Raw genomic sequence first — 72089 nt, 5'->3', positions numbered from 1 at the left:
GACACAATCTGGTTTACGTGGCTAAATGGTCCTGATGTTTACAGTGTGCAAATTGGAATGGAAGGCTGGGCAAGGTGCAAGCTAGAGGCAGAGGTGATATCTGTTGGCTTGCCCTAGAATCCTGGCAACAGAGAAGGAGAGAGGTGGACAGATATGTCAGTGGTAGAATCAATAGGGCTTAGTGAGTAATTAATCAGAAGAGAGAGTGTAATGTTGGAGATGACTCTTGATTTTCTGACTTGATTAACTGGGTGTATAGCAGTGCTTTTCACTGAAATGCAAAGCACTAAAGGGGAAACAGGAATTTGGGGGAAGTAATGTAAATCTTGGATACACTGTTTGCCCTGTTGAATTTTTGGTGCCTATGAAATACCTATGGTAGGCAGGTTTTGGGCTCAGTATAAAAATCTAGGATGGTTTCACTGGCGCATAGCTGAAACCTTGGAAATGAATGAAATCATCTAGGGAGAAAAAAACCATATCCTGAGGAACTCCAGCATTTAAAGTTTGATCAATGATGGAGGAAGCAACAACGGAGCCAGAAAACTGCAAATGGTTATATCAAAGAAATCAAGGGAGCATTGTTTCAAGGAGGTGGATGTAATCTTGTAAGGTGAAGACTGAAAGACAGTCACATACATAAGATTCTCTTCAGTCATGTTCCTGTCATGGCATCTCCTTCTACCTGAATTAAATGGTATAATTCACTGGCAAGGTGACTCTTCTACATAGGCAAGATTGGAGTATATGGAGAAAAATGATTCTCCTCTTGAATCTAATAAAGTTTATGGAATAATGCCCTGGGTATTTTTCCACAGTCATTTGACAAACTATTTTCTTTTCTTAGGAGAACCAGGCTTCCTATTTATGATTTATTAGCACCAACAATTGCCAAACTCACTGGAACTCAACAAAAAGAATTCGATTTTTTCTAAGAGAGAAAGAAATACAATTTCAGGGGAAAATGTCCACAGGGACTTAAGATATTATGTCTATGTTTGTCGAGCAGGCATAGAAGAAAGATCAAAGGGTAAAACACACTGAAAAATGGTTCTTGAGCTAAAACTCCCAAAAGTTTGTGGATTTCTGGGAATCTGAAGCCTTTTGAATGAAGAGTATAATCTGTACACAAAGTTTGAGTTCAATTAGGATCAGATATCAAAGATGATCTTGCTTACTTCAAATGATTTAACTGGATACTGGCTGAAAAGAGCTTAAGCTAGAAAGGAACTAGAAATGTTGTGACTAATATTCAGACAGATGAAAATAACAGGAAGAAGAACTCTGTGGCAATCCAGATGGAAAAAAAATGAAAAAGAGGTCAAATGGATGCAAATGGCTGATTTCTTTCACTGAGTTTCATCCTAGTGATGAGTTCAAATAGTAAAGATCTCATTTCAGACAAACAAATATTCATTAATGAAGAAATATTACACACTGTGGAATTTCTAAGCCCATGCTATTAATAAGACCTTTTTAAGAGAGGGAGGGAAAGGAGAGAGGGAGAGACGGGGGAAGGGAGGGAAAGGAGAGAGAGAGAGAGAGAGAGAGATAGATAGCTATAGAGCAAGAGATTGTGATAGAGAAAAATCGATTCTGAGAAATTGACTTTGTGTCTGCCTGATAGTCATTGGACGAAATCACAAAGAAAGCACTGGCAAGAGATCAGACCTCCCGGAATCCATTAAATACAAAAAAAGGAGAAAAATAACTAAATGTTGGTTGCAGACCAGCATGCTATATCCAAAGATTTGAGTAGAACTGTTTAAGGGTGAGCAGATCCAATAATAAAATTTCATAATCGGCCCTCATAAAAATAACATGAACAGAAGTTTGCTGGGTTAGAGAGCAACTGCTGCTACTACATATATTGCATTCCATAAGTCAGTCTTAACCAGAAACAAAGATGTTGGGCATTTAGCTCTCATCTTTGTTCTTGCCTCTTGGCATATGCAAGTTTCCACAATGCCTCCATTAGTTACTAGTCACAATTACACAGTTTTTTGAAAGTGTGCTTACAAAAAAAGACTAATCTTCTGATCAACTTAACTGCAGAGTTAGAATAGAAATTAGGGCTCGTCTAGGCTTGGGAGTTGTCACTGCATCAGTCATGTCCCTGCTCCTATACCTCCTTTGGTGGATCAATTCAATGAACAAGAGCTATGTGGTAGAATGACTTGACATAAAAGTGTAGCCTGCTATACTGAGAAGTATTAAGGAGAAATTAGAGAGTAGATAGGCAAGATGCCAAGCACAGGGCAGTCAGCTAACACAGGATAGAACAGGTTGGAATGAGGCTTAAACAGACTAGAACAATGGTTTCTGATCCCTAAAAAAATGAAGATCACACATTACTAGTAAGACAGTAACTTTTTGAAAAATTACAAAAACAGTGTTCATTTTATAAAATTTTTTTAAAACACATATAAACAAAAAGAAGACAATAAAAAGCACACACACCACCACCACCATATATAGCCAAAATTAATAACTCCTTGCTGTACATCCCACAAGATTTTCTCTATGCCTATACAGTTATATATATGCACATACTATATTTTAATCAATTTAAGCTTATATCTTTTCATGTACTTGTTGGCCATTTGTATATTTTATTTGGAGAAATGTCCATTCGGGGACTCTGGGGACTCAGGGGGAAGGGTTGGAGTGGGGAGAAGGGATACAAGACTACACATTGGATGCAGTGTACACTGCTCAGGTGATGGGTGCACCAAAATCTCAGAAACCACCACTAAAGAACTAATCCATGTAACCAAACATACCTGTTCTCCAAAAACTATTGAAATAATTTTTTTAAAAAGGAATTACACTGAAAAAAAAAAAAAGAAGAAAAAAGTCCATTCAAGTTTTTTGCCTATTTTTAATTGGGTTGTTTTTCTTTTTGTTGTTGAATTGTAGGAGGTCTTTATGTATTCTAGATACAAGATCTTAATCAGATATACCATTTCCAAATATTTCCCCCCATTCTATGGATTGTCTTTTTACTCTCTTGATAGTGTCCTTTGATGTATAAAAGTTTTTAATTTTATGAAATCAAGTTTGTTTATTTTTTTTTTGCTTGAACTCCTAGTGTCATATCTAAGAAACCATTGCCAAATCCAAAGTTATCTAGTTTTACCTCTGTTTTCTTTTAAAAGCTATATGTTCTAGTTCTTTTTTTAAAATCCACTTAGAGCTAATTATTGTATCTGGTGTGAGTTGAAGATCCAACATCAGTCTTTTGTGTGTGTATTCCCAGTCGTCTCACTTTTTACATATTTGATATTATAAAGAGATCCTTTAAAAATAATGTGTTCAGTTATATTCACTACAGTATTTTTCATAGTAGCAAAAAAACCGGAAACACCATACATGTTCAACAATAGAAGATTCGTAAAATAAATTGTGATATACCTTTATAATGTAATATTATATAGAAATAAAACTAGTATTATTCATAAAAATATCATTAAGCAAACATTTACAAAACCATCAGATCTCATGAGAACTCATTCACTATCCTGAGAACAGCAAGAGGGAAATCTGCCTTCATTATCCAATCACCTCCCACCATGCCCCTCCCCTGACACATGAGGATTACAATTCAACATGAGATTTGGATGGGGACACAGAGCTAAACCATATCGATGGATAAACAAAATGTGATATATTTATAAAATGAAATTTTATTCAGCCATGAAAAGGAATGAAGTACTGATACATGCTGTAGCATGGATGAACCCTGAAAACATTATGCTAAATGAAAGAAGCCAGATACCAAGAACACATGTTGAATAATCAAATTTATATGAAATTTCCAGAATAGGCAAATCCAGAGAGAGAAAAAGCGGATGTGTAATTACTAGTGACTGGAGGAGGGGTTATTGGGGAGTGACTGATTAATAGGTATGGAGTTTCCTTTGGGAGTGATGAAAACATTCTGGACCTACATAGTATTGATGGTTGCACTACACTGTGAATTTACTTGATGCCATTGAATTGTACTTTAAAAATAGTTTAAATAGTAAATGTTATGTTTATCACAATAAAAATTATAAAAATATAAAATTGTGCTTATAAGCTTACATAATAATACTACTCTCAATATCTATTATTGGAGAAGTTGGTTAATGACAAAAAGCTAGTATGAGTTTACTAATACTTTATGAATTAATATCCTATTAAACATAATATATAGACATGCTTGAAAAAATACAATAGTGGATCTATATGCAAGATAAATGTATATGATCTAACATCAGGCTTGTTTCATATAAGGATCCAAAGACTCTTTGCAATAATTCTACTAGTTATTGGAGATTTAGGATCCATAGGCTATGACTCATTGAGCAAGAGAATTAGTTCACAGAAATCAGAAAGGCAGTTCCCTCTGGCTGCTATAACAAATTGTAACAAACTTGATGGTTTAAAACAACAGGAACTTGTTTTCTTACAGTTCCAGATGCCAGAGGTCCAAAATCAAGGTGTTGACAGGGGTTCTCTCTCCAAAGGTACTAGGGGAAGATCCTTTCTCTGTCTCTTCCAGCTTATGGTGGCTCCAGAAGTTCTTTGGCTTGTGACCACATCACTCCAATCTGTTTCCTCCTTTTCTGTCTCAAAATTCTTTTCACTTCTATATTATAAATGTACGTGTGATTGCATTTAGGGTCCACCAGATAATTCAGGATAAGATCTTCCTCTTAAGACATTTAATTTAGTTACTTTTTTTGATCATATAATTTTCACTTTTTTGCCATATGAGGTAATATTCACAAGTTCTGAGGATTAGGACGAGGACATGTTTTTTGGGGGGACCATCATTCAGCCCAGTACAGTCTTCCCTCTGGCCTTCCCAAATCCACGTTCATCCCAGAGTGTAACAACAGAACTCTGGGGGGAGTATCTACAGTCAGGAGTGAGAGGAGAAAGAAAGAGCCATAGAAGAGGGGAGAAGAGGAGCAGTCAGAGAGTGAGAAGGTGTTTCAAGGCAGAATGGTGCTATTTAACTGTCTGTCAAAATGATCAAACTTTGGATGACTTATTGTTGCTTTATGTGAACACAGCTAAAGTCAGACAGTTTGAGAGTGCTTTCAGCTTTCGATCAAGTAAAATGCCATTTAGTGCATTGTTATTATATCAGTCATTTAATAAATAATCCTGTGATCACTTAAAATTGCTACCATATGTCCCAAAGTTTCCAATTAAGATTTAGGATATATATAACTTATCAAAATTGCATACTGTTTGATATTTAGTTATTAATATATGCTTTTTACTTATTTTTCATAAAAATATATATATACAGGACCTCAAGAAGGGGAAACTTGAGGAAATGGAATAATCACATTGCAGATTTCAACAGAGCATGAAGCTACACAGACCTTTCATATGGTTTCATTGTTAAAATTGCAAGACAGAGTGATTATCACCAGCATATTATCGAATTATTGCATAATGAAGTACTGAGAAACAGCTTGAACTTATAACAAAGGCAGCTAGCACTGCATATTTTATATAATCTTTGAAATATAATTTACATACAATAAAATTTACCCTTTTGAAGTGTATAAATCAATGGTTTTTACTATATTTATAGAGTTGTGCAACCATCTCCATTATCTAATTGATACAGTTTTGCTGTGCCCCCACCCAAAAATCTCATATGGAATTTTAATCCCCATAATCCTCATAATCCTCACGTGTCAAGGGAGAGACCAGGTGGAGGTAACTGAATCATGGGGGCAGTTTCTCCCATGCTGTTCTCATGATAGTGAGTTCTCATGAGATCTGATGGTTTTATGTGTTTGGTAGTTCCTCCTGCGTTCATTCTCCTTCCGGCTGTCTTGTGAAGGTGTCTTGCTTCCTCTTTACCTTCCGCCATGATTGCAAGGTTCCTGAGGCCTCTCCAGCCATGTTGAACTGTGAGTAAATTAAAACTGTTTCCTTTATAAATTACCCAGTCTTGGGTGTTTCCTTTAGCAATGTGAGAACAGACTCATGCACTAATTTTAGAACATTTTCAACACCCTGAAAACAAACCCATTTTCTATCTATTAGCAGTCACTCCTCATTCTCCCCATTCCCTCAGCCCTTTGCAACCGCTAACATACAATATGTGTTTTTTCTTTTTCTTTTCTTTTTTTTTTTTTTTGGCAGGGGGCGCGGTCGGGGGGTGATGGAGTCTCGCTCTGTTGCCCAGGCTGGAGTGCAATGGTGTGATCTTGGCTCACTGCAACCTTTGCCTCCCAGGTTCAAGCCATTCTCCTGCCTCAGCCTCCCAAGTAGCTGGGACTACAGGCATGCACCACCATGCCTGGCTAATTTTTGTATTTTTAGTAGAGACGGGGTTTCACCATGTTGGCCAGGCTGGACTTGAACTCCTGACCTCAAGTGATCCACCTGCCTCGGCCTCCCAAAGTGTTGGGATTATAGGCATAAGCCACCACGCCCAGCCAATATGTGGTTTTTTTTTTTTTCTGACTGGCTTCTTTCACTTAGCATATTTTCATGGTCAATCCATGTTGTGGCATGGATCAGTACCACATTCCTCTTCATGGCTGAATAATATTCCATTGCATGGCCATACCACATTTTGTTTATCCACTCCTCAGTAATTAATGGACATTTGCATTGTCTTCGTCTTTTGGCTATTATGAAAAATGCTGCTTTGAGCATTTATGTACCAGTTTTTGAGGGGTTATACTTTCAGTTCTCCTGTATACATCCATAAGAGTTGAATTGCTGGGTCATATTGTATCTATGTATAACATTATGAGGAACTGTAAAACTATTTTTCAAAGCTGTGGCAACATTTTACATTTCTACCAGCAATATTTGAATGATCCAGTTTCTTCACATCCTCACCAACACCTGTTATTATCCTGTCTTTTTCATTACAGCCATCCTAGTAGGTGTTGAAACAGAAACATTGAACATAGTACAGAGTTCCCATATACATCCTCAAATACACAATACCCCATTATTAAAACTTGCATTAATGTGGTGTATTTGTTATAATTAATGAGCTAATATTAATACATTATTATTAATTCAAGTCCATAGTTTACATGAAGGTTCACTCTTGGTGGTGTACATTTTATAGGTTTGAACAAATGTATAATAACATGTATCCACCATAACAATAGTTTCACTGCCCTAAAAATCCTCTAATGATTCAACTCTTCATCTTTCACTTCCCCATAACCCCTAAAAAGCACTATCTTCATAGTTTTCCTTTTCCAGAATGTCAAATAATTGTAATCATAAAATATGCAGCCTTTTCAGACTGGTTTATTTCACTTAGTATTATTCATTTAATGTTTCTTTATTTTTTTTTAAATAAACTTTTATTTTAGGTTCAGAGGTTCATGTGAAGGTTTGTCACATAGGTAAACTCGTGTCACTGGGGTTTGTTGTACAGGTTATTTCATCACCCAGTTAATAAGCTCAGTAACCAATAGTTATCTTTTCTGCTCCTCTCCCTCCTCCCACCCTCCTCTCTCAAGTAGACCCCAGTGTCTGTTGTTTCCTTCTTTGTGTTTATGAGTTCTCATCATTTAGCTGCCACTTGTAAGTGAGAACATGCGGGATTCAGTTTTTTGTACTTATGTTAATTTGCTAATGATAATGGCCTCCAGCACCATCCATGTTCCCGCAAAAGACATGACCTCATTCTTTTATATGGCTGCATAGTATTCCATGGTGTATATGTATCACATTTTCTTTATCTAATCTGTCATTGATGGGCCTTCATGTCTTTTCATGGCTTGATAACTCATTTCTTTCCACAAATTCGTTTTTATATTTCCCTTCAACAAATATTTACTGAGCTATATTAGTGTCACTGTGGTTTTGATTTGTATTTCACTAATGATGTTGAGCATCTTGTAACATGCTTATTGGCCATTTACATATCTTCTTTAAAGAAACTTCAATCAGATTCTTTGTTCCTTTTTTATTGGGCCACTAATCTTTTTAACTGTTGAGTTGTAAGAGTCCTTTATATATGCAAATACACATTTCTTATCAGATATATGGTTTGCAAGTATTTTCTCCCACTCTATGGGTTGTCTTTGCACTTCCTTGATGGTGTTAACATTGCATTTTTGTGGTGCCTTTCCCTGGAGCACTGAACTACTTTGATATATAAGATTCAAGAATAAGGTTGAGATTGCTCTTCTTTTAAAATAAACATACCAGCATTTATAGATCTAAAATATGTTTTCTACACTCAATTCATTGTCTTAGTAGGCTACATATTTATTCCAAATATAGCTAAGCATGGTGGCTCGTGCCTGTAATCTCAGCACTTTGAGAGGCTAAGGTGGGAGGATCACTTGAGCCCAATACTTAGAGACTAGCCTGGGCAACATAGTGAGACCCCCTATCTCTACGAAAAAATAAAATAAAATAATTAGCCAGGTGTGGTGCCATGCACCTGTGGTCCCAGCTACTCAGGAGGCTTAGGTGAGAGGATCACTTGAGCCCGGGAGGTTATGGCTGTAGTGAGCTGTGATTGGGCCACTGCCCTCCAGCCCGGGTGACAGAGTGAGACTCTGTCTCAAAAAACAAAGAAGGAGGAGGAGAAGGAGGAGGAGGAGGTTGAGGAGGAGGAGGAGGTTGAGACTGCTTTTCTTTTAAAATAAATATGCCAGTCTTTACATTTCTAAAAAAGATGTTTTCCACACCCAATTTATTGTGTTGTTAGGCTACATATTTGTTCTAAATATATTACCATTGTTATATAGTCAGTTTACTAGAAACACAAGAGGTCAGACATATTGTTCTAAAATCGTGTTTCTCAAACTTTAGGGTGCTTCAGAATCACGTGGAGCACTTGTTGATATATAGACTTGTGGGTCCCACCCTGAATTTCTGATTTAGTAGGTTAAAAATGGAGCCTGATAATTTGCATTTCTAACACATCTCCAGGTAAGGACAATGCTGGTGGTGCTGGGTCATGTTTTGAGAATCACTGTCATAGAGCAGCATTTCCCAAAGTGTCTATTGGGTATATACTTTTAATTTTAATTAGTTTTCTTTCTCTAATCCCATGACAGATTTGTCTATGGGATGTTAATAGCTATTACATGGTGGAAGTATTTTATTGTCATATAACTGTGAAAATTTGGGTCAAGCAGATAGCAGATTTCTTTATTTCCCTTCCCCCTCTCCATTTTCTTTAAAGATGAGGTCTCACTCTGTCACCTAGGCTAGAGTGCTGTGGCTGGAGTGATCACAGCTTATCGAAGCCTCAAACTCTTGGGGCTCAAGAGATCCTCCCACCTCAGCCTCCTTCATAGCTCAGACTACAGGCACGTGTCACCACGTCCAACTAATAGATTTCTTTACTGTAAGTTTTCTCTGAGATTTTAATCTGTGCATGAGCATTTACAAGCTCCAAAGTTGAACACGGTATGTTTTTTCCACATTTTTTGACCACGGGCTGCTTTTTCAAAACCATTTTATTGAAATATAATTGGTATATGTATATATGTATTTTTTAACTTCAGATGTTTAAAGTGTGCTGTTTCATACATTTTGATATATATAGATATCCATGAGACCATGTCCACAACCAAGGTAATTATCATATCCATAATCCCCCCAAATTTACTCCTATCCCTTCTTAATCCTGCCCTCTGGTCATCACCATCTCCTGCTTTCATTACCAGGCAACCACCCATCTGATTTCTGCCACTAGTTTATAATTTCTAGTGTTTTACATAAATAAAATTATACAGTATGTCATCTTTTTTGGCCTGGCTTCTTTCACTTAGCATACTTATTTTTAGACTTTTTTCTATGTTGTTACATTTATCAGTAGTTCATCCCTTTTTATGGCTGAATATATAGAAGTCTATTGTATGAATATACCACAGTATGTTTATCCATTCTTTCATTGATGGACATTTCCATGTTTTGGCTATTGTAAATAAAACTGCTTTGTGCATTAATGTACAAGTCTTTACAGAGACATAGGCTTTCAGTTCTCTTGGATAAATAACTATTACTAGAATGGCTGAATCATATGGGAAGTGTATGTTTAGCCTTTTAGTGTGTTTAACTTTTTAGAAAACCGCCAAAGTGTTGTGCAAATCAGTTGTTCCATTTTCCATTCTCACCAGCAGTATAAGACAGTTCCAGTCCTTCAGATTCTCACCACACCGAGTATGGTCATTGTTTTCATTTTAGCCATTCTAATAGATGTGTATTGTCATGTGCTTCTGTAATGATTAATGATGTTGAATATATTTTCATGGGCTTATTTGCCATCTGTATATCTTCTCTGGTGTAATGACTGTTCAAATATTTTGCCCACATTTTATTGGGCTTTTCTTGTTTTATTGTTGCATTTTGAGAGATTTTTAAAAAATACATTTTAAAGTCCTCTATTAAATGTATGACACTTTTTCAAAGGGACATCTAATAGGACTAGTGTTGCTTAGTGTAACTTTAAATGCACACAATCATCTCTTTAAACTGTATTACTTTAAAAAGGTGGCTTCTAATTCAGTAGTTGTCTTAATCTGTTTGTGCTGTTATAACAAAATATCTGAGATTAGGTCATTTATAATAATAGATATTTGTTTCTCACAATTCTGGAAAGGCCAAGATCAAGTTGCCGGCAGGTTCAGTGTCTGGTGAAGCCTGTCTCTACTTACAAGATAGCATCTTGAGGCTGGGCTCAGTGGTTCATGCCTGTAATCACAGCACTGTGGGAGGCCAAGGCGGGAGGATCACTTGAGCTCAGGAGTTTTGAGACAAGCCTGGGCAACAAAGTAAGACCTTATCTCTACAAAATAAAAAATAAAAAAATAGCTGGGTGTGGTGGTGTGTTCCTGTAGTCCCAGCTACTCAGAAGGCTGAGGCAGAAAGATTGCTTGAACCCGGGAGGTCGATCCTGCAATGAGCCTTGATTGCACCACTGCACTCCATCCTGGGTCAGAGAGAGAGACTCTGTCTTAAAAAAAAGAAAAAAAAAGAAAAAAAAAAGAAAAGAAAAAAAATAAGGAAAGAAAAGAAAAGATGGCACCTTGAACACTGTATGCTCCAGAGGAGACAAATGCTGTGTCTTCACATGGCGGGAAGGACAGAAGGGCAAAAGGATCTAGTTAGTTCCCTCCAGCCCTTTTGTAAAGCATGAATCCCATTCATAGGGGTAGAGCTCTCATGGCCTAATCACCTCCTAAAGGCCCCATCCTTTTTTTTTTTTTCTGAAACAGGGTCTTGCTCTGTGGCACAGGCTGGAGTGTAGTGTAGTGGTGCAATCACAGCTCATTGCAGCCTCAAACTCCTGGACTCAAGCGATCCTCCTACCTCAACCTCCCAAGTAGCTGGGACTACAGACGCACACCACTATGCCCAGCTAATTTATTTTATTTTATTTTTTGTAGAGACGGGGTCTCACCATATTGCCCAGGTTGGTCTCAGACCCTGGGCTTAAGATATCCTCCCACCTTGGCCTCCCAAATTGCTGGGATGACGGGCATGAGCCGCTGTGCCTGGCAAGCCCAAGCTCTTAATAATTTTGCATTGGAGATTAAATTTCAACATAAATTTTGGAAGGGACGCAAACATTTAAGCCACAGTGGTAGTTTTGTGGTTGAGTCTCATAGTCTTCTTTCCTAGTAAGCCCTCCTAGTAGCCCAGGTTATGCTAATCCATGGACCACACTTTAAGTAGCAAGCCTTTAGCATACAGTGAAACTGATCTAGGAGAGAAAGGTTGTGCTTAGATTGATCATCCATCTTCCTTATTCATGAGTGTTGGCTTCAGAATTACTTGCCCATTAAAAAAATGAAATCTGCTGTCAAATAACAGTTTTTTTTTCTTTTTTCTGCTGAAGAGTGTGGTGGACACTATTGGATACCTATTCAGTACCTACCACCCCTTCTTCCTTGTCAACAGAATCCCAATTTTTCTCCATTATTTGTCCTTTAGTGAGAATGACCACATCACCTGCTGAGGTAGTAAATACTGATTAGTCTAAGCCAATGATACAAATCTCTTTCCCCTTGTTAGTGTTTGCACTATGGACATGTAACTCAATTTTCATTAATTATATGAGAGAGGATGTTTTGGTGGGGAGCTTTTTGAATCTTTAATAGATATTCACAGGATAATATGGTCTCTTCTTCCACTGGTGGTAGTTATGTTAGATGTTGTGGCTGGAACTGCAGCAATCATCTTCTGAACATAAGAAAGAAGAATAAGGCAGAGGACAAAATTGCCACTTTACGCAGAGGACAAAATTGCCACCATACGCATGGCAGAACAGAAAGATGGAATGAACCTTCTCCTATAATTCTTTGAGGCACAGAAAAAATGAAACAAAAGAAAACAAACAGTAAAGCCACCTAAACTTGAGTCTTCTTCTTATATGTGTTAAACATTTTCTTTATGGTTTATACCATGGGATTTTCTATTACATACAGCTGAAAGCATATTTATACACTATTCCAAAACACATATCTCTGCTCATTCAGTTACTGGTTCTTTAAGGTCAGCCAGCTTAGCTTGGTGCTATATGAGTTGCAGAGTATAATTTTATGTACCTCTCTTCATTTATGTGCCATCTACTGTGTTTACATCTCTGGTCTCTGATTCCTAGAAATCTACTCATCTTCGAATAGTTGGTTTTGGCCATTCCTTGCCTTTTGCAATTTAGCTTCACATTCAACTTTCAGCTTCCAGTGACTTCCTGAATTCAATAGCTACCACAATCATCTAATGGAAGTCCTTTCTGTTACTGATCTCAGTCCAGTAATACTAAGCACCTTCTCTGATAACAGGTACCTCTTTATTTTCTGTTTCAAAAAGTATGGTACCCCCTTCCACACAGATGCCCAAGCAAGAAAAATGGAAGTTATCCTAGCTTCTTCTATTCTTCTCATCCTAATATCCAGTAAGTCATTGTGTTAGTCCATTTTGTGTTGCTATAAAGAAATACCTGAGACTGGGTAATTTATAAGGAAAAGAGATTTATTTGGCTCACAGTTCTGCAGGCTGTATAGGAAGCATGGCATCAGCATCTGCTTCTGGTGAAGGCCTCGGGAAGCTTTCATTCATGGGAAAAGTGGAAGGAGAGCTGGCATGTCACATAGAAAGAGAGGGAGCAAGAGAGTGATGGGAGGTGTGTCAAGTTTTTAAACAACCAGCTTGTCCATGAACTAATAGAACAAGAACTCACTCGTTACTGCAGAAAGGGCACCAAGCCATTCATGTGGGATCTGCCCCAGTGAGCCAAACACCTCCCACTAGACCCCACCTCCAACACTGGGGGTCATATTTGGAGAATGCTAATATCAAACTATGTCAGTCATCAAAGACTTACTTATTTTAACCTTGAAATGTTTCTTAAATTCTCCTTCTCCCCTTCTTTACTGTCATTATCCTAGCTCAATCAACCATCATCTCTTCTAAGTTATAACAGTGATTTGCCCGCCTGTTTTTCCAGTCTCCAGTCTTATTATTTCAGTGGAGCCCACATTTTGCAGTGAGAGGAAATTTTCTGAAATGCTGACTCCCATGCTCAAAACCTTCCCACCACCCCCTTATCTACAGAAGAAGGTCTTTAAGTAAGAACACAGGGCCCCATAACTAGCTCCCACTTGCTTCTCCAGTGTTATGCCTGATCACCCCCCAATTCAAACTTCATTATCTAGCAATAATGAATGTGTTGTAGTTCTTTGGAACACCCATGCCATTATTTGCCTACATTTATTTGCTCATAGTCTTCTCTGCATAAAATGTCCCATCTCCTTCCATACTACTTTCCTACTTATTCTTCAGGCCTACATTTTGGCATCACTTCTTGAAAGATTTATTTGATCCCACTCGATCTAGAGTGTATTTGGTTCCCCTTCTTGACTTTTTTTTTAATGACAACCTGTATTTTATCATTGCCCTTTAAACATTATATTTTTATGGTCTATTTATTGGGCCATATTTCCTCATCCCAATCCCCACCGGAGTTTGAGCTCCTTGAGTGCGGGGGTGGCATCTTATTTTTTTGCTGTATCCCCAGCACTTAGCTTAAATGAGTCTCATCAGCTGAGAACAGGGCCTTTGGCCCCAGTCTCTCTACCCTCCATTGCAATGGATACTGAATCTTTTGCCTGGAATCCAAGATTCTTGAGGATTGCTGCCACTCACTCAGAGACAATAGATAAGATGTCAGTCACCCAGGCTCTCAGTTCATAGGTAAATCCAAGATGGGGTTTTTTTTCCCCCTCTACTCACTGTGAAATGGAATCTGAAGAGAACCTCTTTATCCACTGTAATTAATTTATTTTCTTTCTTCCTTCCTTCTTTCCTTCCTTCCTTCCTTCTTTCTTTCTTTCTTTCTTTCCATCTTCTTTTTCTTTTTTTTCTCTCTCTCTTTCTCTTTTCCTTCCTTCCTTCCTTCCTCTTTCTTTCTTTCCTTCTTTCTTCCTTCCTTTGACAGTTCCTCCCTCCATCACCCAGGCTGGAGTGCAGTGGCACAATCACAATTCACTGCAGCTTCAACTTCCCAGGCTCAAGCAATCTTCCCACCTCATCTTCTCAAGTAGCTAAGACTAGAGATGCTTGCTATCACGCCTGGCTATTTTTTTTATTTTTATTTTTTTTGACCGAGTCTCACTCTGTCACCCAGGCTGGAGTGCAGTGGTGTGACCTTGGTTCACTGCAACCTCTGCCTCCTGGGTTCAAACGATTCTCCTGCCTCAGCCTCTCGAGTAGCTGGGACTACAAGTGCCCGCCTGGCTAATTTTTTTTTTTTCCCGCGACGGAGTTTCGCTCTTCGCCCAGGCTGGAGTGCAGTGGCATGATCTCGGCTCACCGCAATCTCGCCTCCCAGGTTCAAGCAATTCTCCTGCTTCAGCCCACCAAGTAGCTGGGATTATAGGCATGCACCACTACACCCAGCTAATTTTGTATTTTTAGTAGAGACAGGGTTTCTCCATATTGGTCAGGCTGGTCTCGAACTCCCAACCTCAGGTGATCCACCCGCCTCGGCCCCCCAAAGTGCTGGGATTACAGGCATGAGCCACTGTGCCCAGCCTAATTTTTGTATTTTTAGTAGAGGCGGGGTTTCACCATGTTGGCCAGGCTGGTCTCAAACTCCTGGCCTCAAATGATCCGCCTGCCTTGTCCTCCCAAAGTGCTGGGATTACAGGTGTGAGCCACTGCTCCTGGCCCTGGCTGATTTTTTCTTTTTAGTAGAGAAGAGATCTCACTATGTTGCCCAAGCTGGTCTGGAACTGCTGGGCTCAAACGATCCTCCCACCTCGGGAGGTGTTGGGATTACAGGTATGAACCACCGTGCCTGGCTCACTGCAACTTTTTCAACAGCTCCACGAGCCAATAACTCATAACTGCTAAGTTGCATGGTAGGAGAATCCCCTTCTACATCCCTATGCATCTAAGTGTAGGAAATCCTTACAGCAGTGTGTGCAATGATATTATTCCAAACAGCTGCCAACTTAATCTGTGCATTCCTGGTCCCACCTATCTGTCTAACTGAACCACACTCACTTCAGTGCAGGTGGGCTACTAACAACATGTACCATGGATATAGGGGTCTGATGACTGAGAGCATCCCCATGACGGGGTTCATGCTGTTTACCTCTATGCCTATTATTTCCCTTGCTCTTTGATTTCTCATCTTTGCATTCTCATTCTCCTTGGAATCTCATCCTGTGTCCTACATCTTACTTCCAAGTTTTTGGTTTGTTTGATTGTTGTTTCAAAATCAGAATTCCTGTTTCATTCTAGGATTCTACTCAAATAATTATGCCACAATTCAGAACATGAAGGTTTGTCTGCTGGAAGTTTTTAAGCTAGAAATAATTTATCCAACAAAGGGTCTTGAGCGCCTACTTTATGTTTCTGGGCTCTGTTCTATATCCTACAGATACAATAATAAACAGATCAGGCAAAATCTCTGCCTTGTGAACTTATGTTCTAGTTGGGGGCAGGGACAGATATTAAACAACATTAACAAGTAAAATGTAAATGGTGATAAAGAAAAAGCGATTCAGAAAAGGTTTGATTAAATTAGTGGTGGTTGTGTGATTGTAGCTTAACTTTAGATAGGATAGTCAGAGAAAGTCTCGATGAAGGCTTGGAAGAAGTGAGAACTAACTATGTGGATGTCTGTGGGAAGAATGTTACAAGTAGAGAGAACAGCAAGTGGAGAGACTCAGGTAGAAAACTGACTATAGGGTGTCAGAAATAAGAGGCCAATGTGCTGGACTGAAGCAAGCAAGAGGGTGAGTAGCTGGAGATAAATTCAGAAAGGGAACAGAGAATCTGTTCTGGTAGGGTCTTATGGGTCACTGTAACAACTTTGGATTTGGAATAGGGTTTTTGAGTAAATGAGTTATGTGATTTGACTTATGTTTTAACAGGATCACTCTGGCTGCTGTGGTGAGAGCAGACTATATAGGTAGGTGAGTGTATTAGTCTGTTCTCGCACTGCTATAAATAAGTACTTGAGACTCGGTAATTTATAAAGAAAAGAGGTTTAATTGGCTCACAGTTCCACATGGCTGTAAGGGAAGCATAGCAGCTTCTGCTTCTGAGGATGTCTCAGGAAACTTACAATCATGGCGAGAGGCAAAGGGGAAGCAGGCACTTTTTATGTGGCTGGAGCAGGAGGAAGAGAGAAAGGTTGGGAGTGCTACACACTTTGAACAACCAGATCTCATTGAGAATTCACTCACTATACAGTACCAAGGGGGGTGGTGCTAAAACATTCATAACAAACTCCACCCCATGATCCAATTACCTCCCACCAGGCCCCACCTCCAGCATTGAAGATTACAATTCAGCATTTAATTTGGATAGGGACACACATCCAAACTATATTGGTGAGCAAAAATGGAAGCAGGGAGACCATCTAGGGGAGTATTGAAGTAATCCAGGCAAAAAGTGCTAGTAATTTCAATCATTAACTTGGCAGAGGAGGTGGTGAGAAGTGGTTGCATTCTGAATATGTTTTGAAAGTATTATTGACAGGACTTTTAGATGTGGCTAATGAGGAATAGAGAATAATAAGGACAACTCTCTGATTTTTAGGTTGGACAACTTGAAGGATGGAGTTGCTCTTTAGTGAGATAAAAAATGTGAGAAGAATAGGCTTGAGAGTTATCAGGAAATTGATTTTGGGTCTGTGAAGCCTATTAGACATCCAAATAGAGGTGTTGGATATATGATCCTGGAGTTCATGGGAGAAGGCTGATCATATATGTTTGGAAGTCATCAGCATACAGACAACATTTAAAGAATGGACGAGATTACCAAAGAGTACTGCAAGGTTCAATAGATAAAGAAGAGAAAAAGACCAAGGATTGAGCCCTGGGACACTCCAGAAATTGGGCTAAAAAGAGGATTCAGCCAAGGAGACTGATAATGAGAGGCCAGTGAGACAGAAGAAGGTGGGGCCCTGGAAGCCAAGCAGGAGTGAGTGGTAAATGATAATTCCTGCTAATAAGACAAATAAGGTTTGAACTGAGAATTGAACATTGGGTTTAGCAATGTGGAGGCCGCTGATGAGCTTGAAAAGAGTAGTTTGATTGGAATGATGGTGGTGAAAGCCTGATTGCAGTGGGCTCAACAGAAAATGGGTGTATGGGCAGGTTTTTCTGAGTTTTGCTATAAAGTAGAGACTAAAAATGTGTGTGTTGGGGCAGAAGTGGGATAAAGTACTTTTTCAGATGAGAGAAACAATAGTATTTTTTAAAATGCTGATGGCAATGATTTAGTAGAAAGCGGGAAATGGATGATGCAGGAGATTGAGGGATGAATTGCTGGGATGATGTTCTTGAGTAGGTGAGTAGGGATAGAATCTAGTGGATAAAGGGAAGGGTTGGCATAAGATAGGAGCATGGGCATATAGGCACAATTCCACACACAGGCACAGAAGCTGGTTGTTTGGTAGATGTGGTGGTGAAACGTTGTGAGAGTTCTTTTCCAGTTTCTGTTTGCTCTTAGGTGAGTGTGATAATGGGAGGAGAAGATGTTGGAAGTTTGAGGACAGGAGAAGTGTGAAATAGTAATTTATGAGATTGGGAGAGTGAATGGACTAGGAAAATGTAATATGATTCTTGAGCTGCATTAAGAATCTATTTGAAGTTGGTGGTTGTGTGGGATTTTTTTCTCCATCTATGTTCAGCAGCAAGAGTACAGGTATGGAATAGGCAGAAAGTTAGATATAACTACTGTTGGAGCTTTTTCAAGTGAGTAAGATGAAGCAAGGGGTAAGCTAGTTGAGGGGGTGATTACACTGTCTGACCACTGTAATGAATAATTTGGAAATCATGAAGTGGTTGAGGGAGAGTGAAGGTTGAAAGCTATGCTTGAATTGGGATACACACAAACTTCCTCAAGCATAATACACTTGCGTCCTGAGACCCATGTTAGTATCAATAATCACATAATTACAGACAAATGGATGAACTCCCACAGTGACTGCTTTGACTGTGACAACACTGATGTGAAAATATAAATTCTGCCATGTGTGTTAAAAAGAAATCCAGTCACATCACTAATGTGCGAGCCTCACTTCATTTGTAAATTACCTTTCCTATGAAAGGTAAAGCCGTGAAACAATCTATCAAATGCTACACATGCTTCAGAGGCTATAACTCAGAAAAATCAAGGTTTGAGTAAAAGCAGATGAAAGACTAGAGATACTAGAAAGGGGATGAAGAGAAAGTAGAGTAGAAAGGAAGCAGCAGCCCTTGAGAATAAAAATAACATTGGTAAATCAAACTAGTAAATAAATAATATCTTAAAAAGAACTGATAGGATAAACAAGAGTAATAAAAGGGTTGTACAAACAGAAGCATAAAAATGTATGGTAAAATAATACAATAATATTACTTATATAATAATTTATATAATAATATCTTTAGTGATGTTTCTGAAATAATAAAGTTGAATTTACTTATTATTGAGGCATTTGAAAAGAAATTTATATTTTTTCAGTGCTTAGTATGCACAGAGCATTTTCATTTGTGTATTTATATTGCACTCTCAACAGCTCTAAAAAGTAGATGCCATTATATGAATGGAGAAATGGAGGTTTAGAGAAGTTAAATCACTTATCTATGCCCTACAACTTTTCTCCCCGAGTCCAAAGCCAGTGCCCCTTCCATTACTCAAACCTTCTCACAGTTTAATGAGATACTGTATGTAAAAGTATCTTTTTTTTTTTTTTGAGACAGGGTCTCACTCTGTTGCCTAGGCTGAAGTGCAGTTGTGCGATCACAGCTCACTGCAGCTTCAACCTCCCAGGTTCAAGTGATCTTCCCACTTCAGCTTCTCAAGTAGCTGGGACTCTGGGTGTGTGCCACCATGCCTGACTAATTTTTGTATATTTTGTAGAGATGGGATCTCACTATGTTGCCCAGGCTGGTCTCTAACTCCTGGGCCCAAGCGATCCTCCTGCCTTGGCCTCCCAAAATGTTGGGATTACAGGCATGAAGCACACCCCTGGCCTAAAAGTATCATTTTAAAATGTTAGTTATTAAAATCCATGCTTAATTTATTATTTTTATAATAATTTATACTTAGAAAATGGAAAAGAATGTTCGCAATTGTCTATGAAGATAAGAATGCTAACTTAAAAGCCACACAACAATTTGACAGGTTGAAGGGTAATGCAAATGAAAGTTAAAATGTTCCTCTGAATTAATGCATTTAACGGAGGCTCATAACCCACATATTTTTTGGTTCTATTTTTGTACAATATACTGTATTCACATTCATTTCATTTGATTGGATCCTTCAATTTTATTTCGTTTTTCTTTGTGGCCTCCTCCACAGATAATAACGTATCATCGGCTGCTGCTTTGAGCTGGATTTCTACTTCGCAGCATGGAGAACCCCACTCTATTTTCCTAAATCCACACCCTGCTTGTTGCTGAGTTATTCCAACTTGATTTTTCCAGATTGTAAAAGTTTATAGAAATTGCCAAAAAACATACTAGCCAGGCATTTGACTGTATTTGTTACTACATTGTGCCATGTGAATAATATTTTAAAATGCAGAATGAATGACATCTAAAACATTACTAGAAAAGTAGTCATGTTAAGGCACGTTAGAAATCAGTCCATTTCACAGATTTTCAAAAACCTATACAAAAACAACATTGTTTTAAATATAGCAAGTCTACCTTCCATAGATTTTGGCTAAAATACTGCTTTCTTTCTTATATAAGGAGAATTGGATTTTAAAGATGTAAGAGACAAAACAAGTACAAAGTCTTTCATTCTTTTCTTTTTCATGGTAACTTATTTCGAGCTATGCAGATTAAGTGGAATTAGTATCTCCCTGGTCAGACTGCTACAAATCAGTTTATCTTGATACAAGTCTTAACCATAGGAGTCATATCATAAATGTATTTCTCTGAGACAAACAAGGACGGAAGAAAAGATGAAGAGAAGGAATCCAGATATATCACTTCAGCCCTATGTGGTACGTTCTTCTGTTCCAATCCCAGACAAAGGTCTGTGGACATCTCTGGTATTTGTTGACTGAATTTCACAACAGAATGTGGGGCATGACATACAGCCTAATGATTTTCCCTATCACAAACTACGCAGGAAAAATACTAGGCCATGTACACATTCAAGCAGAGCAGTGAACTATTCACTAATAAGTTAGAAAAGTTCAAACAAGCTTCTTCACATCAATTTACTGAATAAATTGAAACCTCAATGTTCCTAAACAACTTTACTAATAAAAAAACCCAACCCTTATATTATTTACAACTTTTCAGTAACAAATATGTACATATTCACTTAGAATTGCAAAAACATGGAACGAGATCACTTTATTTTATTCATCATTCTTTGGATGAATGGTAAACTATCTGTTGTCCTTTTACCGCATTAAGGTACTTTGTGTTCAAAATAACCAAGAAAGTAATGTAGAAAAAGGGGCCATACAGAGAATGCCTTCAGGATGGGGGTAGGATTCCTTCTTTGACCACTTCAAAGACGAGGAATATAAAGACCCATATAGGGGAGAAAAATTTTTAAATTGAAGTCTTTATGTCTTAATCTGCTCAGGCTGCCATAACAAAATACCACAGACTGGGTGGCTTAAACAACAGAAATTTATTTTTCACAGTTCTGGAGACTGGAAGTCCAGGATCAAGGTGCAGGGCAAGGTAGGTTTCATTCTGAGGCCTCTTTTCTTGGCTTGTAGGTGGCCCACCATATTGCTGTGTGCTCATGACCTCTTCTCTGTGTTCACATAGGGAGAATAAGTGAGCTCTCTGGTAAGAGCTTATAAGGGCACTAATCTCATCATGAGGACACCCTCCCCCGGACCCTATCTAACCCTAATTATTTCCTAAAGGCTCCATTTCCAAATACCATCACATTGGGAAAACTTCAACATAGAAACTTTTTGGGGATATAAATATTGAATCCAGATATATCACTTCAGCTGTATGTGGCATGTCCTTACGTTCCGATTCCAGACAAAGTTCTGCAGATGACATTCCCTGGCATTAGTTGACTGCCTTTCACAACAGAATGTAGAGCATGACATACAGCCTAATGATTTTCCCTGTTACAGACTATGCAGGGAAAAATACTAGGCCATGTAAACATTCAAGCCAAACAATGAACTATTCACTAATAACACATCACAAACATATGTGACATAGCTTTTAATACCAGTGTCTGTGTACCTATTTATTTCCTCCTGGATGCTAGGTTTATAGATCAGACTCATTGTCATAGGGAAGACTGTGGTGCCTTGGTTATGGCTTCATTGTTTGCTCAGCTAAACTTCCTATTAAATTGATTATCAGAGATAATGTAAGTAGAACATTTGCCCATCAGTTGTTGACATCTGGTAATGTATCTGATTTGTCAGTGTCCATGCTGCACAAGTCATTAAATATTTTGAATATCACCACTGGTTAGTTATATATATTCTCTATTATAGAAAATACATTATTCATCAAAACATATAATACATCAAGGCATATGGAAATAGAAATATCTCCATCTTGACCAACATTGTGAAACCCCGTCTCTACTAAAATACAACAAATTAGCCAGGTGTGGTGGTGCACACCTGTAATCCCAGGTACTTGGGAGGCTGAGGCAGGAGAATTGCTTGAACCTGGGAGGCAGAGGTTCCAGTGAGCCGAGATTGCACCATTGCACTCCAGCCTGGGAGACAGAGCGAGACTCCATCTAAATAAAAAAGGAAATAGAAATATTTAAAAATAATTAGCAACTATTCTCATTAATTTTTAAATATTATTTTCTGATTTTAATGTAACTCAAGCTTAAAAATAAGTGACCTTGAATATTAAAAGTTAGATTTAGAGCCTCCTGTGATTCGAGTAAGACTTTTTTCTTTCTTTTTTTTTTTTTTAGATGGAGTTTTGCTCTTGTTGCACAGGCTGGAGTGCAATGGCATGATCTCGGGTCACTGAAACCTCCACCTCACGGGATCAAGTGATTCTCCTGCCTCAGCCTCCCGAGTAGCTGGGATTACAGGCATGTGCCACCATGCCTGGCTAATTTTGTATTTTTAGTAGAGATGGGATTTCTCCATGTTGGTCAGGCTGGTCTCGAACTCCCGACCTCAGGTGATCCGCCTGCCTTGGCCTCCCAAAGTGCTGGGATTTACAGGTGTGAGCCACTGTGCCTGGCCAAATTTTTTTTCATTTAGTTGAAATTCACATAAAATTAACCATTTTAAAAGGAAAAATTCAGTGGTTTGCAATATTGTACACCCACTGCCACTAACTAGTTCCAAATGGTTTTCATCACCTGGAAAGGAAACCCCATACCTATTAAGTAGTTGCTTGCCAATTCCATTGCCCCAGCTCCTGGCAACCACTGATAGAGTTTTTGTACAAATTTGCCTATTCTGGACATTTCATATAAATAGAAGCATACAATATGTGGTCTTTTGCAACTAACTTTTTTCACATAGCATAATATTTTCCAGATTCATCCATGTTGTAGCATGTAGCAGTACTTCATTCTTTTTGTACGGTTGGATCATATTCAATTGCATGTATATACAATAGTTTGTTCATTCATTTGTCTGTTGATGGGTATTTGGGCTGTTTCTATTTTTTGGCTATTGAGTTAGACTTCTAACAATCCAATCAAGGCTCAAAACTCCTGAAACTCCTCCTCTGCCCCCAGTTTACATTGTGAACTTAACTGTCCTTGAAAAAGAATCTTACTGCTTCATGTATCTTGCGGCACTTGGCTGTGCTGTCCCTGAATTGCTCAGACTCTTCCTATTTGAAAGCTTATGGAAGAATCTGTCTCATGCATTCAGCTTCCACAACAGAAAAATTAATCAGGCCACACAGCTTGAACTGCTCCTTCGCTTCCTCCTCCACCCTGTTGACCAGTTCTTTCCTAAATAGAGTGCCTTTCAATCTTTGCTGCTGCTTCTCTGCTTTTATTCCACCTGGTATTTGCCAGCCATGCACCTGGTCCTCTGAGCGATTTGACACATGCAAGAGTATTTTTGTTCATTACCTAGACTATCCTCTAAAAATAGCTTGGTATTATAAAACTTTGCTACACCTAAACACAACTTTAAAAAACACATTTAAATAAAATTTGATATGAATCATATCCCAGCTTTCCCCTCCTCTCATTCCCATCCCTGCTCTAGTTGGCCATTCTTATGTCCAGCTTTTGGCTTGGTGTCAAAGGAATATCTTTTAGTTACATAAACCAATTCCTCATCCATACAGATGTTATCCCTCTGACAAAACAGAATGCCTCAACCCAGTTTAGCTCTTCATTTCTTCTGAACAAAAGCCATTAGGATTGACTACATGGTAAGAAATACAAGTCAGGAGGACCAAATTGCCCCCAGTGTGCTCCTGAAATCATACTATGCTAGCACCTGGCTTCTCTGGGTTTACAGAAGGCCTATACTGGTAGCCATTATAAGAGCTATATCCTTTGCATTTCTACTCAAGGAAACTTATTCTTGGATGTTATTCAGCTCTGAATTGCTCTAAAGATTCTAAAGCCAGCCAAGCATGGTGATGGGTCTGCAGTCCCAGCTATTCGGAGTCTGAGATGGGAGGATTGCTTGAGCCCAGAGTTTGAGGCCGCAGTGAGCTATGATCGTGCCATTGTACTCCAGCCAGGGCTGCAAGACCTCATCTCTTAAAAAAAAATTGTAAAGCTAAGAGAAGGCTGTGGGTAACTCTTCTCATACAGTGCTGGTTTTACCCAATAGACAGAGCACATGATCACAAACCTGGGGCATGAACTCTTTTGGGGGGCGGGAGAATTTGGAGTTTATTATTTTATGCAAAGCATTGAGACAGTCATTATGGGAAAAACCTAAATATAGCTTAGATTTCTATTTACTTAGTACATAGTATATCATTATTTTATTTTTAAAATTATCATACAGTAAAATGAACTTTTTCGTGCACTGTCCTATGAATTATAGCATATCTTTTAAATTCTAAATCACATATAAAGTGGAGGCACTGCAATCTTTTCATGGCTTAGTGCCTTTATAGGGCTTAATCCAGCCCTGTAACTCAGGCATTTACAGGTCAAAAATGAATATATAATTTTGAGGAGACTCATGATATAGCTCTATCATCCCTCATCTCACATTGAAAATTAAATAAAGAGTTACAAATAGAGCATTTCACTGCCAACATCCTTTTTCCTTCCTGTGTCACATGGTAACTTATGGCAATCAGCCCATTCTATGATCAACTGAAAAAGAAACAATTTCCATAATTTTCAAGGATAACTGGCTCTGAAATGTGAAATATTTCTTACTTGCCTTTAACCTTGGAAAACTTTTTAAAGGTTTTTGAAAATGTTGGAGTTAAAAAAGCATAGTTTTGGTGATATAATATCTTAACATAGGGTATATCAAAGCATAGTTTTGGTGATATAATATCTTAACATAGGGTATATCTTATTTGAAACTTTATATCTTAAGTACAAATTAATTAATTAACTGAATCAAGGTCGCACTCTGTTGCCCAGGCTGGAATGCAGTAGTACCGTCACAGCTCACTGCAGCCTCAACCTCCCAGTCTCAAGTGATCCTCCCACCTCAGCCTCCAGAGTAGCTAGGACTACAGGTGCATGCCACTGCACCCAGCTAATTTTATTTTTTGTAGAGACAAGGTCTTACTATGTTGCCCAGGCTTGTCTTGAACTCCTAGGCCCAAGTGATCTTCCCACCTCAGCCTCCCAGAGTGCTGGGATTATAGATGTGAGACACTGCACCCAGCCTACTCTATTTTTCAGTTTCTGTTTTGGTGCTGCAATTTGCATGTTGAACCATAGGGCAACTAATTTTACTTTTCAACATAATTTTAACCTGGCACTTGAAATTAATGTTTTCCACCTTCCCATGTTCCACATAGCTTATAGCAAGTCTGTATTGAACAAAGAATATACCAAGGTGGGATCTGAATCTGTGCCTTCTAGTTTGGAAAATTGAATTCCATTCAATTTTATAAATATATATTGATTACTGGCCAGGTGTTGTGGTTCATGCCTGTAATCCCAGAACTTTGGGAGGTCAAGGTGGGTGGATTGCTTAAACCCAGGAGTTCAAGACCAGCCTGGACAGTATAGGAAAACTCTGTCTCTACAAAAAAATTAAAAAATTAGCCAGGCATAGTGGTGTGTACCTGTAGTCTCAGGTACTTGAGAGGCTGAGGTGGGAAGATCACTTGAGCTTGGGAGGTTGAGGCTGCAAGAACTGTGATCGTGCCACTGCACTCCAGTCTGGGTGACAGAGTGAAACACTGTCTCATTTTTTAAAAATGCAAAATGGAAAAACTAGAAAAAATAAATTATTGTGTATAAGAAATTGTTAGGCAGTCAGGGGGAGGTAAAGAGGAATAAGATGATATGTTCCTAACCATGTGCATATTTTATCATGTATTCCAATTATTATATTTGTTGGTCCATGTTTTTTCACCCCTTCAGGCAGGGAACATGCCTTATTTGACTTCGTGTATAAGTTTTAAAACTATTAAAAAAAAACCTGTTTTTTTGTTTTTGTTTTTGTTTTGAGACAGGGTCTCACTCTGTTGCCCAGGCTGGAGTGCAGTGGTGCATCCACGGCTCACTGCAGCCTAGATCTCCAGGGCTCAAGCCATCCTCCCACCTCAGCCTCTTGAGTCGCTGGGACTACAGGTACATGCCCCCATGTCCAGCTAATTACAAATTTTCTTTTTTTTAATGACAGGGTCTTACCATCTTGCTTGGACTTGTCTCAAACTCCTGGCCTCAAGGGATCCTCCTGCCTTGGTCTCCCAAAGTTCGTTAGAGTCGTGAGCCACTGTGCCTGGCCAAAACTATTTGTTGAACTATGTTTTTGGCTAGCCCAGGTTGCAATAAAACTAAGTCACCTTGATTTCTAATACTCGAGATAGACCCTTGTGGACCATGAACATGAGTCCATGACTCTCAGCAGCTTCATCTGGCATCAAGCATCCCTAATACCATATTTCTGCTATATGTTTTAACAATGAGGTCTCCTGATTAGATATTTAGTTTAGCTTACTTATTTTTTTCTTTTCCCCTTTGTTATAAGATTATACTTAAACGAATGAATGAATAGGCTTGTAGTTAATTAAAAGAGATGTGTTAGATACACGGGAAAAAAAACTATAGCACAAATTAGGGAACAGCAGCAGCAAAAGTATTAAGGTAGAAAAATACAGGATATCATCAGTAAAAGGGCATAGCCCAGTTTGAGCAGAGTGGAATATGGGATGCCGGGGGATTAACGTAACATAATGCAGGAAATATTTGTTCACTTGGGTACACAGTGGAGCTTAATAATGGTGTCACTGTCAATACTTGGCTGAGCTGTTGAGTTTCATTGGTATAGATAAAATCTTTGCTCTGTGGCCCCAGATAGCTTCCAGAACCTGCTAACTTTCTCTACAAGGTGCTCCAGAGCAAGTGCAAAAATGAGTTCCGTCTGTCACACCTACTCTATAAGCAATATAAAGGTGTCTTAACTCACTGAGTGGCAAAAGCCTCTTCAGGTGCAAGGGTGTACAATTATATAGTATTATGTGAGGCTAAAATGCTGAAGCTCAAGTCTGTTTAAATAAACCAACAATCTCTGTGGGTCTAATTTTCCAAAGTGGTGATTAGGGTTTTTTTGTTTGTTTGTTTTTTTGACAGGGTCTCACTCTGTCACCCAAGTTGGAATGCAGCAGCATGATCACAGCTCATTGCAGCCTTGACTTCCCAGTCTCAAGCAATCCTCCCATCTCAGCCTCTTGAGTAGCTGGGACCACAGGCACACACCACCATTTAGCCAGGCGTGGTGGTGTGTGCCTGTGGTCCCAGCTACAGTGTCTCTCTATATTGTCCAGCCTTGTCTCGAACTCCTGGGCTCAAGTAATCTTCTGTCTCAACATCCCAAAGTAATTTCCCAAAAAAGTGAGTATGTCTTTATTTCTAAGGTTGTTCTGAACAAAAGATATTTCATCTCTCTCCGGCCTTGCCAAAATAAGAGGGTTTGGATATTCTTAGACCAACAATAGGCATTATACCAACCCTATGTCTTGCTACTAAAGAGGGACCATGTTTAAATGGCATCATGTAGGATGAAGTTGAAATGTGAGTTAAAATGTGGAATGGCCAAGGTCATTCAGGCAAGTAACTTTTCCAGAAATCATTTTAAAAATTGATTTTTATATGTTTAACTGTTTGAGATATTTTATGTCTAGTACAGTCTGGGAGCGAAATTTCTGCAAAAGCTGATTTCACTCCAGCATCTATTTCAAATCATTTATTTATTCAACAATTATTGGTTGAGTACTCACTACATGTCAGACCCTATTCTAAACCTCAGGGATAAGAAGTGAACAAAACCAAGTCCCTGCCCTCATGGAGCTTGCAATCTTGTGAGGGATACATAATAAATTTTTTGTTTGTTTGTTTTTGAGACAGAGTCTCGCTCTGTCGCCCAGGCTGGAGTGCAGTGGCGCGATCTCGGTTCACTGCAAGCTCCGCCTCCCGGGTTCACGCCATTCTCCTGCCTCAGCCTCCCGAGTAGCTGGGACTACCGGCGCCCGCCACCACGCCCGGCTAATTTTTTTATATTTTTAGTAGAGACGGGGTTTCACCATGTTAGCCAGGATGGTCTCGATCTCTTGACCTCGTGATCCGCCCACCTCGGCCTCCCAAAGTGCTGGGATTACAGGCGTGAGCCACCGTGCCCGGCCGGGTTACATAATAAATTAATCAATACATATATACTGTATCATCACATGCTGATCATTACTCATTGGAAAATTAAAGCAGGATAAAGAGATAGAGAGTGAATGGGAGGGGTTATTTTATACAAGGTAGTCAGGTACAGCCACTCTTAGGTGGTGATGTTTGAGTAGATACATTAATGTAGTGAGGGAATAAACCATATACAGTTTCCGGGGAAGATCTTTCCAGGACAAGGCGGCAGCGTATCTGAAGGTTCTGAGGTATGAATGAGTTTACCATATTCTAGAAACGGCAAGGAGAAGAGTAAGGCTAGAACAGGGTATACAAAGCAGTGGAACATGAGGTCAGAGAGGTGGAGGTGGATTGAATAAAAAACATGTAGGGCCATACTGGCTCACGATTAGGATTTTAGACTTAATTAGAAAAGTGATTAGACAAGAGAGTAATGTGGTCTGGTTTACAATTTAAAAGTCCTCTGCTTGCCCTTGCCACTGTGTATAGGTTAAAATTGGCCAATTCCTGATGACTATTTGACAGAGCCCCCTAAAAAGACCTCTTTCTTTTTACTTTGGGCAAAAAGAAATTTACCATAATTGCAGACCCTGGGGTAGCTCAGTAGTAATCCAGTTCTCTGCCTTTAGTGTTTCAGTTTTCATTTTCCCCTTTCCGGTGGACATGGTCCAAGGCCCCTCATCAGTGTCTGGCTGAAAGTAATCTACTCAGCTTTACAGACACATGCACATTCTGTAACTATTCAGCCATTTCTCCCTGTCCCTAAGCCTGTGGGTGGAATAGATATGTCACTACATTTCTGTTAACCTGGTAGTATTTCATTACTTGGGTTCTCTGAAATAATTATTGGCCCGATAGTGGGGCTCCTGTTGTCATGAGACTTGCTTTAGTGCCTTGCTCTGGCACTCCTGTTTCAAAGCATATTTGCAAATAGCTCCAGGAACTCCAGTAAAAGTCTCCTTTCCTTTTCCTCCAAAAGGATCAGTATATACCTGTAAACAACTTAGAACTTACAGTCCTCAAGTCACCACATTATTCTAGGAATAGCTTTCATTCTGTTTTTTTTTTTTTTTTTCTCTCCCAGGCAAAAACTGAGAAGTAAAGTTCTTTAGCAACCAAATGGCAGAACCAGATTTAGAATCCAGTAAAAACTATCTGTGAACTGTAGGAAACTATGTCATTATATGTTGTTTTGTTGCTAAAGATATACTAATTTGCCATTTAAAATTTCACCTTCTGCCAGGCGCGGTGGCTCACTCCTGTGATCCCAGCACTTTGGGAGGCTGAGGCAGGCGGATCATCTGAGGTCGGGAGTTCGAGACCAGCCTGACCAACATGGAGAAACCCCGTCTCTACTAAAAATACAAAAATTAGCCAGGCGTGGTGGTGCATTCCTGTAATACTAGCTACTTGGGAGGCTGAGGCAGGAGACTCACTTGAACCTGGGAGGTGGAGGTTGCAGTGAGCCGAGATTGCGCCATTGCTGGGCAACAAGAGCAAAACTCAGTCTCAAAAAAAAAAAAAATTACCTTCCTCAGTACCCAGACTATAAACTTTACTGGCCTTTATTTAGATTCAGTTTTCAAAAAGAAGCTCCCCCCACCCCCATCAGTTTTATTTTAAAATATATTTTAAAACCTGCAACTTATTGGGAAAAATATGGAGATTGCTTTATTTTTGTTGTATGCATAATAAAATGAAATAACCAAGACTAACATTAGTTTGAACTTTACCTTGGAACATGTCCACGAAGAACAAAGGAAGGCAGACTAATCTTCTTTTTGACTTTCTCCACTCCAGCTTCTTATATCAAAGACCCTTGGACACAAGTAAGTTATAGCTTTTGAATTACTTATGGTAGCTTGGATCCATCCTGAAGGCTTTGCATACTTAGAATGGAGATTTTGCCCTGATTCCAGTCTTCTGTCTGTTTTTCAAGTTATTTCAGCCATTATTTTACTTCATTCAGACTCCTTATCTTTCAAACCACATTATTTGGGAGGATGAGTTATGGGCTGAATCAGACTGATTGTCAATTTTGATTTGGGAGGAAGATTTCTGAAACGCAACAGTGCTGTGGCTCATTGCTCAGTATTCCAAGAGATATCATTGCTATGATTCTCAAAGTTTTCAAATCTTTAGAAAGAATGTTGGACAGTTAATATGTTTCAGGCATATTACTTCAGAGCAAATCTCCTAAGAGATTGGTAGACCTCCTCCAAAGCTGACTTTGGCTATACTTGGGTTTGTTTAACTAAGATAATGAAATAAAGGCAGTTAACTGCAGATTAGCTTCCACATGCTTTTTTTTTTTTTTAATGCAAAGTTTACAGTGACTCCAAATCAAAATTTGGCAAATTTTCTAATGCAGGGTGCCACACTGCTGACTTCTATTATTCTGGAAAAGGAATAAGCATGGGCAAGGTGCACAAAGAGGACTCTCACTCTGCTGAAGGAGGCAACCTACAGATAGTGTTAACATGGTTATGTTTTAAAATGAAAATATTTCATAGATAGGTTAAATATATTGTCTTTGATTTTAGGTAGCAAGTGGATTTTTAGGGGTTAGAGCAGGCGTTGGCATATTTTTTTTTTAAAGGTCCAAACATTAAATATTTTAGTCTTTGTGGATTACACAGTCTGTCACAGCTTCTCAACTCTGCTGTTGTGGTGCAAAAGCATGCATAACACTACATAGCTGAATGGGCATGACTGTATTCAAATAAAACTTTATTTACAAAAGCACAGCAGGCTGAGTTTGGCTCATGCACCATAGTTTACTGACTTCTTGATTATAATACTTAGAGTAGAGGTTTCTTAACTGAATAATTTCAACACAGCCAAAGGACATAATGATATTATTACTATTATTTTTGAGACAGGGTCTCACTCTGTCACCCAGGCTGGAGTGCAATGGTGCCATCTGGACTTACTGTAACCTTGAGCTCCTGGACTCAAGCTGGAACTACCAGCTACTCTGGAGGCTGAGGTGCCTCTGGAGTGTGAGGTATACCACCACACCCAGCTAATTTTTCTTTTGTAGAGATGGGGTCTCACTATGTTATCCAGGCTGGTCTGGAACTCCTGGCCTCAAGTGATCCTCCTGTCTCGGCCTCCCAAAGTGCTGGGCTTATAGGTGTGCCCAGCCCATCATGAAATTATTGGACAACTGAGAGAATGACTTGAGATGGAGTAGCTACTTTATAATCTTGCCATCAACCCTAGAGTCTTCACTTTACTGAAAGTCACCTCATCTGCTGCCTTTGGACTTGAGCTATTTTACTCCGGCTAAAAGAGGAGACACTGCTGATATTCATTTTTCATTGATCTTATTCTCATAATTCCCTTAGAAATAGCAAGATCTGGCATTAGAATTCTAGAACATTGGAATTTCTAGAAGTCTTGCTTATAGCAAATTTCATAAGGCAGCTAGTGACTTTAAAAAGGATCTTTATAGGAGCCATTTGAAGTACAATAAGTAGGAGTTATTTCAATGTATCTCACTCCAGTTTCTAATTTTGCATATGGCCAAGTAACACTTTACGTCATTTTGCTGCTTAATTCCTTTTAGAACTTGTCTAAATAGTTTTGGGCATTTACTAAGACATGCACTTGTTTTTTTACCATATATCAGAATAACCATGTATAACTATTATGCTTTTCCTTAAGGCTTACAGAGAGAATATCTTTCAATAAGCACTTTCACATATGTTTTCTCATTTAATATAATTTAATTATTTTTACAGATGAATCATAGAGAAGATAAAGTTACTTGCCCAAGGTCACCCAACTAGTTGAGTGCAGTCAGGCTTCAAAAACAGGTCTGTCTGACTGCAGAGACTTTGCTTTTTCCACTACATCACAATGCCTACAGGAAGCTACTTGCAGTTCTTGGCAAGCATTGTCCTTTTTTTTTTTTTCTTTTTACCTTAGTTGTTTTCAAGTAAATCGTAGAAGAAACTGAATAGCATAGTATTTGATTCTTTTCCTATATTTCGGAAAGATGTGTTTTCAAAAGGGGATATGGTGAATGCTTTTGTTTAAAAAAACCATAGTTCTATAACGAGAATATTTCCAAATAAGGGTGGCTTCCAAAAATGATTTGCTTTCTTGGCAGTCTCCACACATTCTTTGTGAATGCAACTACATTTCCCATCTTCCTTGTTCAGCAAAGAGTCAGATGCTAATAAAATTTTTTGAAAGGTGTGGCTTGGTAATATTCTTTTCAAATTTGAAATAATCAGACTTCCTGGCATCATAATTTTAAACTGTGGTAGAGCTGGCTGATAAGTTAAACATCTGGAAATTGACTTTTGTTGGGGTGTAGTTCTGTGTAACCCTAAACGTGGATATGAATTAGGGTAGAAGCTAATGCCAAAATCTTAAGATAAAGCTATTCAAGTGTGTGCTTTTTATAAGTGTGAGATAAATTTCCTTTTATCAGAATGGCTTTTTTTTTCTTGGCCAGAGCAGAAAACATCATAGTGAATCATTGCATGATAAAAACTGGGGTTAGAAGAGCTCATCGAGCTCATCCTTAACATTGTTGCAGCATGTATGATTCTGAGGCTTCAATCATTGTTATGCAAAAATATAACTATTTCTCTAACATCTATATTTCAGAGTTTGAGCCCCAATGGTGGGCTCCTTAACATAGCAATGTCATGCATTTGAGTTCTTGTGTGATACCAAGGTGCTGGGGGATATGGGGTGAATCACAGTAATGAAGAGACAGGCATATAGTTGTTAATCAGAGGTGTAAATAGATAACTGCTGAGATGTCCAGTCTCCTGGTCCTTGGGTCCCTTCAAGCCAGAGGTCCTTGGCTGCTTTCCTAGTGCTCTTGGGGCTGAGGAATCTTTGCCAACTCTTCATACAGACTTGCCTGTCAAGAAGCACCTAACAGCCGTTGCTTTCTAGGATCTTGATGCTTCCCTGCTAGAACAGCCGATAAATGAAAGTTACTTGATTCTCTGCACTCCTCTCGCCCAGCTTGGAATAATCCATTTCTAGTTTGAGGAAAAGCCTTCTCCCTTTCTATATTTTAAACGTCCTCAGTGCTTGTGGAATTTCTTCCTTTGTGGGATTAGACCTCTTGAATCCCTGAACTTGCAAGACACTTACGGTTTTTGCTGTGTCACCTTTTATCTCTTTTCCCCAAGACAGTGAGAACAGAGCCAGCTACCTACTCAGATGGAAGGAAAGAAAAGGGCAGAATATATGAAGAAAAAAATAGTTAAAACCTTAAAATATTAGCTTATCACCTTATTCATCAGAACCAGCTAATTGCTCATCTGTGGAGTTTTCTCAGTGCTTGATGAACTTTGATTTAGAGTACAGAAATCATAGTGCTATGGTGACTATCACAAAAATCAGTATAAGCCTATAAAACCCAGTCCTCAAAAACTCTAGAATGAGAAGTGGGGCCACGGTGCTGAAGAAAGGGCTGCTCTTGTGAAAGTTTCGACTTTTCTATCTTTTTAAAAGAATACTAATTTTGCCAGGCATGGTGGCTCATGCCTGTAATCCCAGCAATTTAGGATGCCGAGGCAGGTGGATCACCTGAGGTCAGGAGTTCGAGACCAGCCTGGCCAACATGGCAAAACCCTGTCTCTACCAAAAATACAAAAAATTAGCCGGGTGTGGTGGCAGGTACTTGAACCCGGGAGGCGGAGGTTGCAGCAAGTCGCAATTGCGCACTCCAGCCTGGGCAACAAGAGCAAAAAAACTCCATCTAAAAAAAAAAAAAAACTAATTTTATCATTATTTTGTAGAGACAAGGTCTTGCTGTGTTGCCCAGGCTGAACTTAACCTCCTATTTCCTTCCTTCCTTCCTTTTGCTTGCTTGCTTGCTTGCTTGATGGTCTTGCTCTGTTGCCCAGGCTTGAGTGCAGTGGCGTGATCTCGGCTCACTGCAACCTCCACCTCCTGGGTTCAAGTGATTCTCCTGCCTCAGCCTCCTGAGTAGCTGGGATTTCAGGCATCCGCCACCATACTGACTAATTTTTGTATTTTTCATAGAGATGGGGTTTTGCCATGTTGGTCAGGCTAGTCTCAAACTCCTGACCTCAGGGCATCTACCAGCCTTGGCCTCCCAAAGTGCTAGGATTATAGGCGTGAGCTACCGCACCTGGCCAACCTCCTATTTTCTAATTATCATTAATACTAACTACAGAGCAGTTGTTTGGATCACAACAGAATACATATTGTGCAGCAATTAAAAGTTATCCTTTTAAGAAATATTTAATGTCATCAGGAAGTGATCACAATGTAATGTCAAACGAACAAAGTAGGATTTTAAAAGTTTGCATCTAGAGAATATCAGAGATCATGTTTATTTTCATATACTAGAACTTTGACTATAATAGGTTTTTCAAATAGGATTTTATTTTCCTCATATTACCAAAAATATGAAGGTAGAACATCCTGAGCTTCTGCAATGTTTTCCCGTCATCATCCATGTCCCAGGCTCCTTCTATCTTTCCATTCTACCACTCTTAGCCCGTGATTTTGTCCTCATGCTTGTCATCTCATGGTTACAAGGTGGCTGTTCCACATCCAGCCTCACATGCATGCTCCCAGGAAATAATAAGGAAAGCAAGATGTTGCCTGAAATCTCCAATAAACTTTCCCTTCCATCTCATTCATCCAGAATCTTTAACTAACTGGAAACATTGGTTTTTGCTGGAACTATTGCTATACTGCAGAGAATTGAATTCCTTTAGTAAAGAAGAAGGGTAAAATGCACATTAGACTGGTGTATCTCAATGTAGTAACAAAAAGAAGCATAACACAAGCAGCCATACCTCTATTCTCTTGCCCAGATAAAAGACTAAGTGACTATATGCCAAAACATTACCAGTGTTTATATTTTAGTGGTATTGTTTTTAATCTTCTTATTTATAATTGTCTGTATTCCTCGAATTTTCTAGAGTGAATATATACTGTTTTTATAATCTGAGAAACAGCAATTTTAAACAAAAATGTACACACATAAGTTTAAAAATGAAATACTTCTTTATGTACTAATGTAGTAAGCATTCTACTTATATGATGCTAAAAAAAGCAAATTTCAAAAAACTCTGATCCCATTTAGTCTCTTAAAATGTAGAGAGATTTGGACAAGGCATAGATATCCTTATAAGAATTGAAAGGAATTTGTAAGACTACGCATCAATCTGTTAAGTTTTCTTGGAGGAGCAGTGTTGAGGGAAGCATACCTGATTTTTTTTTAATGATACGTTTGTTATTATTTAAATTCTTTTTATGACAAGAATATATTGCTATTTTTGTTTTCATTTTTGTTTTTTGTTTTGTTTTGTTTTTTTGAGACAAAGTCTTACTCTGTTGCCCAGGCTGAAGTGTAGTGGCGCAATCACGGCTCACTGCAGTCACAACCTCCTGGGCTCAAGCGGTCCTCCCACCTCAGGCTCCCAAGTAGCTGAGACTATGGGTGCGCGCCACCATGTCCAGCTAATTTTTCATTTTTTTTGTAGAGATGGGGGACTCTTTATGTTGCCCTGGCTGATCTCAAACTCCTGGGCTCAAGTGATCCTCCTGCCTCAGCCTCCCAAAGTGCTTGGATTACAGGTGTGAGCCACCGCTCTCAGCCTGTGGCTTTTAAAATTTTAAATCTAAATATACCAAAGTAAACAAAAATTCAAGTTAGTCCAATAAAGGGTCACGGTCTTTAAGGCTCCGGACTTCTGTTTTTGAGACAGTGATTTTTTGCTCATTTTGGGTAGAGTGGAACCTTTGCAAGATATAGTGAAGTATGAGATGTTGCCTTCCTCAACTTCAGAAATGTGCTGTTGAATAATTGCTTTCATATGGGACATAAATATCAGTGAGAAAAGGGATCACAGACCCTAGCAGAGTAGGAAAGGTCGGTAGCAGATCAAAAGATGGATTGCATTGAAAAAGACAACTCCAGCTTGAACACCAAAGACAAGTTTGTAGGAAGCAATAATCAGGTCCTTTTACTTGGTGGTCTTGGAGGTCACATGAGTATTTTTCTTGATTGCCAAAAAAGCTCCTATTGCAGTTCTGCAAGCTGTTTACAGCCTTTCACAGGCTTGCCTTCTTTCCTGAGAGGTATTAACAGTGATAGATGACATTTTGGAGCACAGTGCACATGTCCCTGTTCTCTTTCTGCAACCAGAAGGCCAATGATTACCCCCTTAGAAACAACAGCAGTCTGAACGTGCATGGCATGGACTAGACTTATCACCAGTGGGAACGGGACCATTGTCCCAAAATGAACGTTTTTCTACTCCTGTGATTTAAGTATGCCTGAACTGCCGAAGAATACAAGACAGCATTTTATGAATGAAAGCTACTGCTGGGATAGCTCTGGAAAAAAAACATATTTCCACTATAGACACTGAACTTTTAGAATCTCTGTTGGCTGGGCACGGTGGCTCACGCCTGTAATCCCAGCTCTTTGGGAGGCCGAGGCAGGTGGATCACGAGGTCAGGAGTTTGAGACGAGCCTGGCCAACATAGTGAAACCTTGTCTCTACTAAAAATACAAAAAATTAGCAGGGCATGGTGGTGCACGCCTGTAATCTCTGCTACTCGGGAGGCTGAGGCAGGAGAATCGCTTTAACCCGGGAGGCAGAGGTTGCAGTGAGCTGAGATCACACCATTGCACTCCAGCCCAGGCGACAGTGTGAGACACCATCTCAAAACAAAACAAAATAAAACAAAAAAAGAATTTCTGTCAAATCAGCTTTTTTTTTTTTTTTTTTTGCATTTTGGTAAGGCAACAACGTAAAAACGAGCAGCCTCTACTCCCAAGACTGCACATTCTCTTTTTGGCAGCTGCATTTGCTCTTCTGATTTTTATCGTTTGTTTAAAGTATGAAGATTTGTCCTTCTCAAATTCTTTCCCACATTCTACTTCCCAATGTCTATGCCTCAAGGATTTCTCCATCTGCTTCTAACCTCCCAGAGAAATCTAAAAGAGGCTCTCCACTTTCCCTCTTATGCTAGCCAACAATGTGTGAGTGGAAGTCTATTACCCATTTCAGTTTCTGTTTTCTTCTCTGGCCACCTCGGAATCAGGCATGAAAATTAAGAAATATATTTGCAAAGTGCTGGGGGAGTCATTAAAGATATGGGCAAGGAAGTACATATTACATATGTACCTATTCTCTTGGAAATCATCTGAGGGGCCTGGGGTTCTAGTTAACACTGAAATTGTTTGCCTTTAGATTCAATCACAGGAATGAAAAATGAACAACTTAGAGCAAAACCACCAGCAACAGTGGATGCTTCTCTTTCCCTCTTGCAGGGCTGCCAGAAGACCTGCTGTTTTTCTTTGACCACTTCGGAAAGGTCGGTGGGGTTGTCGACGTGGAGCAGAGCCTCCTCCTCTACTGCTACCACCAGCACACGACCACACACTCTGTCTTGGAGGCCACCATCTGGCCCTGCTGCTCCCACTTTCTCGTCCTCACGCACTGGGTGATCTTCACCATCGGGAACTGGGGGCAAGCAGGGGTGCAGCCTGGATTGCAGCGTAAGGTTGGTCTGTTCTGTGACATTGATGAGAACAAGCTCACGGGCCTCTACTGCTAGGGGACTCTCAGGAAAAGCCCAGGGTTCCAATCTACCCACTGCCCTTCATCATCTGTGTGAAGCTGGGCTTCACATATGCAGGGGGCCAGAAGGTCGACCAGAAGGGTGAGTTTGAGGATAACCCGAGGCCTCCTGAACCTGCAGGAGGACTGGGACTTCCTTCCCTTCCTCTGAGAAACCTGCAGCAGCCACTTTCAGGCAACAGTCCTGACAACTTGCAGCTGTTGTCTGCTGCTGCATCTCCGGGCTTTTGAGACCTTCCAGGCATGATTTGTCCCTTTACAACATTCACCTTTTGTGTTAAGTGCTCAGTTCAGCCCCTTGGACCTGGAGGATATGACAGTAGCTATCTTGTATGTGTAGTCCCGCAGGAGAGGAGCCTGTCCCACCAGCGTGGCAATAGCCATCAGTGTCTCACTGTGGACCAAAACTGTCCCTGGACACAGGCTGCCTGGTCCTTTTGGACCCCAGGCCTTGGCTATGGGCTCGGGACCTCCTTGTATGTGACTTTGGCCAGTCAAGGGGACTCTGTGCTAGTCTTTTTCATCTAAAATGGGAGGCAAGAAGGAGGGTTTTTGCTTGTTTGTTTGTTTTGTTGTTTTGAGATGGAATTTTGCTCTTGTTGCCCAGGCTGGAGTGCAATGGCACAATCTCGGCTCACCGCAACCTCCACCTCCTGGGTTCAAGCGATTCTCCTGCTTCAACCTCCCGAGTAGCTGAGATTACAGGCATGCGCCACCACGCCTGGCTAATTTTGTATTTTTAGTAGAGATGGGGTTTCACTATATTGGCCAGGCTGGTCTCGAACTCCTGACCTCATGATCCGCCAGCCTCGGCCTCCCAAAGTGCTGGGATTACAGGTGTGAGCCACCACACCTGGCTGAGGGAGGCATGTTTTAAGGCTTGAATGAAATAGAAGTTAATCTGCAAAGTTAAAAAACTAAAAATCCATAACGTATTTTGATAAAAATTTACTTCCTAGCTTTTTTTTTTTTTTCTTGAGACTAGGTCTCACCGTATCACCCAGGCTGGAGTGATGGGATCATGGCTCACTGCAGACCTCAAACTCCTGGGCTCAAGGAATCCTTCTACCTTAGCCTCCTGAGTAGCAGTGTCAACAGGCATGTACCACCACCTCCGGCTAAGTTGTTTTATTCTTTTTTAGATACAAACTCTCCCTTTGTTGCTCAGTCTGGTCTCGAACTCCTGGCTTCAAGCAATCCTTCTGCCTCAGTCTCCCCAATTGCTAGGATTACAGGCTTGAGCCATCTCACCGGCCCTAACCTTTTTAAAAAATGTGTTTTTGGGAAACTTTTCACCCATTGAAAATCAGCAATCTTCATTTTTTGTTTTCTGAAAGAACACCTTTATGAATATTTTTATGGGTTGTCAAACAAATATACTTAGTAGACTAATTTATGGCAGAATTCGAGAAACAGGGCGGCCCAAGCTATGAAATTGCACCCTGTGTTATTTGGGAGGCTTGTGTGCTTGAGTTGCCAAACTAAGCTGCACAACTGTTCTAAGCTCTTGACTGCATTGGCTTTTGCGTGACCATTTTCCTTCTTGCTCCACGTTGATTTTAGACATCTTTGAAAAATTATCATTTTCAGATGTTTGGACAAAGAGGAAAATTGTTGCCTTGGCTCCAATATCAATTCCTTTCATAACACTAAATATGCCATTGCTACTAGAGTTTTGGTTCTCCGTTTCTCCCTGAGGACATTGGTATTAAGAAGAGATTTGGCTCAAGCTACCTGATCATACCTATCTTGTATATAGTTGCTAATACAATATGGTTAGCAAGACTTGGGTATAATGTTACAGTGGTGTGGTAACAGAATTCTGATTTATTCTACAGGCCCTTTGGCCATTTTGTTATTTTCCCCATTCACGTCTATTTTTTGTGTTTCTAAGAAAAAGAATGTTACGGTTAGGTTATAACTATGTGGCACCACCACAATTATCATTTTCTATTCAATTTAAAATTTTGACTGTCATAAAATGCAAGCTTTACTGAATTAGAATCATTCTGAATTGTCTTGTTCCTTAGGACAACGTAATAGCCAGACCTACAAGTTCTGAGTCTGGTTATTAATGTAATTCAACCAGTCAGGCAGTGATCCTGTTCATTGTTCAGCCACTGAACCCCAACAAAAAGCTAATTTCATCAGTTGTATCAATCTTGTCTAAAGATTTATAACTTGAGTAGCATTATTTCAGCAGACTCATTTTCCATAGGGCATCTGGAAAATGAAGATACTATAGAAAACAAAAATAAAAGTAGGGAAAAGAAGGATGATCATTAGATGTGTTCACCATGTTTCCTTCCAGTTCTGTTTTTATCATATGACTACACAATTTGTTCAAGTCCAGATAAATTATTGCTTCCCACAGGTCATCATTCTTTCCACTCATGTCAAAACTATTCATCATCATCTCCAAAGTGTGTTTTGACTTATGCTGTGCTTTGTAAAGGATACACCCAAGGTTGGAGGTGAAATATGTGTCAGAGACTAGGAGTACAAAAATTAGATGTTTGGCTTTGTTCATGGATACTCCCCAAGTTTGATCATGTACTTTCATGCTTCTGACCATATGCAGTCTGTCCCTTTTGTATAAAACACCCAATGATTCCCTTGCACAGCTGGTTAATTTTTCAAAGTCCTTTGAGAAGCAAACCAGTGTCACTTCTTCCAGAATGTCTTTCTTGACTTTAACCCACTGGTAATAATTTATTCAATAACAACTCTCATTTTTTTAGTAATTTCCATGGGCCAGAAAATGTACTGTTTTGAAGTTATTATCCTTCCTGACTATCCCTAAATCAGTATTTAATTATCACAACTACATTAGGAAGCAGATACTACCCCAACTTCCCAAAGAGGAAACTGCTGTTTAAAGAGATTAAGTAACTTTCTTAAGGCCACACAGCCAGTACATGGTAGAGGCAAGATTTGAACCTGACTTCTGTAGTCTATGTTCTAAGCCACTAGAGCATATGGTTTGGCTCTGTATCCCCACCCAAATCTCATCTCAAATTGTAATCCCCACTTGTCAAGAAAGGGAGGTGATTGGATTGTGGGGGTGGTTTCTCGCATGTTGTTCTCATGATAGTGAGTGAATTCTCAAGAGATCTGGTTGTTTGATAAGTGTGAGGCTCTTCCTTCGTGCACTGGCTCTCTCTCTCTCTCTATCTCACCTGCCAACAAATAAAACATGCCTGCTTCCCCTTCCACCTTGATTGTAAGTTTCCTGAGGCCTCCCCAGCCATGCAGAACTGAGTCAATTAAACCTCTTTTCTTTATAAATTACCAGTCTCAGGGAAGTTCTTTATATCCGTGTGAAAACAGACTAATACAAGTATTGTTTCCCAAAGAGCAGCACGTGAACCACTGCAGCTATGAGATAATTTTCAATGGACATGTTTACATGAATAATTTTCTATTATTTCTTCTTTTTTTTTTTTGCAAAACATTCAGAAAATAAGAAAACAAATAAATTCTCAGCATTTTGCCGAATTTTCTTTGTATTTTTATTTTGAAGAAAATAAACATTACATATAGAGTTAGAGACCTCTTTGTGGCTCTCCGAGATCTCATTCCTTTCCAATCCTCCTCAGAGGTAATCATTATCCTAAATTTAGTGTTTATCATTCCACTTCAAGTTTTTAAATGACTGCTAAGTACGTATTTATCAATATACAATATGTAGTATTGTTTTACTTGTCTTCAAACTTTATGTAAATATCATACCACATGTGTTATTCTGCAGCTTGTTTCATTCACTCAACATTTAGTTATCGATATTTATTTATTTGATACACTTGGCCTCTGTTCATGCATTTCAAATGCTGAACATCATTTCATTGCATCAAAATGTCACTAGTTTATTTATACATTCTCCTTTTGACTGACATATATATTACTTCCAATGTTTGTTTGATATTATAAATAATGCTGCACTTAGCATTCTGTTGCATGTCTTCTTGTGCACATGTGCTAGATTTCTTCCAGGTACAAAGAAGCAGAATTGTAGATATAGATTATATGTATCTTCAACCTTACAAAATATTACCAAATTGCTCTCTGAATGTGTCAATTTCCATTCCCACCAGCAGTTTATCAGAATTCCCTTTTCTCAAAATCTTTAACCAACTTCTTAAGTTTTCCAGTCTTCTGAGTGGGAAATGTTATTTTGTAGTTTTAAATTTGCATTTCCTGATATTAGTGATGTTAAAGGGGTTTATTAGAATAACGCCATGAAAGGGGTTTATTGGCCATTTGGATTTCTTCTTTTGTGAATTGCTCATTATCCCTATTAAAATTATTTATTTTTAAAATTTATATAGAGTAAAATTCACTATTTTTGGTACGTGCTATGAGTATTTGACCAATGCATAGAGTTGTGTAATTATCACCACAGACAAGATATATGAAATAATATCCCTTTGTAGTCAACCCCTTTCTTTATGCACAATCCCTGGAAACTGCTGATTTCTTCTCCATCCCAATGGTTTTGTCTTATCCAAAATGTCATATAAATGGATTACACAGCATGTAGATTTTGGGTATCTGGTTTCTTTCACTTAGCATAATGTGTTTACGATTCCTCCATGTTGTTATGTATTTCAGTAGATTGTTCTTTGTTGCTGAGTGGAATTCCATTGTATGGATGTACTACCATGTATTTGTTAATTTACCAGTTGAAGGGGTATTTTAGATTATGAATAAAGTTGCTATGAAATTTTGCATATAAGTTTTTGTGAGGCATATGTTTTCATTTCTCATGGGATTGCTGGGTCTGAGACTAGGTAATTTATAAAGAAAAGAATTTTATTTAGCTTGTTGTTCTGCATGCCAGGAAATTCGAGGACACGGCCTTGGCTTCTGGCCAAGGCCACATGTTGCATCATAACATAGCAGAGAAGGTCAAGGGGAAGTGGACACATGCAAAGAGACAAAACCAACAGATATCCTGGCTTTATAACAACCCACTCTCCTTGGAATTAATCCATTCCTGGATAATTAATCTAGTCTTGTGAGAGCAATAACTCATCCATTACCTCTAGAAGGGCACCAAGCCATTCATAATGGCTCTGCCCCCACGAACCAAACGCCTCCCACTAAGCCCCATCTACCAACACTGCCACATTCGGGATAAAATTTCAGTATGAATTTTGGTGAGGACAAACAAACCATATCCGATCCATAGAAGCTTGTGTAAATAATGATACGTAGTTTTCCTTTAATCTGTTAATATCGTAATTTATATAATTAGATTTCCCAATTTTGACCCATTCTTTCATTCTTGTGGAAAATGCTACCATGTTGAATTATATCAGGTTTTTATACACTGTTCAACTTCATATTCTTGTATTCTTTTTTTTTTTTTTTTTTTTTTTGAGACAGAAACTCACTCTGTCTCCCAGGCTGGAGTGCAGTGGCTCAAACAAGGCTCACTGCAGCCTCGACTTCCAGGGCTCAGGTGATTCTCCCACCTCAGCCTACTGAGTAGCTCAGACTACAGGTGTGTGTCACCATGCCTGGCTAATTTTCATATTTTTTTGTGGGGATAGGGTTTCACTGTGTTGCTCAGGCTTGTCTTGAACTCCTAGGCTCAAGTGATCCGCCCACCTCAGTCTCCCACATTGCTAGGATTACAGGTGTGAGCCACCACACCTGGCTGATATTCTTGTGTTCTGTTTAGGATACTTTGCACTCATGTGCATATGAGAATTTGGTCTTATACTGTATATATTTCTTATACCAAAATCATCTGGATTCGGTATCCAAGTCGTATATAGGCCTCAGGGCATGAGCTGGGTACCCCCTCTCTTTCTAGTTTCTAAATTAGGTTCTATGAATAGTAACTATCTCTGCCTGATGGTTTTAGTAAAACTTGCATGTATATCTGCAAGGCCCTGGTATCTGTTTTGAGTATGGTAAGGGAGAAGACTTGTTCACATACTCAGTTTAATGATTACCAGTTTATTTAGGTTTTCTGTTTCTTCTTAATCAGCTTGGTTTAATAATTAATTAATTAATTTTAATCTTCACAACCTACTCCCATTTTTGTCTTCAACCTATAAATAATTATTTAAATGACATTTTATTTAACATTGAATATGTGTTTGATATGTATTTTTGTTTGTGTTACTGCCAAATATGTGGAGATTTTTATACACATGGGTTTTAATTTAGGAAAATGGTATTCTGTTACACATTGTATCTCATTCTGTGCCCTACTTTTCTACTCAGCAGTATGTTTTAAAGATCTATTTAAGGTGTGGTAAGTGATTCTAATGCATTGCTTCTAACTGCTGCATTAGAACTTCATGAAACATTTGTGTGTACCATATTTTACCTGTCCACTTTTCTAATGAGGAACTTTCTGGTTACCTTCATCTTCCTGATGCCATAAACAATTCTGACGTGAATGTTTTGTCTGTGTCTTCTTATTGGCCTTTGTGAGAATCTTTGGTTTCTATCCTTAGTGAAACTGTTGGCCATATTGGTAATTTGACTGTGTACAGATCAGTTGCTGTCTGTAATGGCTGCAACAGTCTACACTCCTGCCAACAGAACAGAACCTTTGTTCTATTACCACATGCCTACGTTTGTCGTTTTATAGCTTTTAGAATTTTGCCAGTCTAATAAGTGTAAAATGATATGCATGCTGTTTTAATTTTCATATATCTGATTTTCAGTGATTTTGAACACCTTATCATATTTCTGCTACCTTTTTGAGTTTATTCTCTAAATCGCTTGTTCATATTCTCTATCCATTTTTCTATTGGGTGTGCTAGTTTTATCTTTCTGATTTGCAAAATACCCTTGTATATTCCAGATATTAACTCCTTGTTTGTTTTTTGTTTTTTGAAATTTCAAAATTCTTATCAGCTTCCATAATTCTATCACGTAATAATTTTGTCAGAGATGTCCTTAGTTTAACAGAACTTTGATATTTTGAAGTTACCAACATAATCAATGTTTTCTTTTGCATTTGTGCAGTTAGTTAAGGTCCTAATTACATTTTTCTCCATACAGTGAGCTGGTTTATCAATCTTTTTCTTCCTTTGATTTGTTTTGCTATTATGTTCCATTTGTTCTATTTATTATTATTATTTAGAGACAAGGTCTCTCTATTTTGCCCAAACTGGATTTGAACTCCTGGGTCAAACAGTCCTCCCACCTCAGCCTCTCAAGTATCTGGGACTACAGACACATGCCACTATGCAGGGCTAGTCTATTATTCTTGAGGTAACTCCATCATTGCCTTTATAGGGTTAACTTAGCTATTCATAGACCTTTATTCATCGATATAAATTTTAGGCCGGCCACGGTGGCTCATACCTGTAACCCTAGCACTTTGGGAGGCTGAGACAGGTGGATCACCTGGGGTCAGGAATCCGAGACCAGCCTGACCAACATGGTGAAACCCCATCTCTGCTAAATACAAAAAGTTAGCCGGGCGTGGTGGCACATGCCTGTAATCCCAGCTACTTGGGAGGCTAAGGCAGGAGAATAGCTTGAACCTGGGAGGTGGAGGTTGCAGTGAGCCGAGGTCGTGCCACTGCACTCCAGCCTGGGCAACAAGATTGAAACTCCATCTCAAAAAATATATATATACTTATTATACATATATATAATATGTGTATATATATATTTTTTTAAATAAAATTTATCAAGTTCCTCAAACAATTCAACTGGAATTTAGATTGGTATTGCATTAAACAGGTTAAATTGGTGAGAATGTTTACAATAAGTTGTCCTATCCAAGAGTATGGACCATTTCTCCATTTATTTAAATAATATTTTATTCTTTTATTGGAATTTTTTCTCCATAAAGGCATTTGTTACTTTTGTCTTTATATTATTTGTAATTTCTTTTTGCTATTGTGACAGTTTCACATTTGCATGTCTCTTCTAGCACGTTATTACTGGTGTGAAGAAATGGAAGTTATTTTTGGAGATTGATATTTTATCTGGCAACCACTTTGAACTCTCATATTAATTATAATTCCGCAGTTTGTCTGCTGAATCTGTTGCTGATGGTTTTTAGGTAGATTATCATATTTTTATTGCAAGTAATTGCAGGGGTTTTTGTTTGTTTGTTTTTTGTTTTTGCTTGTTTTTTTTTTTTTTGAGATAGTTTCTCACTCTGTCGTCCAGGCTGGAGTGCAGTGGCGCAATCACAGCTCACTGTATTTTCAAACTCCTGGGCTCCAGGGATCCTTCCACCTCAGCCTTCTGAGTAGCTGGGACTATAGGCATGTGTCACCACACACAGCTAGTTAAAATTTTTTGTGTGTGTAGAGACAGGGTCTTGCTATGTTGCCCAGAGTTGCTAGTGTGGAACTCCTGGCCTCAACCAATCCTCCACCTCAGCCTCTCAAAGTGCTGGTTTTACAGGTGTAAGCCACTGCACCAGGCCCTTTCATTTTTTATTAATTATTTTTTTCTTTATATCATTGGCCATGGCTGACAGCAATAGGTTAAAAGTTAGCAGTGATAGATGGGAACTATGGTCTTGTTTCTGATCTCAAAGAGAATAAATCTAAAGTTTCTTCATTGTTATAATACTTATTATAGTTTTTTAAAAATGTAAACTTTAAGAAGTTAAAGAATTATCTTTGTTTCTCGTTTGCTAAAAAGTTTCCTCCTTCCTTCCTTCCTTTTTAGGGAATACAGAAAAATTAATATCTGTCCTTTATTGTCCACTTATGCTCCAGGAACTGTTGTACATTTTACAGCATTATTCCTTTTTATTCTCAGAGCCACCCCAAACAAGTGAATACTACTACTAATCCTATTTTACTCATGAGGGAACAGAGCCTCAAAGGGGTTAAATTTTAAACATTATCCAAAGAATGATGGGAAGCTGGTACTCAAACCTTGGTCAGGCTGACTTCAAAGGCAGAATCTTAATGAAATGCAAGCATCGAAGTGTTATTAAGTACCTTTTGTATAAAGCCTTAAATATTTGCAGTTACCTCTTTAGGTCTTCATTGGCTTCTTTCTACTGATGCTGAGTATCCTTAAATTTGCTGCAGCATCCTGTCAGGGGTCACCATGGACTTCTGGTTCATTTAACCAGCTTTGTTTCACCTGCACACTGAGCTCCCCTTTCAACCTCTGGTCTTCTCATCATTGAAAAAACTCTACCTACCTGCACATTGACTGGAGAGATGGCATTAAATCACATCCCCTTTTAAATTTTCTCACACTGGGCAGGATCAAATAATGTTTCATGGTTAAAACCAAAGGAAATTAAGAAGTCAGGATTTTTTATTTCTTTGCTTAATATCTCTTTATATTTTAATATATTTAAAACTTTTTATTTTGGAATAATTTTATATTGATAGAAAGTTGGAAAAAATGTACCGGGAGGTCCTGCATACTCTTCACCCAGTTTCCCTCATGGTAACATCCCGTATAATGATACTATCAAACTAGGAAACTGATTTTGGTATAATCTACAGAGATTATTTTAATTTAACCAGTTTTCTGTGTTCTCATGGACACACACACATATGCATGTGTGTGTAGGCCTATGCAGTTTTATCACATGTGTAGATTCAGACTACCAGTTTAGATACAAAACTGTTTCTAGGGTCCCCCTCATGGGACTCCTTCATAGTCACATCCACTCCTCTACTCCATCTCTAAACCCTAGCAACCACTAATCTGTTCTCCATTTCTAATTTTGTTGTCTCAGTGTTATTTAAATGGAATCATACTGTATGTGATCTTCTGGATTGACTTTTTTCATTTAGAATAATTCCCTGAAGATTCATCCAGGCTGCTCTACAAGTTAATTATTCATTCCTTTTTATTGTTGAGTGTCTCCCATGGTATGGATGTACCAGATTTTAATCATTCACCTGATAAAGGCCATCTGGATTGTTTCTAGTTTTGAGCTGTTATGAACAAAACTGCTATAAAAATTAGTGCACAAGTTTTTGTGTGAAGATAAGCTTTCATTTCTTTGGGAAATTAACTGAGGTGAATTGGGTTTCTTTCTTTCTCTTTCTCTTTCTTTTCTTTTCTTTTTCTTGTATTTGGGTCTTGCACTGTCACCCAGGCTGGAGTGCAGCGGTGCGACCACAGCTCATTGCAGCCTCCAACTCCTGGGCTCAAGCAGTCCTGCTGCCTTAGCCTCTTGAGTCATTGGGATTACAGGTGTGAGCCACCATGCTTGGCACTGGGTTTCTTTTTGATTATACATAATATTGAAAATCAGCAAATTTTTTGATAGTCTTGAAAGAAACATATAATTTCCTCCTTTATTAATGTGAATAAATTATATTGATACATTTTTTGTTTTTAAACTGGACTAGAAAGGTAGGTTGCATCCATACTGAGTCATTGAATAGGGAATTCGTGCTTACTTTACAATCAATGTGGAGAGATAAAAGATTTATGAGGAAAGTAATATTTTATATAGATGGATCTGGCCATAGGTTTTAGGATGAACTGAAGTAGGAAAAGAGAGGAGATAGATGATGGGGCCAGGTGAGCAAAGACACAATCACTTTATAGTGGAAGAATGAGGGTCAGGAGGACTAGGAGATTCTTATTCTGATCTCATTTCTATCACTAAACTTGTTATATATGCCACCTTCATCAGGTCATTTAACTTTTTTTGTTTGTTTGTTTTTGAGACAGAGTCTCACTTTATTGCCCAGGCTGGAGTGCAGTGGTGCCATCTCAGGGCACAGCAACCTCCGCCTCCCAGGTTCAAGCGATTCTCCTGTCTCAGCCTCCTGAGTAGCTGGGATTGCAGGCACCCACCACCATGCCCAGCTAATTTTTGTATTTTTAGTAGAGATGGGGTTTCACCATGTTGCCCAGGCTGGTCTCGAACTCCTAACCTCAAGTGATCTGCCCGCCTCAGCCTCCCAAAGTGCAGGGATTACCGGTCTCAGCCACTGCGCCTGGCCCATTTAACTTTTCTTGACTTCGGTTACCTCATTTGTAAAATGAGTGATTTGGCCTGAGTCCGTAAAATCCATGATTGCTTTCAAATCTACAATTCTATAACTCCAAACTAAGAGGGAACAGTCAGGAGTTTTTCCACTGGGAAAGGAAAACAGAAGATGGATCTGGTAAGCATCTTGAAGGTAAGAATCTGCTTGGCTCAGTCAGTGATTGAAGGTAGAGCCCAAGATGAACTTTCAAAAAGACTTCTAAACTTCAATGCTGGGTGACAGAGAAAGGGCAACACTATCAGTTCAACAAAAATGAACTCAGCAAGATAAGGTCATTTTGGTTGAAGGACTTTTTAAAGTTTAATTTTGGATGTGTTTTGTCCGCACACAAGGTAGTTGTGTTATACAACTCCTGGAGGCAGTATTTATATGGTGTTCTATGTAAATGGCTCCCCTTCCTCTGGGAGGTATATAGTACACTGCCTGCACAGCTGTAAACAACAGTCTTCACTGTGGACATCCAGGTGGAAATGTCCAAAAGATAGTTGGATATGAGTCTGGTATTTGGAAAGGAGTATACGTGGGAAATGTTGGCTTGGAGTTAGGGAGTTAGTGGTGGACAATATATGGAGACTGTACATTGAGGAAAAGTACATGCTGTGACTAGAACCAAGCCTTTAGCTGTAATCAAATGTATGATTTAGTTGGATTATTTCAATAAACCTATAAGTGTTGATTTTATAATAGTTTATTTTGTCTCATTCTGTACATAATGTTGTATAAAAATCATGTATTGCCTAATTACAGATTCTTCAGGCCTGTAAAAATGAGATGATTCTAAAATTAGCAAGAAGTTATACATCTATGGGCCAAGCATTTGGTTGAAAAGTGATAAAATAAATTTATTGCTCAACAGATGCATCCAAAAGTTTTACTTTATAAAAAGAGATTAGGTTATAAAAATGGGCAAAGATTCAGAGTTTCTTTTCTTCAGATAAGATGAAGAACTCCTCCTAAATTGTATTTATTCTTGAGTATTCAGTCTGCACATTGCTGTCATGAATCTTTCTGGTTGATGGTTAGTCTGTGTTTGCAAGTTTTATCTCTAGGGAGGATGCCAGTCTGAGGCTGAGTTATAAGATATAAAAATGAAACCTACTAAAGAGAGGACCACCTGTGTTACTTTTGAGTCAATCCAACTGATGTTCTTGCTAGGAGATACATGGTGTCACTAAATAACTAAAAAAAATTGAACAAAGCAGATATATCTGAACCTATATTTTCTAATGAGTATCAACCTTCAAAGTCAAACTGTAATCCTTTTGGGAGATTTGTTTACCATTGCTAGAGACTGAATGTTGGTGATCCCCAAAATTCATATGTTGAGATCCTAACCCCCAATGGGATGATATTAGGAAGTGTGGTCTTTGGTAGGTGATTGGGTCATGAGGGCAGAGCTTTCATGAATGGGATTAATGCCCTTATAAAAGAGACTCCAGAGAGCTCATTTGCCTCTCCCACCATGTGAAGACACAATAAGGCACCCTCTCTGAACTAGGAAGCAGGACTTCATCAGACACTGAATCTGCTGGTCCCTTGATCTTGATCTTGGACTTATCATCTAGAACTGTAAGAAATAAATTTTGGTTGTTTTAAGCCACCCTGGTATTCACCTATAAAAGCCCAAACAGAGCAAGATACCCATCTACTCATTAATTCATGAACTCTTTAGCTGCTGAGCTGATATATGAACTATGCAAGAAAATAAATGTTACGTTATAAACACAACTTATTTCTGCCCAAACTTTATTATCCAGTTTAATCACATTTAAATCAATAGAATGACTCTTTGCTGGTTTCCAAAAAGCATTCCTCCCTCAAAGAATTAAAATTTACCACCATCACACAAAGACATAAGAATAATACAATGGACTTTGGGGATTCGTGGGGAAAGGTGGGAGGGGTGTGAGGGATAAAGGACTACACATTGCATACAGTGTACACTGCTCTGGTGATGGGTGCACCACAATCTCAGAAATCACCACCAAAGAACTTATTCATGTAACCAAAACCACTTGTTCCCCAAAAACCTATTGAAATAAAAACAATCATGTTTAATGGTAATGTAGCGATCGTAGGAAAAGACCAACCCGTTTTTATCACTCTTTATCATTGGCCCATCACAGATGACAGTTTTCTATCTTATGGAATCATTTGCACAAAGTATATATAAGGATGTATATTTGCAGCATTTCTTATAACAGTAAAAAAATAAAATGATACAGTCATCTAGTTAATGCCACTGAATCGTACACCTTAATGGTTAAATGACAAATTTTGTTATACATGTTTTGCCATATTTTTAAAAAATAATAGTAAAGAAACTAGTGAATTGTATACTTTAAATGAATTCATTGTATGGTATGTGAATTATGTCTCAATAAAGATATTTTTAATCTCCCCCCAAAAATAAAATTTATCACCATTGAGAAGATTCAAAACAATTATTCTTAGACCACGAAGACATTCTTGAAGTTCTAAAAATTTTTGAAGCAATATGAGTACAATAGAGTCAGACAAGATGACTCCTTTGAAAGATTGTTATGTTTATACATAAATTTAGTCACATTATTTTGTCATAATGATTGTATGGATTGGGAGGAAGAACATGTAATTTGTATCAGGCAGACCTGACTTCAATTATTAATTTTACCTCTTAAACAAATGTATGACCATCTGTATGTATGTGTCATCACTAGGACTGTTTCATTATCTAGTAAATTAGAGACGGTAATAATACTTACATCATAGATGCTTTGTGACAATCAAATCAATGAAAAGTAATTAGCATAGTGTTAAATATGCATCATTTGGATACCAGATTATTGTGAGGCGATTCTGTCAGTGAGTCAGTCTGCTCCTGGAGACTTCTCACTGATGCCAAGGACAGCTTCTTTTATGAAAGATAGAAGTCCTGGAAAAGTGAAAATTATCATATGGTAGCTCTTGCTTCATGAATGGTTCTTGGGAATGATGAAGACTAAGGGCCATCCACACAACTAGGTAAGAATCAATCTCTACTTATTCAGCCAGTGAAGAAACTTGATCTTATTCTTTATTTAATTCCAAAATGTAATAAAGAAATATTTATATTGTTAATGAAGACAGGTGCTGTCTAAACCTTGTTAACTGAATTCTCATTTAAGGAGGCCCTTGATGAGGACTCTGGTTAACCTTCTAAGTCAGTAAGTTCCTCCTGCCTTCTTTACAATGATAAATAGCCCATTAAGTGTTCCTTCTGGTGGCAATGGCTTTCCTTATTTATAGTGTCTTACACATTCAAAGAGCTGACACCTCATCTTGTATATTAATTTGATACTAATTATGTAGTCAGTCTAAGCTTTCCTTTCCATGGCTTCTTCCCCAAGCTGTCTTCTTCCTGAGGGCCAGTTAAGGACTCAATTGCTTGCTGAGCAGACCTGCTAGACCTCACTTCAAAAGGTTTGTTAATCTCCTTGGAATCACCCCTTTGAGCTCACTCCTCTCACCTTTCATATTCAGATTGGACTGCATTAGTCTTCTGCATTGCTTTGTAAGGAAAAGAGAGAAAGTTGGGAGTGGGTGGAGAAAGAAAGAAACAGGGTGGGGAGGAAAGGAAGAGGAGGTGAAAGAAGGAGATTACATAAAGATAGAAAAATAAGAGTTGTGTATAGGAAGAAACCTTCACTGCCAGAAGTTAAACTGAATGGTTTATAACCTCTTAGAGGTCAAGGACCTTCTTTAAGATTCTGTGAAAGCTATAGCTCATCTACCCAGAAATATGCTCATATGCACATACATAGGAAATTTCACATCCCATTTCAGAGAGTATACATGTCTCATAAAGTGCATCCATAAGCTCCAGGTCAGTAGTCTACAACAATGACCTCCCATCACGAAATTCAATCAAACCATTTGCAATTTATGCGACACTGATTTGAGAATCATTTTGTGAAAATACCTGACTTATCTTACAGTTGGTTGATTTCCTAGTGTTCTGCATGAGACCTTCCTCTGTCCCCACATTCTTTGGGCTTACCCATTTCCCAGGCTTCCACTGCCCTCTCTATGAGTAGTTAACCATTTTTTTTCCCTCTTTGGGAAACTCATGAAAGTTACAAAAGCTCTATCCACAAACACACACATACACATTTATAGTCTCAGTTTGGCACTCAACCTTCTAAGCACTCATGTGCCACCCAAAGTTCATCCATGGATGCAAGATTTGGAACTACTGGATTAGAGGTAACTAAATGTTTATTTATTAAGTGGATTCAAGCATGTGGCATTTTTACTTGGGTCCTAAATCTGTTCCAGTGATTAGTAGAAAAAAGGTGTTTGTTTGTTTGTTTGTTTGTTTGTTTGTTTGTTTTTAAGAACTATGTAATCCAGTCTCAGATATTCCTGGCTTTCAACTTCACTATGGAAATCTTGATTAAATCCCCAATGTTATAAACGTTTGTGGCTCACATGGAGCTCTGAAGAGCCCAGTATAGTCCCCTAGACTCTTCAGGGCACTGTGAGTGAGCAGTTAAGTACAGGCCTTGGTCCATTGTGCTCAATTGAGAACTAAGTCAACGTGTCTTATTACTATGCTAAATCATAATGGAAAACCAGTCTCTTTCCATTAAAAAGTCTTTTCTGGGTTAACTGAGTTCCTTTGGATACTTCTCAGTGTTTTAGAATTTCAACTCGCCACACCTACCTCCTTCCTCTCTAAGACAGAGAAGAGGCAATGAGTTGACATGGACATCTTTGTGTGGGTCCTTATTGGCCTCTGCAGTAATTTCCTCAGCAATGTCCCCCTCAATCATTAGGAACTATTCGGGCATTCGACGATGAAGTCCAGGACTTGTGAAATACAAGGTCTATTCTCTCAGCTCATCTAGGCCCAGAGTTATCCACCATTCTGCTGACTTAGACTCACCTCTTCCCTTGTCTGCCTTTCAGGCCCTCTGAATCTCAACCACATCCTCCATCCAGCCCCAGAGTTAGATTGTCCACCTGCGGCCCTTGCAGTAGCGTCAACTTGCTCCTCGTGGCAGTGGCCCCATGGGAGACCTGCCGGCTGTAAATATCCAGCTATTTTCTATATCCTCCACTGGGAGCATGTGAAAATATCTGGATACATTTATGCCAGGTAAAAGCTGAGGGAGACTTGGCCCTCTCTCTGCCTAGATCTGCCTTGCATCCATTTTTCTTCTGTTATGATTATCCCTTGTTAGTGAGGGGGCACTCAGAAAGGTGCTTGTTTTAGTCTATTTTCTGTTACTCAGAGTGATTTATAAAGAAAAGACATCTATTTCTCACAATTCTGGAGGCTGAGAAGTCCAAGAGCATGGCACCAACATCTGATGAGGGTCATCCCATGGCAGAAGGACAGAAGGCTGAAGCAAACATGAGACAGAGAGAAGAAATCAGGCAAAACTCACTTTCATTACAAATTCAGTCTTGTGATAACTAACCCACTTCTGCAATAAGGGCATGAATCCATTCATGATGGTTCTGTCATCACCTAATCATCTCTTAAAGGCGCCACATCAATTAAAAGTCAACATGAGTTTGGGAGCAGACAAACATTTAAACCACAACAGTGGTGTCCCAGAGTTCCAAAGACCAAATTTGGAATAATTCCACTTTGTTTTTTATTTTTCCCCTAAACCTGTTGGAAAATGTCCCCAGATTCCACACTTATGATAATGGGGTGTGTGGTGGGGCGGGGTAGAGTGGCACATTTATCTATGGGTTCTTCTGCTTCCTTTGTGGCCTCTTACCCTTTCTTTTTTCTCTCTGTCTCTCACTTCTCAGAATGCTACAGTTTTGTTTCTGGATAGTGTACCCTTCACTTAAATCATCTCTTGATCTCCCGAACTAGTAAAGCTCTAGAATGCCAACTGGCCAGGCTCCAGGCTTGCCTTCAATTTCTCTCTTTCTCTTTCTCTGTCTTTCTCTCTCTCTCCTACAGCTTCACTGCAGTGAAACTTACATACCATAAAATTCATCCGTTTTAAATGTACAATTCAATGGCTTTTTAGTACATTTAGAGTTGTATAACTATCACCGTACTTTTCGCTTTTTAAACATTTTCATTATCCCAATAAGATCATTCATGCCCATGTACAGTTAATCCACTTTCCTACCTCCAGACCCAGGCAACCACTCATCTACTTTCTGTCTCTATGTATTTGCCTATTGTGGACATTTCATGCAATATATGGAGTCATACAATATATGTTGCTTTGTATCTGGCTGATTTTACTTAGCATACTGTTTTTGAGGTTCATCTACATTATAGCAGTGTATCAGTATTTCATTCCTTTTTAACACTGAATAATATTTCATCATATGACTCTACCACATTTTGTTTATCCATTCATTTGCTGATGAATGTTTCGTTGCTTCCATCTTTTGGCTATTGTGAGCAGTGTTGCTTTGAACACTCATGTAAAAGTTTTTGTTTGGATACCTGTTTTTAATCCTTTTGGGTGTATACCTAGGAATGGAATTGCAGGGTCATATGGTAATTCTATGTTTAACTTTTTGAGGAACTGCCGAACTGTTTTTCATAGTGGCTACATCATTTTACATTTCTACCAACAGAGTATGAGGATTCCAATTTCTGCTCATTCTTATTAACACTGTTTCTTTTTGATTATAGCCATCCTGGTGGGTGTGATAGGCTTGGCTCTTGCTATACAAAAGGAATTTAGAAGTCTCTGACTCCAAGACTGCTGTTTTCCTGAGAAGTCCTCAGGGAATTAAACATCTAATTTGATAATAAAATCCCAGTTAGGACTACTTGTTTTCTATATGGTGTTAACCATTCCTTGAAGCACTGAAACTCACTAATTTACTGGCAGTGGTAATGGAGGGTGTCCTAAGGCAAAATGATTTAAGAAGAATGAAAATGGTTGAATGTTCACGCCTGTAATCCCAGCACTTTGGGAGGCCGAGGCGGGCGGATCACGAGGTCAGGAGATCGAGACCATCCTGGCTAACATGGTGAAACCCCGTCTCTACTAAAAACACAAAAAATTAGCCGGGCGTGGTGGCGGGCGCCTGTAGTCCCAGCTACTCGGGAGGCTGAGGCAGGAGAATGGCGTGAACCTGGGAGGCGGAGCTTGCAGTGAGCCGAGATTGCGCCACTGCACTCCAGCCTGGGGGACAGAGCGAGACTCCGTCTCAAAAAAAAAAAAAAAGAAAGAAAAAATTATTCGTGACATATTTGCTCTTGGATATGGATTGGAGAGAGGAAAGCTCAAAATTGAATATGACTCATAAAGCAATATGGGAACACGAATGGGAAAAGATATTAAAGGTTATTTGGCCAAATAGTGATTGTGGGAGTTGATGCCAACTGCATTAAGGAAAAAAGATGACCATCTGAAGGCAGCAAAAATATGCCAAATTAGAATTGGCCTAGAAGAACACTAAAATGAAGGTCATTTAACAAAGACCTCTGGAAAAAAAAGTGACAAAAAAGTTAAGTCAGCAGGATTGCTAGGAAGTAAGCACTAGAGCAAAGGGTGCTGTGTAATCAAATGAGAAGAGACAGACTTTTCTGATCCTGGTCAGATAGTAGCTAAGATCAATTTCTCAAAAGATAGAACATCTGTCCTAGATATAGGAAGGGTAAGTAAAGTCTTATTAGAACAGAGGGAAATTTAAATTAAGACCACAGAAAAGATCAGGGAAAATGAAGCCTTGCTGCTGTCTAAGATAGTGATTGGACCTACTATGGAGGCCAAAACTCCCAAGTTTTCAAGAGACATACCTTCAAAAGATGGTCCCAAGGCTTAGGTCTAAGCCACCACATTTTTGAGGAAGCAACCTATCTAGGGAGACCAGCAGCACAGTATATAGTAAGCTTCTGGCTCAGGCACAGTTTTAAATCCTGGCTCTACCATTTACTAGCTATATTACCTTAAGCATTGCATTCATTCTTCCTGAGCCTCAGCAACCTCATTTGCGAAATGTATATAATAATATTTACCCCACAGGGTTGTTGAGGGATTAAGTTATGTAACATCTATAAAGCTTGCAGCACATGGCAGGCACTCAGTATATGATACCTCTTATTATTATTACTATTATTGGGTGTAACAACAATGCTTTTAAAAGGGAGGTGAGAGATGTTAGTAACTGGATACCACTGGCATTACTGAATTTGGATTTTATATAGTTAACAGCTAATTTATACTCAATACAGACAAGACTAGCGGTGGGCCTCATCTAGAAGATAACTAGCAGGACTTGGGCTTGAGATATCACAGAAAACGTTCATGGAAGGCAGGAGAAAGAATATTCATTATGGGTGAATTTTAAAAAGCTGTTTGATCTTCAGCAAATCATGACTTTCTCTTCCAGCCATGGTTGTGTTACTGGAAAAAAGAGGCCTCAATTCAGACCCCAAGGGAGGGTTCTTGGATCTCACGCAGGAAGGAATTCAAGGCAAGTCACAGAGTACAGTGAGAAGAGATAGCTTATTGAAAGTGACTCCATTACAGAGTAGGGTGTCCTCAGAAAGCAAGCAGAATACGCCATCTTTAAGTTTTTCTTATATAGGGTCCTTGTCTATGCAAAGGCTAAATTAAGCTGTGCCTATGTGCGAGTGAGCAGACAGGATGACAAAATTTATTATTCTGTTGATTTAAAGAAAACTATCCTTGACATTTTATTGTGTATGTATATCAAAGCATCTTGAAAACATATTGTTGTGGGTATTGGGACTCCTGAACTATCTGTTGTTGTAGGAGTTTGTCCTTGCAGGCCTTGCCAAGCTTTTTTATTTAGCTGTAAACATCTTAGGACCATGGGTGGTGACTAGCAAGGAACGTGCCTTGTTAGTCTCAAGATGGAGTCTTTTGGTTATTTATTTATTTATTTATTTATTTTGAGACGGAGTCTCACTGTGTCACCCAGGCTGGAGTACAGTAGCGCAATCTTGGCTCACTGCAACCTCTGCCTCCTGGGTTCAAGCGATTCTCCTGCCTCAGCCTCCCGAGTGACTGGGATTACAGGCACCTGCCAACACGCTTGGCTAATTTTTGTATTTTTAGTAGAGATGGGGTTTTACCATGTTGGCCAGGCTGGTCTTGAACTCCTGACCTCAAGTGATCCGCCTGCCTCGGCCTCCCAAAGTGCTGGGATTTACAGGCGTGAGCCACCGTGCCCAGCCAGAGTTGGTTTTAAAATGATGTCACTCTGGCTTTCCTAGGCTCCTGTTTCCCTAACAGTGGATATATAAAAGTTATCCTGCAATTGCTTGTGGATACTGCAAAGTGCCCACAAGCAAAAGTGTGGAGCAAGGCGCCGTATAGGACACTCCTTGCTGTCTCTAACACATCCTAAGCCTGTTTCTACCTCAGGACTTGTTCACCTCTTATTCTCTCCACCTGGAACTCTCTTCCTTAAGATAACACATGAATCGCTCCCTCACTTCCTTCAGGCCTTTCCTCAAATGTCGCCATCTCAGTGATGTTTTCCCTGACCACCCTATTTAAGGGAACCCCTAGTACACCATACTTCCCTTTCTTGCTTATTTCCTCCATATCACTTTTCTTCGTCTAACATACTAATGTCAGCTCCACAAGGGCAGGATTTTTCTCTTTATGTCCACTGCTGCATCCTCACTACTCAAAACAGTGCCTGGCACAGTGTGGTGCTCAAAAAATATTTCTTGAAAGAATAAATGATTTTATTCCATTTCAATGCTGTCACATGCCCAGGATCAATGGTTTTAAAATTAGAACAAAGGGGATGGGGAAAATAAATGAATGTGAAAAGAGGGGTGAGGCAAATCCTACCACAGAGCTCCTTCCTTGATATGTTGCCTGCAGACCCCCTGATAAGGTTTATAGATCAGCGGAAATATAAAAAAGGAACAGCTGATTTCCAGTCACAAGAGGCTGATTGAGGAAGTCTGGTCCACCTTTTGAGGTGACGTCTCCTTTGGTTTACACTCAAAGTAAAAGTAGCAGATCAGCAGCCGAAAGGATACAAATGCACTAGAGATGCATTTGTAAAGACACTAGGGATGACTAAACCACTGATCCTGAATGAAAGCAGTGTCAAAGTTGGGAGGTAAATAATTTGTAAAGACACTAGGGATGGCCAGGTGTGGTGGCTCATGCCTGTAATCCCAGAACTTTGGGAGGCCGAGGAGGGTGGATCACCTGAGGTCAGGAGTTTGAGACCAGTCTGGCCAACATGGTGAAACCCCGTCTCTACTAAAAGCACAAAAATTAGCCGGGGTGGTGGCAGGTGCCTGTAATCCCAGCTACTCGGGAGGCTGAGGCAGGAGAGTCGCTTGAACCCAGGAGGCAGAGGTTGCAGTGAGCCGAGATCGCGCCATTGCCCTCCAGCCTGGGGGACAAGAGCGAGACTTCGTCTCAAAAAAAAAAAAAAAAAAAAGACACTAGGGATGACTTGACTGCTGACGGCCTCCCGTGTATCTCTCAGAGTCATGCCCTAAGTTCTATAGACTTGGCATCCCACACAGAGGGAAACCGCTACCAGGTTTGAGAGTTAAGAACTTTGGGTTCCTGTATTTTACACCCACCTCCCTGGCCCCTTATTCAGCATCCAGAGACAACTCATTTTACTACAGAAGGCAATAATTTCCCTATTCAAGATGTCATGTCACCAAGGCTCATGTTCTGTGCTGGGGCCTTGAAATTCTTGCTGTGTCAGCCCAAGAGTAATCTCTGTTTTTCTGTGCCTGAACTACAGGACCTAGTTTCCATTTTGGTCCTCACTGAAGCCTATTCTGGTCAGGTCTGGCCATGGCCAACCACACCGGTCACAGGTGTTGCGTAATATCACATTGGCAGAGCATCAGAAGAAAGGCAGCATGGTCTCACAATACATGAAGAGTAGGCTTAAGAAGCAGGAGCCAAAATTGATGTAACAAAAGATAACACTATCAACATGGTGACCCAATTGAGAAGTGTCACTATGTGAGATGAAAAGGTAAAAGAAGAGCCAGCAGAGTTATTGGCTCTTGTTTGCAGGAGATGATACTAAACAAAATTGATTCGTAGAAATATAGACATCATAAAATGAAAGGACCACCTGGATGTTTGAGGAGCGTGTCAATAAGAAATTATAGGACTGATCTCGAACTTCCTAGTGCCAGTTCCCAGTTCATTGTGTGTCTTCATTTACAGCATTAGGCCTTCTAGTGGGGACCTTTGACATGGCCCTCAGGAATTAGTCAGAATGCAGGATGCCACAAGAGAAGGGAAGGCTGGATATGACCAATACAGAATTCTTGTATACTTTTGACTTTTAGTGCTTTAAGTTTAAGAAAGTGGGCTATAGTTAATGGGTTTAGCTTCCAGCCCACCCACCAGTCCCTGTAGCAACAAAAGCTCATTAAGTGTCACACAAGAGCCTTCTCAGCCAATGTTATGAAAGAGAAAAAACAAAAAACAGCAAGGCAATGCACATAAAGAGAGTTTACAAGGGTCTTATTAAAATAGAGTGAAGGTATGAGCGTAAAGAACCAAAAAAAAAAAAAAAATCACAATTTAAGTGATGAAAAATGGTGGGCACCTGAATAGGTGACTCACATCTTAGAGATGTGGTAGATTAAGTAGTGAAAGGATAATGGAAGAGTACTGGAGGGTACTGCCTTAGCAAGGAATTTATACACACTGCCTATGGGCTTATTATTGAGTTTGTTTCTGGGGAATTTACAAATATAAGTCTGTATAATAAAGGAAAAGACGGCCTTTTCTATAGTCATAGTTTTAAGCAGTGAACCAGGAACCAGTGACATGGTTTTAAACCACTGATCCTGATGAAAGCAATGTCAAAATTGGGAGGTAAATCTGGTTAGGTTAAGATTATTTTTGGTTTTCTCTATATTTTCTGATGAGTTTGTGGTGCTGAAAGGGACATGGCAGGCAATGGGAGCAGGAGGGCTGGCTTTCTTAGACACCCTGGCCCTGGGATTAATTTCATATGCAAAAAAATATTTCCAAATCAAATAGTTACGTGGAATGTACTGAAAAGCAGAGAAAATTGTTAATCAGCAATAAAAAATAGTGAAAGTAATTTTTAGAAACAACACTGTTTTCAACAACAGTATGGTGTGAGGAAAGAACATTGCCTGGGAATCCAAGCCAGTTCTATTCTGAGGTCTGTCACTGCCACGCACAGCAGAGGACCGACATACAATGCTCCTCCTGAGAACAAAAGGCCATGACAAGATCAAAATAAAGGGAAACCTGTATTCCCACAGAATCCAGAGATGGGAGCCATCCAAATGACAAAGACTTTGCATGATTCCAGCACATATATCCTAATTGTTGCCTAGAGATATTATGAGTGAAGTATCCCTATTCCCACTTTATTAGGAATCTTACACTATTGATTATCCCCTCTTCCCTGAATCTTCCATTTTCCCTGGTTTTCTGGCTCATTTCCATTGCCATTTAAAGAGACTCTAGTTTCTCTCATCTTAATAAATGCTGACAGGATCCCAAATGCCTCTTCCATATCACTGCAATGTCCAGCATGAAAGAAAGGTGGTGTAGATATAAGATAAATCTAAGATAAATGAGGTTAAGCAAAAACCTTGTAGTACTAAATCTGAATGTGCAAATAAAGTTCCTGTTATCCAAACTGAAGAACTGAAGAAAGGAAAGACTTCCTATTCCTTCATTATAGTTCCAAGCTCCAAGCAGTGACCAAAGAACCACTGGTATGGTTATACATATATATATAACCCTGTGTCTGTATGTGTATATATATATAGTCATGCTCTGTCACCCAGGCTGGAGTCCAGTGGTGCAATTGTGGCCCACTGAAGCCTTTACTTCCTAGACTCAAGCAATCCTCCTACCTCAGCCTCCTGAGTAGCTGGGACTACAGGCATGTGCCACCATGCTTGGCTAATTTTTCTCTTTCTTTCTTTTCTTTTCTTTTCTTTTCTTTTCTTTTTTTTTTTTTTTTTTTTTTTTTTTTTTGTAGAGATGGAGTTTCACAATGTAGCCTGGGCTAATCTTGAACTTCTGGGCTCAAGAGATCCACCTACCTCAGCCTCCAGAGCTGGGACTACAGGTATGAGCCACCGTACCTGGCCAGTATGGTTTTAAGCCAGTGAAAGTAGCATCTATGTTGGAAGGTGGAGCTGGTTAGATTTGCACTATTCTTAGTTTCCTCTGTATTTTCCTATGTTTCTTTTGTGGTTCAAGGTACATTTTCTTTGCCTGTGATTAAGGATTGTGTGGTTCATGGGAATATAAAGTAATGAGACCTATTTTCCCATAAGACAGATACATTCACTGAGGAGTTTATAGGCTTTGCTCTGAGATAATATTTGTACAACAAAAAACCTGAAGTGGTTCCCAAAGTGTCAATATTTTAGTCTGTGCCAAATAAGATAGCTGAATAAACATAACTGAAGTAACCAAATACTGCCAATTTGATAGCAGCATATAGGCATGTCCTGATTGTGGAGAATAACAGGTATATTCTGTTATTTACTGTTATTAAATGTTAATAACTGCAAACCTAGTCTTTTACTTGGAACAAAAGTATGTGTCTATGTCTAGATATTTGAGTTTAGAATTATATCCCAGTTAGGTCTTTAATAATGATCACTCTAAATCCTTATGTCATGCTATCTTCATCCTTAAGCATAACTAAATCACAGGCATATTTTTCATAACTAACCACATCTGAAAATCTTGATGCAGAGCAGATAAAATATATTCCTCTTGACAAAATATCAGGTACAATATAGATCAGAAATATACATTCCTAGATTTTATCCCAGAAAATACGTGAACTCAAGATGGGGAGCTACCACTTCAGTTTTTTTTTTCTAATTGTCTTTGCAAGATTGTATGATGTATTGATGAAAAGTTGAAATATAGTCTTATCTACATTATAGTGTATAGTTTCCTCTTTAAGAAGTAGTTTATACATTGGTAACTGGGGACAGCTACCTATTATAAGCTAGAGTTCAGTATGTATGAAAGAGAATTAGAAAAAAATACTAAACTTATGTGACTGAATCACTTCCACAAAAATTTGGAACAGCCTTGATTAGACAAGAATGAACCAAAACTATAAAAAATGAACTCAGAGGCTCAAAAGTTGAGATTTGTAAAGGTCAAAACTAAATAATTACTATTGTGTCTTGATGCAGTCGCTAAGAATTTTATTGTGTATAATTTTTACTTCAGTGTTGAACAGCCATTGTGATAGGAAGAATTTCAGTTCTGAACACTTTTGCTTCATCAAGGATGGAATAAAACAAAGAGTTTGTGCTATCTTGGTTTTTGGTTATAATAAAAGCTATTCAAACAGTTTTTATATGTTTATTATTTTCCATCTATTTTTCTGCATGCTCCTTTGTTCATATGATACTGCCTCAGTCAGACTCGGTGAAATCGGTGAGACTGGCCAGGTCAACAAGGCCTAGAACTGGACCAAACACAGGAGGATGATTCAGGAAGGTAGAGAGGAACATCAGGAAGATGAGATAGTAAATTACAGGGACTCAGCCACAGGCATTAAGGTTAACATACAACACTCCCATCTCTAGGACTCTGATTTTGGACGAGTCATGGCGAGACTCTAGTTCTGTAGAAACTGAATGTCAAGCAGAAATTCATACATAAAAGAAAGAATATCTGTGGGAACTGGAGTGCAATTCAAGTGGATTCATTAATAGCAACCAGATCAGAGAGTTATTACAGAACAAAGTGCAGAAATAGTGCAGGGCCATCAAACAGGTTGACTTTTATAAAGAATGGATGATAGGTAGAGTTTCTTATGTTCTCACTGTCTGTGACCTGATTTTTACCAGAACTTGGAGCAAGGCTAATCCTACCAATAGGATTACGTGGCCCTGATTATAGTGTTGGAGGCCTGCTAGGCAGAATTAGGCAGATCATTGTTCACTAAATAAACTATCGTTTGTTTAAGTTTAGTACAGGAGTTGCAAACTATGACCTACTGCTTGTTTTTGTATGACCCATGAGCTAAGAATGATTTGTACACGTTTAAGTTGCTAAAAAAATAAAAATGAATACTATTTCGTGACGTGAAAATTTTATGAAATTCAAATTTCAAGGTCCGTAAATAAAGACTTATTGGAACACAGCCATGCTTATCTGTTTTCATATTGAATATGGCTACCTTCATGCTACAATGGCAGAGGTGAGTACTTGTGACCAACACCCTATGGTCTGGAGAGCCTTAAATATTTACTGTCCAGACCTGTACAGAAAAAGTTTGCCGAACTTGGTTTAGTGTATAAAGTCCGTGGATATACAGAAATTTCATAGCACAATATTTAGGGCCTGATCATGTTTAATTCTTTAAGAAGTTGCATACAACTCAGGGTAGAAATAAAAACCATAGCAATTGATGAGTATGATGTTTTGTGACTATTTAAGAATTGACAAAGAGAAGAATTAAGTGTAACAAAGTATATGAGGTAGCCTTTCCTAGCCCTGCTCTGGCAGAGGCTGGGACTATTCTGCCTCCTACATTGAGTGAACCAAATCCTGCCTACAACCAGCAGGACACTAGGCATTCCCTCCTGACGGTGGGCATGATAAAATAGACATGATCCCCCAGGCACCTTTATGTCTGTTGTGTGTTCACTGAACTGCAACCTCTTCTCTGACCACCCATCCCCCTCTAGTGTTGGATTACCCTCTGTGATTGACTTTTTGCCTTAGTTTTCTGATTAGGGTTATAATTCCCACTTTGAGGCTAGAACTAATCCTCAGTTCCAGCCTAATTGCCTAAGACTCTGATTCTCTAAGAAATCCTTCCTACTCCCATTGCCCCTGGGAGCTGGATCCTGTTTTGCATAGCTTCCTCTTTTAGCTGGCATCTTGCTGTAATCCAAATAGACCATCTGGGATCAGTTCTTGCCAGCAAATGTTTGGTTCTACTGCTTTCCCTTACCCAACTCCAGGACTTGATCATCCTTTGAATAAAACCCATTTGTCTCATCCTTTGAACTTTGATTTGACATGCCAAACACAATCATTTTTTTTAAAAAAATGTTGTGACAGCGTCTTGATCTGTCACCCAGGCTGGAGTGCAGTGGCGTCATTTCAGCTCACTGCAGCCTCAACTTCCTGGGCTCAGGCAATCCTCCCACCTCAGCCTCCCAAGTATCTGGGAGTACAGTCATGTGGCACAATGCCCTGACAATTTTTAAATTTTTTATAGAGGTCGGATCTCGCTATATTGTACTGGCTTGTCTTGAACTCCTGGCCTTAAACAATCCTCCTGCCTTAGCCTCCCAAATTGCTGGGATTACAGGTGTAAGCCACTGCACCTGGCCCCAAACACAATCTTGAAGGTACATTCCTGCAACCAAGTTAGTCCATGAAATTTCAATCTAGCCTTTTCCAAGATTCTTTCCTACTCCTTTCCTCTTCTTCCTTCTGCTGAGGTCCCAGCATGCATCATGGTCTAGTATACATTTATTATAGTAGCCAACAGATCATAGACAATTAGAGCTGGAAGGAATCTTACAAGTTATAGATGAGAAGACCAATTTAGAGGTCCACAAAGGGGAATATACATATCAGTTCACTTTAACAAACAAGGAATAAGTAGACCCACATCCTCCAAGAAGTGCCTTGGAAATAAAAGTTAAATGTAGTTAACTGCCTTCAATGAGTCAATTTTGAATTTATTTATTTTTGACTTATCATTAAAAAGAATCAAAAGCAGGGAGAAATCAAAATGACAGTAATAAGTCTGTCCAAAAAAGGAAAAGGAGAAAGAGAAGGAGGAAACCCATAATTTGAGGCCATATGCAAATACAATTAGTTTTGCCAAGATGTCTCATTGTCTACCACTCCAATTCCCCTTTCCATTTCTGACAGTTGTTTCTTGGATTCTGTGTGACTACTTTAATGCCTAAATCTTTACAAGGAGAATCTCGAAATAAAATCTCAAATTATAACTTGCTTGGTTACATTTGATTTAGTGATCTGAACAGCACAAGTACTGGCCAACCAGAAAGCAAACCAGCTTATCATCAGTCCTGCCTCTATCTACAGAGGCAAAATGAAAGGAGCACTGAGGCACTTATGGCAATTTCACAAGGGAATCAGGTAAATATCCCTTGCTATCATGGGAAAACAGTGGTGGAGTTAGGGTGGGAGTGGGGATTTGTATAGAGTCTTCCCTGGCTAATTACTCAGAATTATTTCCCTGTAGAGGCAGTGTCCGTCTCTTGCATGTGGCTGCTGAAGCAGATCACTGCATAGCAGGTCCAATCAGTTAAGCAATCTTAATGATCAATGCATTTTCCCTCTGCGTTCATTCTGCTGTGAACTAGATCGTGAAGATCGCTATATCAATTTAATCAATCATGCCTCAAGATTCAATGTAGCTACTGCATGTAGATTTTTTAAATGTTTGTTGCAACAACTCATGCCTCTCCCTGTCACTTATTAATATATTAAGAATTTAATAGCTCTTGACTGGCTAGTGTGGAATACATTTATAGTATCCAGCACATAGTAAGCCTAATAAATATTTGTTGATAGCATTTAATGACTAACTGTACAAGTCATAATAGAATAATATAGACATTCATTTGGAAGTAGAGTATGCCTTAGATTAGGCCAGTGGTTCTTAACAGGAATGATTTTGCTACCTGCTCCCAGGGGACATTTAGCAATGTCTGGAGACATTTTTGATTCTCACAACTAAGAATGGCAGGGTTTCTGGCATTGATTGGGTAGAGGCCAGGATGCTGCTATATATCCTAGAATGTACTGGACATCTGCTTCAAAAGAATTTTCCTGTTCAAAATGTCAAGAGTCTGAGATTGAGAAATCCCAGGTTAGGCAGATAATAGATATTGAGCAGTTTGGCTTTTTTAAAAGTAGATGAGGAGGAGTGAATAGGCAGAGCTCAGAGGAATTTAGGACAGTAAAACTACTTATGACAGTACAATGGTAGGTACATGTCACTGTACATTTGCCAAAATCCATAGAATGCACAGTACCAAGAGTGAACGCAAATGTACACTATGGGATTCTGGGTGGCCATGATGCCTCGATGTAGGTTCATTGATTGTAATGAATGTACCACTCTGGTGCCAGATGTTGATAGTGGGGGAGGCTGTGCATGTTGTGGTGGGCAGGAGGTATATGGGAACTTTGTACTTTCTGCTCACTTTCCCTGTGGATCTCAAACTGCTCTACAAATAAGCCCCTGTTAAAAAAAAAAAAAAGGAGATGAAGGTTCCCTTACATCAACTGTTTAAGAGTCGGTCTGTAAGAAGCAACAACCTCTCCTCTTCATCTCTGTCATCTGCTAGGTAGCTGTGAAACAGAAACCAAGCCCTTGCCCAAGCAGTGTTTGTAGACCTGGAACCCATGGTCATTGACGAAGTTTGCTCTGGCACATACCGTAAGCTCTTCCAACCTGAGCATATCATCACGGGCAAGGAAGATGCTGCCAATAATTATGCCCGAGGGCACTACACCATTGGCAAGGAGATAATTGACTTCATGTTGGGCCAAATTCATAAACTGGCCAACTTGTGCACAGGCCTTCGGGGCTTCTTGGTTTTCACAGCTTTGGCAGGGGAACTGGTTCTGGGTTCACCTCCCTGCTCATGGAATGTCTCTCTGTTGACTATGGTAAGAAATCCGAGCTGGAGTTCTCCATTTACCCAGCTCCTCAGGTTTCCATACCTGTACTAGAGCCCTACAACTCCGCTCTCACCACCCACATCACCCTGGAGCACTCCGATTGTGCTTTCATGATAGACAGTGAGGCCATTTAGGGCATCTGTTATAGAAACCTTGATATTAAGCCCCCAACCTACACTAACCTAAATAGGTTCATAGGTCAAATTGTGTCCTCTGTCACTGCTTCCCTGAGATTTGATGGAACCCTAAATATTGATCTGACAGAACTCCAGACCAACCTGGTGTCCTATCCCTGCATCCACTTCTCTCTGGGCAACTATGCCCTCTGATATGATTTGGCTCTGTGTCCCCACCCAAATCTCATTTTGTAGCTACCATAATTCCCATGTGTTGCGGGAGAGACTTGGTGGAAGATGATTAAATCATGGGGATGGGTCTTTCCGGTGCTGTTTTCATGATAGTGAATAACTCTCACAAGATCTGTTGGCTATTAGAAACTGGAGTTTCTCTGCACAAGCTCTCTCTTTGCCTGCTGCCATCCATGTAAGATGTGACTTGCTCCTCCTTGTCTTCCACCATGATTGTGAGGCCTCCCCAGCCATGTGGAGCTGTAAGTCCAATAAACCTCTTGCTTTTGTAAATTGCCCAGCCTTGGGTATGTCTTTATCAGCAGTATGAAAACAAATTAATACACCCTCATCATCTCTACTGGGAAAGCCTACCATAGACAGCTTTCTGTAGCAGAGATTACCAATGCTTTCTTTGAGCAAGCCAGCCAGGTGGTGAAACATGACCCTTACTATGGTAAATACATGGCTTGCTGCTTGTTGTACCATAAAGATGTGGTTCCCAAAGATGTCAGTGCTGCCATTGCCACCATCAAGACTGAGCGTACCATACAGTCTGTGGATTGGTGCCCCACTGGCTTCAAGATGGCATTAATTACTAGCCTCCCACTGTGGTGCCTGGCAGAGACCTGACTGAGATACAGAGAGCTGTGTGCATGTTGGGCAACAACACAGCCATTGCTGAGACCTGGGCTCACCTGGACCACAAGTTTGACCTGATGTATTCCAAGCACGTCTTTGTTCATTGGTAAGTGGGTAAGGAAATGGAGGAAGGAGAGTTTTCTGAGGTCCGTGAGGACATGGCTGCCCTTGAGAAGGATTATGAGGATGTTGGTGTGGAGTCTGTTGAAAAAGAGGGTGAAGAAGAAGAATACTAAAGTTAAAACAGCAGAGGCAGGAGAATCGCTTGAACCTGGGAGGCAGAGGTTGCAGTGATTCAAGACTGCACCCTTGTACTCCAGCCTGGGCAACAAGAGCGAAATTCCGTCTCAAAAAAACCAAAAAACAAAAAAGAAACCAGCACAGATGCTGCTTTCACAGGGAAGCTTATTCTGTTTTAAACATTGAAAAATTGTGGTCTGATGAGTTAATTTGTATGCAGCAGTGTATGTATATGCTCTCATATACAATTACTGACTTAGGCTTTAAAACATGTATGCTGTATTACAGACTCAAGCTGTTCATTTCTGTGACGGGTTTTAAATAAAGTATTGCCTGTCTTTTAAAAAAAAAGGATATGAAGCAGTTGGAAATAGAATTTTGGTTTTCAAAAATTAGTTTGTCTTTATTCTAAAATATTTTGGAGAAAACTGAAGACATATTGAAATATTTACCTTATGCTTCAAAATGACATATGTCATGTGACACATTTTCTTTGATTAACTTTTCTTTCCATGTAGTTTTTTTTTTTTTAAGTCATTTTCATTAACCACCTTAATTACAACCAATTTCAAATTGCACTTTTGGTACTCTCAACATGTATGATTGCCCCACTTCTAAGCAGGTTTAAGGAGACCCTGCTTGCAATTTTCCTCCTTTACTAGTAGCAAGGGAGAGCTGAAAAGGAGCTTTCAATAGGCTGTGTTTTACAATGTATGCAGAGCGATGACAAATTCACTTAAATCCAGTATCAGCTTCTAAAAATATCTGTGATGCAGGGAGGGAAAGAAATAGTGCTGGTAAAAGATACTTCAGTCTGCTGCCTGCTAGACATACTGGGAACGATGCTGTGTACTATCTGCCATAGCCAAAATTCCATTCACAAAGTGAAGAGTAGCATGATCTACAAAAGTCGTTTCCAATAGACCAATAATAGCCTCAAGGATATGAAAAATCTCAAACAATCCTATTTTCAGCATACACTTTTTGAATTAGTGAATGATGTTTAATAATAAACATTTTTAACATTCGCTAGTGTTTTCCCTATTTTTTCTTTTTTCAGCCTTCTGTAATTAAGCATAAGGTATTGTAACAACAAAGTGCCAAGATTATAAACCCATGAAAATGCATAAAATTTGCCAAACTCTTTAAGAGTAATAGTACATATCTCAAGCTTTATGTCTAACCTACTAAAATGATGAGGAAATCGTTTATCCAAGAATCAACATTATTTACCACATAGCATTTAGAACTGTAAGCTATTATCATAGCCCATATATCATTGTGACTTTTATGAAAAGATAAGATTTTTAGCTTTTCATTTTGCCAAGTTCAAATCCCTAACCTAATATTTCATTTCCAGGTATTTTTTTCAGTACCTAGAACTATAGTCTATTATCACAGATATACTTTATGAATAAGTAAAGCTTTACTTCCTCCGCTGAACTCCTCAAGGCCAGGAGCCACGTTTTATTCATCCAATATCACGATGTTTGCCTAGTGTACTTCCTGGCACCACAGGAGGTGACCAATAAATATTTATTGAATTTTATTGACTACATGAACATTAGCTACTTTTAATTGTTGACGTGTGAAAAATGAGATTTCAGGTAGTTACACTAAATAAACCTTATTCTTTGTTTCACTTAAATTTCATGTTTGGTTTAGATTTTCAGGAAACAAGAAAATAAGCAATTTTCTCATATATGAGTAAAAGTTACTAAACTATGCTCTGCAGATGCTTTTTTATTTGAAAAAAAATTGATGAAGGGGCGAGATAACCTAAGATTTTTACCATATTAATCATTAGATAGCTAGCAGCACAGTAACTTCATCAATGTGAAGCCTACACAGGATCTGTAAACTATATTACCCAATACTTCTCTAACTTAGTACCATATTATTATCAAGATTATCCCATTCACCTATCAAATGTCAATCCACTTTCTTCAGTTATTTCTGATAGTAAGACCACCAAGGTCAGCTGGAATTACCATTCTCGTGTCTCAGCCTCCAAGTAGCTGGGATTACAGGTTCCTGCCACCACGCCTGGCCAATTTTTTGTATTTTTAGTAGAGATGGGGTTTCACCATTTTGGCCAGGCTAGTCTTGAACTTCTGGCTTCAAGTGATCCGCCCACCTCGGCCTCCCAAAGAGCTGGGATTACAGGCGTGAGCCACCACACCCAGCCAAGAGCTTTAATTTCTAAAGTGATGCAGGGAAAATACATTTTCCTTTGCTGAGCTAGAATGAGGTAGATGGTTACAATTCCATGCCTGTTAGGGAATTAATACCACAGCCTGATGTACAATTTAAAACCTCAATGACAGCTGAGCAAAAGCCACTCAGGACAAGAGAATCATAAGTTCTAACTTCACTCACATTTCCAACTTACTGTATAATACAGAATCTTATTTTTCTTTCCTTAGCTGTGGAAGGAGGAAAACCCTGAACTAGTTTTCCACAAATGCTTTCAGAAGTGAGACTGATAGCAATTTTCTAATTTTAATTCACAGTGAACAGAGTGTTAGTGGATCCTGTGTTTTCATCCTTTCTCTCAGAGGTATAAAAGAAACTTGATCTGAAAATTGAAAGTAGATACACAAAGATCAATCAACCAAAACTTAAATACCTGACCTACAACAACAACAAAGAAGTGAGTATTATTCACTTGAGAATAATTGCAACTTCTCCCTGAATGGAGACATTTGCAGTTATATCTCATGGAGACAGTGCAAGGTTTGTTTCTTTTAATTCTGTGATCCTTAAATTTTAGTTGTGCATAATAATCAGTCAAGAATTTATTATAATGCAGAGATTCCAGGTCGCTACCTCTGAAGATTCTGATGCAGAACCAGTATTTAAAATTGGGAGCTAGCTGTGTCCTCAAAAGGAGACTTTTAAGTGTTTTTTTTTTTTTTTTTCAAAAGTCGAGATACAATTCACATACCATACAAATTCACCCATTTAAAATGTACAATTCAAATTTTTTAGTATATTCACAGTGTTATGCAACCATCATCACAATCTAATTTGGAATATTTTCATCATCTCAAAAAGAATACCGATACCCATTATCTATCACTTTTCATCCCCATGCCACACCCCCCATTCAGGCCCTGGCAAACGTTAATCTGCTTTCTGTCTCTTTAGATTTGCCTATTGTGGATATTTCTTATAAATGAGATCACACAATATGTAGCCTTTTGTGTCTGGCTTCTTTCACTTACCATAGTGCTTTCAGGTATCGTCCAGGTTGTATAGATGTATCAGTACTTAATTCCTTTTCAGTAACAAATAATACTCCATTGTATGGATATGGCACATTTTATTTATCCTTTCATCCGCTGATGGGCATTTGGGTTGTTTTCACTTTTTTGACTATTATGAGAAAGCTCTTATGCACATTTGTGT

General features: G+C 39.1%; 1 pseudogene; it reads left to right on the top strand.

Annotated features, from left to right (window-relative positions):
* The first annotated feature begins 53631 nt into the window (after positions 1–53631).
* LOC100612315 (tubulin alpha-8 chain-like) lies at positions 53632–68674 on the top strand (annotated as a pseudogene).
* The last annotated feature ends 3415 nt before the right edge of the window (positions 68675–72089 follow it).

Source organism: Pan troglodytes, chromosome X (genome assembly GCF_028858775.2).
Source record: "Pan troglodytes isolate AG18354 chromosome X, NHGRI_mPanTro3-v2.0_pri, whole genome shotgun sequence".
Taxonomy (NCBI): Eukaryota; Metazoa; Chordata; class Mammalia; order Primates; family Hominidae; genus Pan; species Pan troglodytes.
The sequence above is the reverse complement of the archived record's forward strand: the minus strand, read 5'-3'. Positions and strand labels throughout refer to the sequence as shown.